This window comes from Mustela putorius, unplaced genomic scaffold (genome assembly GCF_011764305.1).
Source record: "Mustela putorius furo isolate JIRA1106 unplaced genomic scaffold, ASM1176430v1.1 tig00537340_pilon_pilon_pilon, whole genome shotgun sequence".
Lineage (NCBI taxonomy): Eukaryota > Metazoa > Chordata > Mammalia > Carnivora > Mustelidae > Mustela > Mustela putorius.
This window is the reverse complement of record NW_025422462.1, coordinates 35,441-107,529: the sequence shown is the minus strand read 5'-3', so window position 1 is coordinate 107,529 and position 72,089 is coordinate 35,441. Positions and strand designations below refer to the sequence as shown.

The 72,089-nt window shown below is 44.4% G+C and overlaps 1 non-coding gene and 2 pseudogenes across 1 annotated transcript; all 3 read left to right on the top strand.

Annotated features, from left to right (window-relative positions):
• Positions 1 to 20,073: 20,073 nt before the first annotated feature.
• LOC123390391 lies at positions 20,074 to 28,359 on the top strand (annotated as a pseudogene).
• LOC123390393 lies at positions 26,809 to 26,936 on the top strand. The gene has a single exon (XR_006604974.1). It is a non-coding gene; the product is annotated as a small nucleolar RNA SNORA11 (small nucleolar RNA).
• Positions 28,360 to 39,536: 11,177 nt separating the features above from the next.
• LOC123390392 lies at positions 39,537 to 54,095 on the top strand (annotated as a pseudogene).
• The last annotated feature ends 17,994 nt before the right edge of the window (positions 54,096 to 72,089 follow it).

Below are 72,089 nucleotides of genomic sequence, written 5' to 3'. Positions count from 1 at the left end.
AACCCCCCTGGATATTTCCCGCCTTCATTCCCCTCGTACTTGTAGCAGGCCTCGGTGGGCGAGAAGGTCGGTTTCCACATTTCACAGCCCACGCTCCCAAGCTTCAGAATTTGCATTCTGCAGTCTTTCATCACCCCGTCAGTGTTCACGTCTGCAAGGGAGCCCGTCCCTGACCACCTTCTTTCTCCCTCATAGGGGCAATCGGTCCCCAGCTATGTGATTGTCAGTTGCCACAGAACTTTTTCATCGGTGTGTGTGTGGTGTTTTGGTGTGGTTGTGTGTTATGTCTGTTGTGTTGTGTGTGGTTTCACCCAGACGACATTGATAGGAAAATCTCCGTGTGATTCACCTTCAGGGTTTCCCCAGCATCAGCCAGACAGTGGGCATGACCGCAGATTAGGTACCAAGGGAGTCCCAAAAGAGAGTGAATGAAGGGGTGATGTGCAGGACTTTGAAAAGATTGGCAACCTCAAGCAGGAATGGGAGGGTCAGTGGAGGGATTCTTGGTATCGGATAGCAGGAGTCAGGGCACACAGTAAATGGTGAGTATCTGTCTTGCTATTTAGTGCCTAATTCCATCTGTTTCTGATGATGTTTCTCTGCTCCAGCAATGGTCAAAACGTGTAAAGAATGAGATGCGGACAATACTCTCAATTAACACAACCCCCAGGATACTAACAGAGCGTTAAAGGCCCCTGCTGCTCACCTACTGGCATGGTACCCATCAGCTCTTATTTGGCGAGGGAGACTGATTTGAACTCCCCCTCCGCAACAGGCTGTACCATACCTCTGTGCCTCTGCACACACTGTTCCCCTAACATCTCTTCTGCGTCTCTCTGCTCTCTGCTCATTCCCTTCCACCCCCAACGACCCTGGCAAGAGGTAGAGTCTCTTCATATTTTTTTCCCCAGGCTAATTTAAAGGCCAACTCCTTTAGGAAGGCTTTTCCTGGAAACCCTCCTCAGTGGTATCTGTGCATAACCCATTACAGATTTTATATGCAGCATTTATAACCGTTTATGACTGCCACAGGTCTATGTATATGGCTGCTTAGGGGCTAGGATGTTCCAAAGGAAGACTAGGGGTTGTGTCACCTCATTTCTGAGAGCTCCCAGAATCAGTGAGGACAGGACTGGGCTAGAGTAGCTCTGCTGCTGGTTGGTGATGTATCCACATATGAATGAATGAGTAAAGTATGGTGCAGGGGGAGAGGTGTTACCAAAAGCACTATATTAGCCTAGAGCAGACGGGAAAATTGTCAATGGGCTGGGCTCATCAGAGAGGTAGCATTTGAGCAAGATCTTCAAGGACAAGGACCAATGGAGAAAGGAGGGAGAAGACATTCCCAGGGCAAGCCAGAGAGTATGAGCAAAATACTCAGGCACAAATGAGTGGCAAATTCAGGGTTTTTTATAAAGAAAGGCATTTTGGCGGTGGTGTGTGCTGTGGGGCAGCTGGAGGGTGGTTCGTGTGCTGCAGGTGGTGAGAGATATGGCAAGAAAGGAAGGCTGGGACCAGACATCTCGGGCAGCCATGCAATCGTTGTCAAGCCAAGGGTCTTGGATCCATGCTGGAACCTCCTGGCAGAGCATGAGATTTCTGCATATTCTTCATGAATGTGTGAGCTCAGAATTAAGGGCTCCCTGTTGAGGCAGATGGCTTCAGGTGAGGGCAAAAAGAATTTTTAAAACTTAGAGACGGCATGAAAGTGTGAGGGAACATGAGAATATCAGAGCTGCAGAAAGTGTGAGAGCCCCATGAGTGGGAGAGACCCATTACTGGCCAAATGGTTTCACTTTCCAAAAGGACTGGTGAAATGAGTGGGCTATTAATTTACCTTCAACCAAGAGTGGATTCATTTCAGGGTGCCTGGGTTGCTTCAGTGGGTTAAGCATCTGCCTTCGGCTCAGGTCATGATGGTAGGGTCCTGGGATGGAGCCCTGTGTTGGGCTCCCCTGCTCATTGGGGAGTCTGCTTCTCCCTCTACTTCTCCTTCTGCCTCTCCCTCTGCACGCCCCCCACCCCTCCTCCTGCGCTCATTCCACTCTCTCTCTCGCTCTCTCGCTCTCCTCTCAATAAGTGGAGTCTTAAGAAAAAAAAAAAGCAACGGGTTCATTTGGAGTTTTATTCAATTCAATTATGCAGTTAGTCTGAGTACTCCAACACTTAGAGGAAAGCGCATGTGTCTCCTGTGGTGTCAAGTCATGTGTCCCTATACAATCATTCTGTCTGTGTTCACTTTGTCCTCACTGATCTCTAGGGAAAATCAGATTGAGCAATTTGCAGAAGCCAGATTACTGGCCAGGCCTGTCTGACTCCAGAGCCAGACTCTTTCCATTCCATTTCCATTTCCATTCCCCTCACCTGCACACTCTCCCAGCGATGCCCTCCATGACTCCATGTGCTGGACCACAAAGTGGGCCATGGTGCCTGAACTGGAAAAGGCAGACTGGTCTTGGCAGTGCTGGGCAGAAGGTGATATTCAGACACAGGTCTCTCCCCCCTCTCAATCCTGGTAGATGGGGACGAGTCAGCCTCACCTGTATGGGTGGGAAGGATTGAGAGGTGTGCATGGAGGGCTCCACCAGGCAGAAAGGGATGACATCAAAAGGGGCAATATCTGAGCCATGGGGAAAAGCAAACCCTGCACCACCCGCTGCTCGCTCCTGCTTACAGACACCCTTCCACTTGCCCCAGTGCTATAATCCTCTCCAAATCCCACAGCTAGCTCCTCCTGCTCTGCCTCGTCTTCCAGCAGGGCCCAGGCTGACCCACCCAGCCCTCCCCACAGCTCCCAGGCTCTAGAAGTCTGACCCTCACCCACACCTTGCCCTGGCTCACTTGCCATTCGTCCCTGGGCCCAGTCTCTGGAGGCGTGTCATGTCTCCAACCTAGACCAGAGACCTGGGTCTCCTCCCACAGAGGCTGTGTGGTGTGTGCTGTGGAGAGAGACAAACACGGAAACGGGGCCTAGGTCCCCTCCCATGCCCCTTACTGTGCTGTGGAAAATTGCAGTCTAGCAAGGTTTCTCCTCTGGGATAGAATTTCATGTGTTTTCTGACACACACAGCCCGCCACCCGCCACTCCGGCCTTCTGACTCTCAGAATCACGTGTGTGAAGAAGGCTTTTTAGCGCCTCATGAAATCACAGATGATTTTCTGGTCCCGGATGTTTGCCGAGCAGGCCACAAGATCAGCTCTTCTGGAATTCCAGCCCAAGACAAATGTCCATTTAGACATGTCCCTGTGCCTCCCTTTTTCCAGAAAATGGAACCTTGGGAATTCTGCGTCCGCCCCCCCCCCCTTCTTCCTGCTACAGCTGTCAGGAAGCTTAGGGGCAAAACTGAGCCCCCATACTCTCTGAGACTTCTGCTTACATACATTCCCTTGGCTTTCCTTCCTTTCAGAGGTCTTGTTCTGTTTTTTTTCCCCACAGGATTGGCTCTACCCTCTGCTTTAACCTTTAAGGAGAAGGGGGGAGGGAGCTGCCATTTATAGCTTAGGGCTTAAGAGTGCAGGCTGCAAGGACTCAGATGCTCCCCTGTGGGCCCCTAGACAAGTTATTCACACTCTCTAAGCCTCAGTCTCCTCATCTGTAGCATGGGAATTATAATAACTCTTATTTCATAGAAGCGTTGTGGGGGGGATTAAATGAGACCATTTTTACGTAAAGCACTTGGAACCATACTTGGTTCTTAGTATGTGCTCAATAACGCTAACAATTACAGTTATCATCACAATCTTCATGAGACTCTGCACCAGTGATTTGAAGGAAGGCATTTTCTCAAATTCTCACAATGGTCCTGGGCTGTGGATGGCATCTCCCCATTGTACTGGTGGGAATAGTGAAGCGGAGCAGTGGAGTCATTTGCCTGAGGTCCCACCTTAGGAAAAGGTCAAAGCGGGTTCAGAACCCAGGTCTGTGTGTTGTCTTTATGTATGTATACCACCCCTGCCTCTCTGGGTCAGTAGGCTCAAATTGAGGCAAGGGGCCTCCAAGCTAAACAGTTTGGTGAGGGTGGTCACATGGCATGAGTGGTTTCTCTTGCGGCCTGTCCATTCATCTCCCAGAGGAGGTGGGTAGGCCAGCTCAGTGGTTTTCCAATCTGGCTGGGGGGCGGATACCAATTTCACCTGCAAATGGGTTAAGAACATAGATTCCTGGGCCCCTCCCTAATTTACTGAAGCAAAATCCAGAAGGGTGGGGTCCAGGAATCTGTATTTCTAACAGCTCACATAGTGATTCTGATGTAGCTAGGCTGGACTTCAAACATCTGTAGATGAAATTTTTTATATTTTTTATGTTTTTCACCATACGGTACATCATTATTTTTGTTTGTTTGTATGTTTTAGACTGAGCCACCCAGGTGCTCCAATTTTTTTTTTGTGTGTGTTATGTTAGTCACCATACAATACATCATTAGTTTTTGATGTAATGTTCAAAACAAGGCTGGCAGCCAGGACAGTTCTCTGGCCTAGAGAGCCTGAAATGGTATCCTCAAGGGCAGCCTGCACTTCACACTGTTTTCCCATTGCCCTTGCATTCTCAGGCATGAGTGGTTTTTTGAGGACTGCCAGGTTTGTCTGGGTTGGCTTCTGCAACTTCAGTATTATCACCACATGATTCAATGGAGCCCACCCAGCAGCCCCTACTGCAATTTTATTTTTTCATAAAAGAAATCACAACTGAAAAGTTATTGGACTTGCTCATTTCACACAGCTTGCATGTGTCAGACCAAATTTATGGCACAAATATCTTGAAGTCCAAGTATTACCCCTTGTTATTTGAATGCAGAGGGATCTTGGCAGTGAGGTCAGGCCACAAGTGGTATTAAAGGGAATCCCAAGTGCAGTTTCTGATTTTGGGGAAGCCATTATGATGGTTGACATATAGTGCTGCTGACATTCCCCTGTGGGTGTTGGTACACAGGTGGCTGTCCTTCAGAGGTAGCATGTGAACATAGCTAGTTCCCATTCTTTCTGACACTGTGACCTCCACAGTCAGCCTTGTGACCAACTGGCCAAGCTTCAAGCTAACCACTGCCAGGTACTGGCCCTGGAACCATCATAGCAGCCCCTCATAGACCAGGGAAAAGTCACCTCCAGACCTGCTGCCGGGCTAGTAGAGATTCCGAACTTCTCTCCTTCTAGTCCCTGAGCATGAAAGGGGGGAAGGTGGAAAGGGAATGAGATCTCATAAGGGAAGAAAATGGATAGATGGCCCAGTTCTGCACATGCCCACCCTGGCCCTAGGATACCTGGCTGGGCTTCTAGTTCAACTAAACTGGGCTTCTAGTTCAACTAAACCCCTCACCCATAGTTTGTCATCTGCTCATTAATCTCTCTTCCTCATTCACACTCCTAAATATTGTGCCTGATAAATTGATTCACAGGCAGCTTACACACAAAGAAACTCTGTGGGTGAAAATATGGCTAATGTTTTGTTTTATGAAAAATGTTTTCCATTTACACACAATGCTTCTTTCCCATCAAATAGCCCCTTACACCCATCCTCTCCCCATGCTTTAGAGTAAACTTCTTTATATGCCATTAATTCCTCAGAATGTAGGAGCCAAACCTAAAGTTTATGTGCTTGATGAAACTCTTTTGGAAGCTGGGAGGAAACACTGAAGGAAGACTTTACATTTCTGCCAGTAGAATGAAACTGATTTAGGAAATAGGATTCAATTTAGAAAAATCTTACCTGAATATAACCTTACTAGAAGGTGCCAGTTCTTAAATAAGCCACATCCTGCTGGGAGGAGGAAAGTGGAAATGGGGATGTAAATTCCCATTTTTTGAACACCTACTTTCTTACAAGTTTGAATATTAATTTATGTCATCTTCATATAATCTTATGGAGTAAAGAATATTATCTCCGTTTCATGGAGGTAGGAACTGAGGCCCTGGGAAAACATGTGGAAGTTCCTGATCACACAGTTAAGATGAAATTGGTCACATTTCAGACTGGATGAAGCCTTATCTGATGCCCACATGAGCAACTGCATTTCCCTGCTGATGGGCTTTCTCACAGATTTTCTTTGCCTGGTGCTTCTCTTTGACTTCCACAACATAGACTTTATTGTTGATGGTCCTGAGAGATGAGGAATGAGAGAGACAGAAATAGACAAAGGGAAAAAAGAGGTGGTTAGAAACAGAGAGAAGATACAAACAAAAAAAGAAGGAGGAAGAGAAGGGTGGAGGATGGGGAGAGAGAAAGAGCAAAATCGTACCATAAAACTAGGGTGAGAAAAGGAACAACAGAAGAGAGGGGAGTCCAGGTAGATAAAATCAAGTGAAGCAGTTATCATTATCTCCATTTGTCAGGTGGGGAAATGGAGACCACACAGTTGGAATATGGTAGACCTGGTGCTGGGACTTTTTCATTTCTCAAAGTGTTGAATGAATTCCATGGTTTGGCACATGAAGTTATGGAACACAACTGAATATTTTTATTGTAACTGTTATGTGTCGACTGTAATATGTATTAAATATAACTAGCACATTGAACCCATGAACTCACAAATATTGCTGCTTAAGATAAGACTAATTTAGTTAATCTCAAAAAGTATATCTATTTTTTAAAAACTACATTAAGTGATTAATATGGTGGGTGGTACATGTGATAAAAATTGTGAAAGCAAAATGCAAATCCCTGCTAAGGCATCTGGCCTGAATAGGGAGGGGGTCTTGACCTCAGAGAACTAATGGAATACAAGTAAGATTGCTTACCACCACACCTCCCTCAATTTTTTCCGTTGCTCTAAGAAGCTAATAGAGTATAAAATTTCAAAGAAGAGAGGGGTCACTTTTTTCCCCAAGCTTTTAGGAAAGGGTTCTAGAGGAGGTGGCCTTAGTGCTAGGCCTGAAAAACAGAGAGACTTTGGATACATGTTTTTTACTGGCCATGCCTTTTTAGTTTCCTTTGTTGGCTTTTTTTCCTTCCTGGCATCTAACTCTTTGGGACGCTCCTAGACTCTGTTCTTAACTTCCTCTTCCCCTCCTCTGTTCTTTCTACAGTCCTTCTCTAGGTGATGTCATCTATTCCCATGGCTCTAAATATCATTATATGTAGATGACTCCCAAATCTGTATCTCTCTTGTTTACCTGTCCCATGTAATCCAGAGGTACATATCTAATTGCTTACTTGACATTTCCACTAGAATGTCGAATAGATACCTAAAGCCTAACATAACCCAAACTTAGTTCTTGGTATCACCCTCACCTCCACAGTCTGCTCCTCCCCAGTCCTCCTTATCTCAGGAAATAGTTGTTTGGATGAAAATTTTTAGAGTCATGACTGACCCCCCCCTCTCCTCTCACATTCCACATCTAATCCATCAGGAATTTTGGCACTATCTTTAGATACATCCACAATCTAATTCTTACCATTCCTACAATTACTACCCAAGTTCAAACTACCAACATCTCTTGCTTGGACAAATGACTTATTAATTGGCTTCCCTCTGTAAAGCTCTGCCTCTTTAGTATCTGTTCTCTTCACAACAGTGAGAGAGGTCATTTAATCCTAAGTGAGGCCATGTCCCTTTTTAACTCAAAACTCTCTGTGACTATCTATACTTAGAGTAAAAGCCAAAGTTCTCACCAAGGGCCCCATGACCCTTCACAGTCTGGCTCAGTCACCTCTTTAACCCCATAATCTCCTACTTTTTCCCTCACTTATTCTGCTCCATCCACACTTCCCTCATTGCTGTTTCTTGAATTTGTTCAGCATACTCCTGTCTCAGAGTATCTGCAATGACTTTTCCCTTAGTTTGGAACACTCTTCCTCTTGATCTTTGCAAGTCTTACACACTGTCTTCTTTCAGGTCTTTGTTCAAATGTCATTTCATCAGAGGGACACCCTTGATTACTCTAAAATAGCACCTTCCTATTCACTCTGTATCTCCCTTGTTCTACTTTCTATTTCTTTGTAACACTTCTTATCCATAAACTGACATATACATCTATGTTTAATTTTTCCTTGTCTGTCTTCTCCAGTGGACTATGAGCTCCTTTAATGCAGGGATTTTGTCTGTCTCATTTTCTGCTATATACACAGTGCATGGAATATGGCCTGGCACACAACAGGTACTCAACAATTATATGTATAATGGCCATTCTGGATAGACAACATAAAAACACAGAATGTATTTCAAGGAACAGCAAGTATTTAGTTAGAGCAGAGGTGCAGGTAAAGAAGATATGGAGGGAAATTTGGAGTATTTGGGTAGGCCTAGAAAATAAAGAGATTTGAATACTAGAATCAAGGAGCTCACATGGCAGTGAAGACTTTTGCTATGGAGAATAGGGAGTTAGGGATAAATCTTGAAAAGGGAAGGGATGGGTCAGAGCTGTCCTTTAAGAGTTCAGTGTCCTAGAGAATATTCATGCAACTCTGTAAAAGGAAGAAAAAACAATCTCCATTTACATATGGAGAAACTGAGGCACAGATATGGGGTGAAGCATGGGTGAAGTTATTTGAGCAAAGCAGTGTCTGACAGGAACACTTGAGGAAGATATGCAGCTTGCAGAAGAGACCACTCAGGAGGGAAGTGTTTCTAGGGAGTTGAAACAGACTATTGCTGCACTTGTGTTTAGGGGGTGGGCTGGACTGGGCAATGCCCCCAAGGTCTTCTGGGAGGTATGGAGGTATAGGGTGGAGCTGGTCAGGCAGCAGCACACTGGGGCTTCTTGTGTATGCGCTGCCTCCAACAAGCATACTTTCCATAGAGTCTGCCCAAGAACATTTCCTCCAGCCTACTTTGCCTAATTAAAAAAAAAAAAGTTTGGTGTTTTTAATTTTTTTTCCTATTGGAGTAAAAAATCCAAATTCTGCCCCCCAATACTTAGCCCTTGCATCATTTTGACCAGCAACCTCTCTGGTTAGCCTTCATAATACAAATTCATACCAGCTGTTTTGCCTTTGTTCCTCTCTCCTTTCCCTGCAATGATTATGGTACCTTCAAATCTTACCTATATGGAAAATCATGGTTCTAGAAAGTCCACTTTAATCCCCTCAGCACCTCCCCTGTGAACTCCCTTGCCAGGGGCACACATCTTACATCCTCCAAACTTTCCTTAACCTAGGGACTGCCACCTGCTCATCAAAACCAGAAGGTTCCAGATGACAAAGCCCAGGGCTATTGCTGAGGCTTGCAGGTAGTTTGCAGTACAGGGACCCCCTCTGGTGAAGGAGGTCAGAACAAAGACTGAAACTGCCTGTGCTGGCCTTACTCAACTGCTAAATCTGAGTCCTTTCCCCAAGAGGTGGGGGGAACTTTTCTAGTTCACCCTAAGGTGTTATATGGGCTAATGAGTCCCCAGTAAGCTCCCCTTGACCTGATCCTTCTCCCATTTTTATCATCTCAAAGAAGGCACTGTCTTCTACCAGGTCAGACAAGCTGAAATCAGGTTGGCACCTCTGTATTACTTACTTTACACATACATCAGATTGTTTCTTCCTGTTTATGGTCTCTAATCCCACCAACACTGCACTGCTCCAGCTCCAGCATCCTTCAGGTTTCTTACTGAGCTCTCTGTTTCCCAGTTGGCCCCTCCAGCCCACCCCATTTCATTATTGTCACATCTTACTTAAAACCTTGCCATGTCTCCTCATTATGGGCCATAGTTATTTCTTTGTTTTTTAAGGATTTATTTATCTGAGAGAGAGAGAGAGAGTATGAGTTGGAAGAGCAGAGGGAGAGGGAGAGAGAGCATCCAAGCATACTCCCCACTGATGGGGGATGGGAAGCTTGATCTCAGGAGCATAAGATCATGAGCTGAAATCAAGAGTAGGATGCTTAACGAACTGTGCCACTTAAGTGCCCTGGACTGCAGTTATTTCTAAAGTGATGGGCACATGCACATTGAAATTCCCCAGCCCTGCCTTCTCCTTACTCACCTGGTGAATATCTCATATTTCAAGCCTCAATTTATGTCATCTCTGTAAGGCTTTCTCTGACTGCCTGGGGATGGGGGAATTAACTGTCTCCTGGTAGGCCTCACCATTCCCATAATCCTGCATTCACACTTCTCTTTTCTCCCAGCACATTATTAAAACTACCTGCTTCCTTTTTCCTGTCCCCCATTAGACTGTGAACTCTTTGGGATCTGGGACAGTGTATGATTTATCTTCCTCTTTCCATAGTACCCAGCCCAGTGCAAGTCACACAGTCGGTATCGTATCAGAAAATGTTTGTTAAAAAAATAATCAAGCTAATATTATCAGGGACTTATGTCCCTGGCACTGGTTTTAGAAGACATTTTCACATGTGTAAACTCATTTAATTCTTGCAGGTGGGTCCTAATTTTATCTCCATCCTACAGATGTGTAAAATGAGACCCTGAGAAGTGAAGTGACTTGTCCTGAGTACCAAAATTGGCAAAGCCAAGATTCAAACTCAAGAAATCTGATTTCATAATGCATGCTCTTTATCACTATGCTCTACTGAAAAAAAATGGACAAAAGAATTAACAAATGTCCACACGAATGAATAAAACAATAAGTTTGGAAGCAGGCATACATAAGTGAAATTGGAGATAAAGGGAAGGTGAGGCAGCTGCAGGTCAAAGGTGGTTTTATGGGCCTCAGCATGTAGATTGAACAGGACAGAGGTGACCAAGGTGTGAGTACAGTGGGAAACCATAGTAGAGTGTACACACTAACTTGTCATCAACAGCTGAGAGAGAAGACAGGAAGATGGGTTAAGTAGACTCTCCCATGGGCCTACATGTGCTTAGGAACATGTACTTGGGAACCCAGAACTCCTGAACCACAGGGAACAGGTGGAGAAGCTGAAGACAGAGAGGGGAGACTGCCTCTGTCATCCATTTCATAAATCTGCTTAATATTCTGTGAATTTTATCAAGTCTCAGAACCAGATTTTCAGGAGATCACAAATTAAGGGACATCTGTACAAGTGTTTCAGCAACTTCAATGTGCACATGAATCTCCTGGAGATCTTGTTAAAATGCAGATTTTGGGGCGCCTGGGTGGCTCAGTGGGTTAAGCCGCTGCCTTCGGCTCAGGTCATGATCTCAGGGTCCTGGGATCGAGTCCCGCATCGGGCTCTCCGCTCAGCAGGGAGCCTGCTTCCTCCTCTCTCTCTCTGCCTGCCTCTCTGCCTACTTGTGGTCTCTCTCTGTCAAATAAATAAATAAAATCTTTAAAAAAATGCAGATTTTGATTCAGCAAGTCTGGGCTGGGGCCTGTGATTGTGCCTTTTCTGAAAAGCTCCCAGGTGATGCTGATGCTGCTAGTACATGGATTTTACTTTGAGTGGCAAAGCTTTAGAGTATAATAGAGTGGCTGTCATTCATTGAGCCCTACTATATGCAAGGCACTGTGACAAACATATTTATTTTCTTCCTCTTCAAGATCTCAGGTATAAAAAATTACATCCGATAAATGCCATCATGCACCGAAAGCATGATAAGCATCTGGCACCCATGATCTTATTTAACTCTCGAATTGACTCTCTGAGCTAGATACTACTCTAGTCCACATTTTACCAATGTGTTAACTGGGCCCAGAGATTGAGGTCACTTACAATTAAAATACTGATCTTCTTCCTCACCTTTTCTGAAGCCATGATCCTTCCATTTATCCACATATAACATACACCTAGTTCATTCTCAGTGTTGGGCAGTGGGAAATGAAGGCATTTGGGATCAGATGGACCTAGGTTCAAATTTTAGTTCCGCCACTTCCTAACTAGGTCTTAACCTCTGAGCCTCTGTTTCCTCCTCTATTTGATGGGGACAATAATAGAGCTTAGGTCACGGGGACACTGTGAGGACTAAGTGAAAGAGTAACTCTAAAATCTCTGGTGCAGCACCTGACATGTGCTTAGCAATAATATCTCTTTTCTCTGCCCCTAGCTTCTGAGTTGTAGGACTGAGAAAACAGATCCAGTAACTTTTCCCTATTACCCTTCAAAGAGCTAATTTTCTCAAAAATCCCAGACTTTGTTTCCTTTTCCCAGAACTAACCTTTGGGCTTGATGAGGTGGGCATGGAGGTCCCCGGTATGTCATTTCAAGGAGGATGGTCAGCAAAAAGCTGACACAGATGAGCATCTCCACCCAGATATCTCACCTCTGGCTTGGGTCAATCCCCAAATTCTTGCTTTCTTCAGGGTATCCCTTCTCTTGAAAGAGAGGAACTATCCTGAAGGGTGGGGAAGACTCTGAATGTGGCATTGAGGCCCATACAATCCAGAATTGTCCAAGAGCTGGGGTTGTCATCTTGCCTGGAGAGGGGCCAGTTCCATGCCTCCGTTTTTCCCCCTCATCCAGCTGTAGATGAATAAAAGCTAAACATACTAGAGTTGTGGATCTGTCTGTTTGCTATGTTGGCTCAAGGTGGAGTTTTTCTTTCCTATAAACATCTAGAGGAGACCAGAAACTCGGGCCAGAGAAAGGTCACTTAGGATGGATCATCTTAAAAATGTTGCAGTTATGAGAGAGGGGTTGGTGGTGCAAGGCCCAAATCCTGGTCCCTTCTGGCACTAACTTTAACTTTGAGACAAGAAAGGCTTACTTAGGGTCCCATAACTAATTAGAACTTCCACAGACATGAGACTTACAATATACAGAATAGTCAGAGGCCAAGACGGGCTAGGGAGAGAGTGAAAATATAACACAGTAGTTTAAAATAGAACTAGTGGATTCAGATCATCTGGATTTAAAGCTCAGTTCTGTCACTTACTGAAGATGTAACATTGAGATAATAATATTAATAGTTAGTATTTAATAGTATTAAGTTAATTAACCACTCTATAGCCTCCATTTCTTCCTATAACATGAAGATAATAATAACACCTACTTCATAAGATTGTGGTAAAGTTGTAATAAAGATTAAGTGACACTGTATTTTTGGAATGCTTGGAACAAGATTAGTGTTCAGTAAATATTAACTGCTAGGACTAGAGTGGGATGAGACCAGACTGAAATGAAAAGTATGGGAAGCTCCCTGTCCCTCTGGAGACTTAGGTGGAGGAAGTCTGGGGAGATGCTGAGTTGGTAGGCATTAGTCAGTATAGGGGAACCTGGAGATGCTCTGGACTGTGTCTGCAGGTATAATGGAGGATGACAGTGAGAAGTAGAGATGATAAAAAGATTACCTGAAGGTCTGCACATGGGATGTCAATATCAGCCAAAACCCCTGTCTCCCTGCCCTTTCCACCCATGTAGAGAACATACGGCTCCAGTACTTAGCTTCAGGCAAAATCTCTAACCTCATTTTACAAACTCTGTAGGGAACACTCCGACTAGTCCTATGGCATTAGGTGCCACAGAACAAAGCCTCCTCATTTTGATATTTGGACCACTCATAGCCTGTCAGTTGATACCTCTCCCAAGTTCACACAAAGTTTGTTTCCTGTCAGAATTTCCTCATGGAGGAGAGCCCTATTTAGAAAACAGCCCTGCTTGTACAACAGAGAAACCAGCTACCAGTCCTATCTCTTAACTAAGAATAGATAACCAAGGATCCTCAAGCAAATTAAAAGAACCTGCAGCATGGAAGAAAAAGACTAAAGTAAACAAATAAAACTACTGATCCCAGAGCAATTTGGGAATTTTGGAAACAAGAAAGAACTGCAGGGAAAAAATGATAATATTCTCAGTAAAATTCAAGAAGATACAGCATGAATAAAACAAGAGCTAGATACCACAAAATAGGAACAATCAGAGAAAAGAAAGACTCCTTAGAAACGGAAAATCACCTTAAGTGACTCTTAATCTCACAAAACAAACTGAGGGTTGCTGGGGGGAGGGGGGTTGGGAGAAAGGGGGTGTGGTTATGGACATTGGGGAGGGTATGTGCTTTGGTGAGTGCTGTGAAGTGTGTAAACCTGGCGATTCACAGACCTGTACCCCTGGGGATAAAAATATATTATATATTTATAAAAAATTAAAAAATTTTAAAAAAGAAACGGAAAATCAGTTGTTGAAATAAAAAAAAAAGTCGACAGGACTGTGAAATAAAATTGAGGGAAGTTCCCAGAATGTAGGGGACAAAAAACAAAAACAAAAACAAAAAACAAAGAAACACAAGGTATGAGAGAAATTTTAAGAGATAGAGATCAGCAGTTTCAACATCTGAATAATAGAAGTTCTAGATAGAACAGAAAAAATGAAAGAAGAATAGTTAAAAACATATTAGAAGTTAATTTTCCAAAACTGAAGGACTTCCAGAACAGATGCCCAGAACAGTGAACCAGGAAGTGGTTACTCCCACCCAAGGGATTACTGTAGCCTCCTCACCCATCTTGCTTCTCCCTTTGTCATCTTCCCTTTCACCCCGCCTCTCCACCACCAGTATGTATTCCGAATAGCCTAAGGGATCCTCATAAAACCAAAGTCAGATCCTCACCTACCTCTGCTCAAAAGTCTCCTGTGGATCCCACTGTGGCTTACAGGACCTGATAACATTAAGCCCTGTTATCTATCTGACCTCATATTACTTCTACCCTCTCTGTCTTCACTCTCTAGCAACTTTGACCTTTATGCTCTCTAAAAATGTCAGGCAGGAGGAAAAAATGGTAGACACTGTCCTGTTCCAGGGCCTTTACACTGACTGTTCTTTCATTTGAAATGTTCTTTCCTCAGGTGTCCTCTTGGTTAGCTCTCTCATGTTATGCAAGTCTTTGCTCATATTTGACCTTTTCAGTGGGTTTTTCTCTGACCAACCTATTTAAAACTACAATAATCTCCCACCCTCCCCTCCCTGGCATTCCACATTTCTTTTTACCATGATTTATTCCCCCCCCCCATAGCACCTACCACATTTTAACTTATTATATATTTTACTTCTTTATCTGATTATTTTCTCTCTTGCTCTCACTAGAATATTTGCTCTTTGAGAGCAAGAATGTCTATCTTCACCACTGTGTAACCTCAGCATCTACAACAAGTGTATGGTACATAGTGAACATTCAAAAAATATTTGTTGAATGAATGAATATGATAAAGGCAAATGACTCAAGGGAAAAGGAAAGTCTATTAGAAAGTGTGTGTGTGTGTGTGTGTGTGTGTGTGTGTGTGTGTGTGTGTGTGTAATGTATAACTGAGAAAATCATGGTCCATATATAAAGCAAAATAAAGTATAACATGATTATAAGCCACTGACAGAACATAAGGGAGACTCTCTTCTACCTTGATAGTAGAAATCTTCTTTGAGAGGCTCAAAGACTGTGTCTTTGGACTTGTAAAGAAGGAAGTGTATTCTTGGCTCAGTACCCCAGCTGGGTTTTTGAAAATATTTACATAGTCATGATAACGCAAATGTTATTTATTGGTTTTCAGGTTTTAGAGCCAACCTGGGGACAAAACATAAAAGACCTGGTTGTGGCTGCAGAACAGAATGTAAATGTTAATAACCTGAACAATGTAAAGGAAAGATAAAACTGACAAGTGAGTCATTGAATGGGCAGGGGGAGGGTAGTGACCCTAATATCCTTGTACTAAAATGTGGGTAGTTTGAAATTATCTGTCAAAAATGGATGGAATAAGGAAGGGAGGCTATATTTTTTTTCAAGTTATAAAATTAAGCAAGAACAAAAAAAGGAATATCAATGTTTAAAAAATGCAGGGGAGTTGGTGCTCAATGACTATTGAATGGCCTGAACCTGCTTCACAGACTTGTGCTGAGAAAGGACTCAATGTGCAAAGAGCAGGGGAAAAAGAATTAGTCCAAAAGGGGGGTAGCCAGTTTCCTCATCTATGGGAAATCTGTCCTTGGTTTTAACAAAATGAGGTCATTGTGATTGTGGGTATATGGCTTTCTGGGCGTAGAGTATTATTACAAAATAGATTGTCCTGCACATAAAAGGAAGAAAAAAGAGACATTTCACCAGCAGCTCATGATAGGGGACATAGGAATCTGAAAATCGAAAATAGAAGACTTGCCTCCTCCAGAGGCTGAAGGACAGAAAGGGCCCAACAGCAATGAGGAGTGGGGACCAGGAGAAGGGATCATTAGTAGGCCTTTCCTAGTGATGGAAATGACTGAAAAAAAAGTATGAAGAACAGGAAAGTCTGATGTCCAGTTTTTAAGCTGATTGCTAGACTATGCAGATTTAGATGACTAAAGACATGATAGGTATCCCTGGAAAGAAACCTTTGCCACCTACTTCCAGACTTATCTCTAAATTTTCAAAAAATTTTGCAAAATTAAGAGGTACTTTATTTTGCATAGTTTGGGGAAAAGGAAAAATATGTTAGGAGAGGGTTGGTGGTTAAGGATATTCTGGGTTTCCAATTTAAGCCTCAGTGATGTGAAATCTTAGATGTTCCTGGATTAGGCAGTTTCATCCTCTGATGTTCTGCACTAAGCCATCTTTAGCCTGCCTTTCCTTATCTCCTGAACAGAGCTGCTGGTAATAACTCACCTTTTCACCTTTGTCCCTAGTTGATATGTAGGACCCATATGATCTCAGGTATTTGCCTGCTGATGTATGGATGCTGGAAACTTGTCTGGGACTCAGTGACCTTGGATCTCAGTTTTATGGGTAGGTGCCAAAGATCAAAAATATCCCAAGTGTTCACAAGGAGAAGGTTGAAAGAAATCCCTCTGATCAAAGGGTAAAGATTGTGAATGAATTTGTTTTTTCTCTTCTGATAAGGTTTCTTCCGGTCCTCTGATTCTCCAGGTCATAAGGTAAGTGTGACTATGGTATTAGGTTAGGAAGATGGTGGTATTGAGAGTGGACTGGGGAAGTTTGGCTTCATAAATCTTTGGGAATGCCTCACCAATGGACTTAAACTGAGATTTTGCTTGAGTTCCCTGCTTGAATCCAGTATCTCCTAAGCTTTCAACTGTGTATTCCTTTAAAGTTATTCCAGGATCCCAAAGGCCACAACTAGGACTGAAAATGTTCTGGAATTTAAATGGTGTGGAAGTTGTAACAGAGGATATGTAACAGAGGGTGTTCTGTGGGGAAGAAATTGTACAAAGGCTCCTAAGCAAGAGAAAGCAGGGCTTATCTGGTAACAGTAAGTGTTTCGTTTGGTTGGAATATAGGTGGTGTTCAGAAAAACAACAAGAAAAAGGCTGAAGAACTAATTAGGGTTAGATTTTGGGAGAACCTTCAAATCAGGCTCAGGGATTTCTTGAAAGAGTAGTTTATACTCATTGCCTTGTATACCTCATCTCAGCTCACTGTAATCAAGAAGCTACTGCATGGCATAGACTTCCAAGTAAAAATGGCTTAAATAAGACATATATGTATTTATCTCACCCAAAAGAAATCTAGAGGGTAGGCAGTCCAAAGCCAGTATGATGGCACTGTGAAATTGTTAAGACACCCAGGTTCTTTTTAGTTTACTGCTCCACTATCCTTAGAATTTAACCCTAGTCTTCATGGCCTTTATTCAAGGAGGTTGTGTCCAGCTAAAACTCAAGATGTTTTATTACTAAGGAAGAAGATAAGAATGCCACAAATGTCTGTACTGAAATTATCCTCTCCAAGGTCACCAGAGACCAACTACCACCTGATTGTTATAAACCCTAGACATTTTTTTTCAGGACTTTTTTTTTAAAATTAATTAATTTATTTTCAGCATAACAGTATTCATTATTTTTCACCACACCCCAGTGCTCCATGCAATCCGTGCCCTCTATAATACCCACCACCTGGTACCCCAACCTCCCACCCCCCCACTTCAAACCCCTCAGATTGTTTTTCAGAATCCATAGTCTCTCATGATTCACCTCCCCTTCCAATTTCCCCCAATTCCCTTCTCCTCTCTAACTCCCCATGTCCTCCATGCTATTTGTTATGCTCCACAAATAAGTGAAACCATATATTTTCTCGACCTCTTGATAGCATTCAACAATATTGACCCCTTCCTCCTTTTGAAATAATCTTTTCACTTGGTTTTGTGACACTACATTCTCCTGCTTTTTTCCCTATCTCTTTGGTCACTACCAACCTTCTCTCTCCTGGGCTCGGTTTCCCCCACCTATGCTATAGTCACTGCTGGTCTCCAGGGCTCTTCCTTAGGCCCCATCTCTTCTAGGGATGCACAGTCTTCTCAGGTGCTAAAAGTGCTAGCTTAAAGAACCATTTATATACTGATGACTTCTAGATCTGTAACTTCAGTCCAGACCTCTTTCCTAAGCTTCAGGCATGTATATTCAACTGCCTGTGGAATATTTCTTCTTGGATGTCCCACAGGTATCTCAATATCAATGCCTAGTTCCCCTCTGTTAGTATTCCATATCTCAGTGAAATGGGTTACCATTGACACATTTGGTCTCTCAAATCAGATCCCTAAGAGTTCCCTTTGATACTTCTCTCCTTCTCACCACTGTCCCCACACCCAATTATTCATAGTCTTTTTGCTTTTTTTGTACTTCTTTAATATATTCTGAATTTAATTATTTCTCACTACCTCCATTCCTACCACTCTAGGCCAAACCACTATCATTGCTTACCTAGATGACTACTCACCCTCTTTCCAGGTAGACATCTAATCTATACTCCTTATGGATTAGGCAGCTAGGGTATTGTCTCTAAAACACAAATCTGCATTGTATCAAAACCTAAGACCCTTCAAAAAACCTCTCAGTGCTCTCAAGATCAAGGCCAAAGTCCTTATCTTGGTATTCAAGGCTTGCTATGATTTAGAAGCAATGAGAATTTGGGTACTAGAGCTGGAAGACAAGGAGGAGCTGTGTCTAGCATGAAATAAAGCCCTGTGGATGGGGAAGGGAACCTAGGAGGCAAGAAAGTGACGAACTGATAGAAACTTGGAGGGAGCAACAATTCAGAGAAAGAGAGGAGTCAGGAGAACAGAGGCCTATCTTAAATGTGTGGGAAATGTGTGTGTGTGTGTGTGTGTGTACGAATTATCTATAAAATGAAGGGATTGATGTTTTATTAGCTTACTAAAGGAAAAGGTGACCTCATAAAACAGAAGAGGTATGACGATTTGAATTACTTTTGAGTGTAAGAAAGGCATTGAATTTCTGTAACTGACTGCTGTGCTGAATTTTATTATGGTTTCTATGGTTTTTAGTTGATGGTCTTTGGGTTGTCCAGGTCTGCATTCATATTACTCAATAACTAATGACAATTTTGTCTCATCTTATTTTGTTCTTTTGAATAGACCCAATTACTTATGCAAATTTATTAGGTGATAAAGGTGTCATTTCACATCAGTGGGAAAAAGAGATTCGCACATGGTATAGGGATAAGAAACTGTGATTTTGGAAAATAATTAAGCTGAACACTTACAAAACAGATTTTGGAATAATCAAATATTTAAATGTAGATACAGAAGTCATATAAAGTGCTTGAAAAAATAGGGATTGTAATATAGGAGTGTGGAAAGCATCTTTAAGCATGAAGCAGAGAAAGAGAAACAATCTAAGTGTCCCATATCCGTGTATCCTGGACTGGTTAAATAAATTATGGGCCATCTATACAAGAAAAAATTATTCATCTGTAAGAAAAAAATGTGCACTATGGAAAGCTGTTTAGAATATATAATGGGCGGGGCACCCTGGGTGGCTCAGTGGATTAAAGCCTCTGTCTTTGACTCAGGTCATGATCCCAGAGTCCTGGGATCAAGCCTCCCATCAGGCTCTCTGCCTGGCGGGGAGCCTGCTTCCCCTTCCTCCCTCTCTGCCTACTTGTGATCTGTCAAATAAATAAATAAAATCTTTTAAAAAAAGAATATATAATGGGGAAAAAGCAGGTCACAGAACAGTAGGTGTTGGATACCATTTGTGGGGAGAAAACCCAAATAATTAGTATATGAATCGAAAAAATCTAGAGGGATGTATATATCAAAATGTTGGTAGTGGTTATTTCTGGGAAATAAGATAATGGTGGCCTTTCATTGGTATGTTATATATTTCTGCATTATTTGAATTTTCACAACACATTACCTTTGTAATAAGAAAAAAAGATATAAAAATAAATACATTCAATGAATGAATCGCTTTGAGAGGATGATTTTAGTTGGAAGGTCTGCAGACTGAGTCTGGTACAGTGGCATAAACATGGGCTTTGGCGTCAGACAGCCCTGAGCAGGGCCCCATTGCCCCACCCCCAAGGAAGGAGGGGGGTGGCAGGGGGCTGCGGAAAGGGGCTGGGCTGGGCTGGCTGCAGCTCTAGTCCTGGAGGCTGAGACTTCGAGAGGGATTGCGAGAGGGCAGACTCATCCCGGACTTGCTCGAGGACAAGGTGAGGGGCGTTGAGATTTGGGTTTCCTGGCAGCCAGACAGTGATTTCAGTCCCCTCCAACCTATAGCCAGGCAGGTGGGCAATACTTACTGCACCACTGCAGCTGAGGGAGAGATGACCTGGAGCGGGATGTAGGCAATGAGGACTACATAGGGTAGCAGGCGGTAACGACTGGGAATCAGAGACTAGTGGGGGAGGAGAGGAAACCAAGTTCGTGGGTGGCGGACTGGGAGGGGGAGGGGAATACTGAGGAAAAGTGAATCCAGAGAAGAAAATAGAGAATGCAGAGAAGGGTTTAAGGAGTGCTAGGGAAAGGGGTGCACAGGTAACACGGGAGGATGTAAGGAAGGAGAATAAGCAATTCTGTGAGGTAAAATAGATAATGCGAGGGGGAGCAGGGAGCAAGGCAGAGGGAATACGGGCGATAAGGAATAAGTAGCAGAGAGGGGGGGAAGGGCAGACTGGCTGCAACCGAGGCCCCCTAGGGAGGCGGAAAGGGGCGGGGCCACTTCCGGTCTGGAGCGGGGAGGGCAGTCTAGGAGTTTTTGGAGGGGCTTGGAGAGTGGACGCACTCTGAAAATTAAGGAGGAGGTGAGCTGCGGGGCCCGGCTCTGGATCACAGCCCAGTAGGGATCGGCCCCACCCTTTGGGATCTGGAGAAAACCTGCTGTAGGGACCGGATCATACCGGATCCATCCGGATGGGAAGGAGGGGGCTGAACCCGGTTTGGCTGAGCCCAAGATGGAATCACTGGCTCCATTCTGATTTGAGGGGGGGGGTGTATTAAAGAAGGGGCGGAACCAAGATGCGCTTTGCCACAGGCTTGGAGGGGGCGTGTTGTGAAAAAGGGCGGGAACCGGGGCTGTAGTGTGGATTTGGGGTGGGTGTAAGGAGGGGAGGGGCCAAGACCGCCAGACACTGCGAAGATTTTAGAGGGAGCCATGTAGGGGAGGGGCGGGACTGAATGGTACTGCGGACCTGGAGCAGGGAGTGTGTTGGAAGGGGTGGTGGACTGAGTCCGGGCCCCTGCGCATGCGCACTGTGGATCGCTAAGAAGGGGCGTGTAGAGAAAAGACGGCGTAGAGACGGGGCAGCTACCGAATGCGCATGTGCACGGTGGACATCAAAAGAAAGCTTGTTCTGGGAGAGCGGGCGGGGTGAGGTGGGCCCTGCAGCGAACGCGCATGCGCATTGTTGGCCTGCGGCTGGGTGGGGGGGTTGCACTAGGAAAAGGGGCGGGGTCCTTAGAGCTGCCGCGCTGGCACATCTTCCTGGAGAAGGGGAGGGTGCGGCTGCGGAGAATTGGGATCTAGACGCTTTGGATTATTGAATCTGAGAACGGAGTCATTGGGGCTGGGGGAGGGGTTTGGGATTGGGGCCCTGGGGAAAGTGAGGATCAGCTTCCAGGCAGAACTGGAGAGGACGATCAGGAGCCCCACCTCCACCCCACTTTGACACAGGCCTTCTCTCCTCAGGCTCAGCGCTCGCCAGGCCAACTTGAGACATGTCTGACACAAGCGAGAGAGCTACGGGTCCAACCCGCTTCCAGGTAAGGCTTCTTTCTGTCCTCTACCTTGCTGCTACTTTTCTTCAGCCCCTGTTCCTGCCTTAGTTCCCCTTGGCACCACCCCTCCCATCCTTGTCCTTCTTTACCCACATAACTGCCTGGGGTGCCCTCCCCCCGCCACAGTAGAGGGAGGGAGGAAAGTAGGAAGGAATGAAGGATGGAGAAAAGAAGGAGGGAGGTGCCCTTCTTTTTTGCCATCACCACCTGCTCAGAGGAAGGAGAGGCCTTGTTGGGGTTAGGTGGACAGAGCACACTGTAAGGAGGAGTTAGTATAGGTCAGAGGAGTGAGGCCCTGGAATATTGGAACCATTCGCCTAGTTAGGGGTGGGGAGGTCTGTGAGCTTTCCTGCTTCCTCATGCAGACTGAAGCTTCAGAGAAGGACAGTGGCTTGAAGATACAGACCCTATTGACAGTGACTCAGAACTTGGAGGTCTCAGAGACAACTGAAGACTTCAAAGGCACCAGAGGTCTCAGAAGCCATGAAGGTGTCAAATGCTGCAGGAGTCTCAAAGGCCACAGAAGTCTCAAAGGCCCCAGAGGCTCAGAAGGCAGCTGCCACTCAGGCCTCACCTACCACTAAGCTGACTGATACCCAGGTTCTGGCAGTTGAAAAGAAGAGTCCAGCAGCTGACCCACCAAAGATGCAGAGTGCTGACCCTCAGCCTGTGACAATGCCTGCCACTGAGACCAAAAAGGTCAGCTGTGTGGCTGATACGAAGGTGGTTACAAAGGCCCTGGATACTGAGGCTCCTGCCTCTCAGGCTTTGGCAGATGAACCTAAGCCTGAGGGTGCAGCTGCTCAGGTTCAGGAGAATCAGGATACTCGGCCCAAGGTCAAGGCCAAGAAAGCCAGAAAGGTAAGACCTCTATAATCACCAGTCTTTTCTTTCTGCTTCTTTCAGTTGGTTCATTTGTTCTGCAAACATTTAGAAAGTTCCCTGTGCTGGTTAAGGCTGGTGGGAAGGAACAACAAGAGGCATGTGATGTACTTTCTCTCTGCAGAGTTCACAGACTTATAGAGAATTGAGATAGTCCACGTAGCTGCAATGTGAAAATAAAGCGGTTTATATTTCCATAGTAGCTACCATGTGTTAGACCTTGAGCTAGACGCATTCATATAGATTATTTCATTAAATCCTGAAAGTAATCCAGTTTTATAGAAAAGGAAGCTGAGTCCCAGAGAAGTGGGGTGACTTTTCCAGGGTGGTACAAGCAGAGTCAGTGGTGGACATAGGAAGAGGAGAATCCTTGGGCCCCAGCCTTAGGTTGCTCCAGGCCTGGTAGAGAGATGAAATTCCTGCATGGGAATCAGTGAAAAACAAAGCCAAGACTCAACGTGGCCAGTGTCTAGTTAAGGTGTTACTCTAGGGGTGGGATTAATGGGCCTTCTAGAAGAGATAAGATGAGGGAAAAGGACCACCTGCTCCATTTGACAATATTGAACTTCCTCTCCGTTGATGCAGGTGAAACATCTGAATGGCGAAGACGATGGAAACAGTGATCAGAGTCAAGCTTCTGAAACCGCAGCTGGCCGAAGGGTCTCAAAGGCCCTAATGGCCTCAATGGCCCGCAGGGCTTCAAGGGGCCCCATAGCCTTTTGGGCCCGCAGGGCATCAAGGACTCGGTTGGCTGCTTGGGCCCGGAGAGCTTTGCTCTCCCTGAGGTCACCTAAGGCCCGTAGGGGCAAGGCTCGCCGTCGAGCTGCCAAGCTCCAGTCATCCCAAGAGCCTGAAGCACCACCACCTCGAGATGTGGCCCTTTTGCAGGGGAGGGTAAGAACCCTGTTTTCTCCATTCTGCCTTATTTACTTCATTGCCTGTCTTTTCTGTCTTCTTCTCAAATGTTCTGCAAACATATTTTGATCTTTCTACCTTTTTTTCCCTTTTCCAGGCAAATGATTTGGTGAAGTATCTCTTGGTTAAAGACCAGACAAAGATTCCCATCAAACGCTCAGGTAGAGTCCTGCTAACCCTCCCCCTAAGCTGTGCCCTCCGCTGCCCTCTTTCCCATGTGCTGAGGACATTCCTTGCCCTTATGCTCCTACCTTTGTACTCCCAGAGTTCTCTAATTTGGTAGTGCTAGCATCTCTGTTCATTACTTTCAGAACCTGTTTTGTGCCACCCACAGCAGGGTTTGCAGAGGGTCTTTAGCTTGGATTTGGGGCCACCTGGCTTCCCTTGAGCTCAGGTGCTTGCAACACTCTCCCCTTGCAGACATGCTGAAGGACATCATCAAAGAATACACTGATGTGTACCCTGAAATCATTGAACGAGCAGGCTATTCCTTGGAGAAGGTGAAGGGGCAGCCATGGGGGATGGATGCAGTGGGGAAGCATCGAACTGACCAAGTGTACATGTCTGTTCTGGGGTGGGACCACAGAGACTCACTAATTCAGCCCTATCACTGTGTGAATAGATAGACAGGAAGGGGCCTCCCCATAACCAGAGTGCCTAAGGAGGGACATAGACTAGTCCAGGGTCACATAGCAAGTCTCCTAAAAGCACAGCTAGGACCCAAGCCACCCGACTTAGTCCTGCTTTTGTCTGCTGCTGGAGATGTCCTATAATGCATTTTACATGCTCTCGTCTTCTTTCATTCCCCATTCTCTGTCTCCTTAGATTTCCACAAATCACAGAGATGATGCTGAGAACAACAGTAGATTTCTTACCTGTTTGCTGTGAGCCAACCACTTAGGTTTATCTACATTATCTCACTTACCAACCTCCCCTCCCACAACACACACTCACAACCACACCTGCATCCACACCCATACACACCTAAGTACATGGGAGCTGTGGGATGCTCAGGAAGCTGAATTTGTGATCTTAACAAGCTGTTTTCCCCATCCTAGGTGTTTGGGATTCAGTTGAAGGAAATCGATAAGAATGACCACTTGTACATTCTTCTCAGCACCTTAGAGCCCACTGATGCAGGCATACTGGGAACGTAAGCTGGGAAAGAGCTGGGGTGGGAGACTCTGCTTTTGTCTATGGCACTACCCCATTCCTGTCATCTCTCCCCATGGTCCCTTGGAGAGGTAGGAAGACAGGACTTAAAAAGCCCCTGTTCCAGTTCTGTCACATAGTTGGAGCCCTGCACATGCTAATAGTGCTTTATTATGATTGACTGAAGGGTATAGCATCTTGGAGCAGTGCATTCTTCCTGTTTTCTGTTTCTTCAGAAACTTCCCAGGAAAGCAGACATGTATTGCATGTCTCTTTCTACTGGCTTTGGTAGAATGCTTCTCAAGGAAGGGCTCCCTGGTGTGGGTGAATCATGATGCTTGAAGGACAGCAGAATCACTGGGGCTTTGTCTAGAATTCTCTTGGGGTAGAGGGGTCTAGCAGAGAAAGAAGGGACTCACATTGGCTGGGTCCCTGGGTTGTCCTAGGTTGACAGGCATCCTTCCAACCTCTTGGCAACCTGGGGTGGAGGATTGGATTTTCCCATTCTACTCTATAGGAGACAGAGACTCAAGAGTCTAAGTGCTTTGCTCAGGGTCACATAGAGCTTGAAGCATAGACTAGGCAGAATTCTGTCATGTCTCAGGAATCTGGGAAAGGATAGCCTAGTGATCTGGCTGGTGTGTTTTTTGAAGATGGCTGCTGGACATAAACCTTTTCTCTACTCTGTTATTTCCCTAGGACTAAGGATTCACCAAAGCTAGGTCTCCTCATGGTGCTTCTTAGCATCATCTTTATGAATGGAAATCGGTCCAGTGAGGGTGAGTGGGTAGGCATGCAGCTGAATGGGTGGCCACAGTTGGAAGTCTACATGCTCATTTTCTGTCCCTGTCCTCCTCTTGCCTCCTCTTGCAGCTGTCATCTGGGAGGTGCTGCGCAGCTGGGGCTGCGCCCTGGTATGATTGGGCTCTCTCAGTGCTTGCTGTCCGTGTTGTCATTTGGAAAAGAAAGGATGGTTCCAGGATTGCATCAGTCCTGGTGGTCTGGTGGAATGGGTGGGGGTGCTGGTAAAGGGTCCAGGGTTTCCAACCTAGTTGGATGGGGAAATGGTCCCAAACTTTTCCCCCCTGTCTCAACATCTCTTGGGCTTCTATGGAGTTTTTCCTCTTGTGCTGGTAACTTCTTTTTCCATGTTGAAAATGTGTCTGTATACATCTGGGAAGTGATTGATTTGAATATGATTGATTGATTGACTGATAAATTGATGGATTTTTCTTTTTCTCTGCTGTCAGGATACATCACTCACTTTTTGGGGATGTGAAGAAGCTTATTACTGATGAGTTTGTGAAGCAGAAGTAAGTATGTGTCATGATGGTGTATTCCATGTGTTTTGCTTATTTCAGAACTGAGTAATTAACCTATGGGTGTGTGTGTGTGTGTGTGTGTGTGTGCGCGTGCGCAGGTGGTAGGTAGCTTATTCCTGACGTAGTGAGAGGGAACAGGAGGGCACATTTCCTGACCTACATGTACTTTCACATACGCTTTTGGGGGCAGTTTTTTTCAAGGTAGGGATTGTCATCACCAGTGTCGTCCATATTAGTAAACTGAGGTTCAGAGCAGTGAAGTAATTTGCTCAAGTAAATAGCTACATAGGTAGCAAATGGGAGAGTTATATTTAGATCCTGGCCCCAATGCCTAGGATTTTTTTTTACCATGCCAACCAGGGTTTTATAGAAATTAATCTCCATAAAGAAACGTTGTAGAGTGACAGATTTAGGCAGCCAGGTACTGTACTGGGGACTTGACTTGTGTATCTCATTTCATTTTTGTAACTACGGCGCAGAATAGATACTGCCATCCCATCCCCACTTTTAGTTGAGGGACCTGGGTCTCAGAGAGTGGAAGTATGATTATGGCCCTGGCTGGTAAGGGTCCAATTTGGTCATGGAGGCCTCCTGACTTTCTGGTCAGGGCCTACCGTACCCTTTATCCTTAGCACATGCCACACACTCCCATGCATGCAGTCAGAAATATGCACAAAGTACGCTACTCTTGGTGGACTATTTCTTCCCTTTACAGTCATTTTCTATGGTAGATTGTCGCAGGGCTCACCAGGTCATGGACACTCCCCAGTGGTAGGGTGTGCTCAGAGCTGGGGACCTAAACAAATGGCTCTTCTGTTTATAACACCCAAAAAGAATCTGGGTTCATTGTGACAAGGGGCACAAAACTTGTAGCCTTCTTATGAACATGTAGCCTACACATGTCCCACCCCGCACCTCCAGATGGCTTCTGGACAAGACCAATGGGACAGGGCTCAATATTGGAAGAAAAGCTATAGTACTTAGTGGGAGAGGTTGCCACTTAGAACCTATCCAGTCCATACATGGGTGGGCTATGGTTGTCTTAGACACAAAGGCTTTTAACTTCTCTTTTCAAGGTACTTGGACTATGCCAGAGTCCCTAATAGCAATCCGCCTGAGTATGAGTTCTTCTGGGGCCTGCGCTCCTACTATGAGACCAGCAAGATGAAAGTCCTCAAGTTTGCCTGCAAGGTAATTGGATAGCTTCCCAAGCTTGGTATAGCAAGAGTATAGGGTGCTGCTGCCTAGGGCAGGCTGTGCATAGAGCCACTTGCGGCTCACATGTGAACATTCTGAAGCCTCTGCTTCTGGGCCAAATGTTTAGCTGATTGTACAACTAGCACATCCATTCCCTAGACCAGATTAGAACAATCGGGCTCAGAGAGGTTGTTAGTAAACATGTCCAAGGTCCCAGAGCTAATAAGTATCAGAACAGGGATGGAATAAAGTACATAACTATTAGTAGTATTTATTATATTATTACTGTTGTGTAGAGCATGAAGCATGGTGCCTGGCATACAGTTAGGTGCTCAGTTCTTGGATTCTGATCCTTCTGATGGTGGTTATTTCTGTTTTAGGTACAAAAGAAGGATCCCAAAGAATGGGCAGCTCAGTACTACCGAGAGGCAATGGAAGCAGATATGAAGGCTGCTGCTGAGGCTGCAGCTGAAGCCAAGGCGAGAGCTGAGATCAGAGCTCGAATGGGCATTGGGCTTGGCTCTGAAAATGCTGCTGGGCCCTGCAACTGGGACGAAGCTGATATTGGACCCTGGGCCAAAGCCCGGATCCAGGCAGGAGCTGAAGCTAAAGCCAAAGGCCAAGAGAGTGGTGGTGCTAGCTCTGGGGCTAGTGCCAGTACTAGTGCCAGTGGTGGCTTCAGTGCCAGTGCCAGCCTGACCGCCACTCTCACGTTTGGGCTTTTTGCGGGCCTCAGTGGAGCAGGTGCCAGCACAAGTGGCAGCTCTGGTGCCTGTGGTTTCTCCTATAAGTGAGATTTCAGGTATCTACTTAGACTGGGTTGGGACAGCTGGGGCTTATAGGGTTGGGGTAAGGAACTGGCTGGTTATAGGAAGGCCAAGGTTGCAGGACCATATGGAGCATGTGGGAAAACCCCACTCTTGGCATTTTGTTCCTTCCCTTTCGGTGACTCTCAGTTGACTTTTTACATTTCTTTTACTTGTGTTTTCAGATATTCCTAATCCCAGCAGTTTATCTCTTCAAGCCAGGGTGCATCCTCAGAAGCCTACTCAACACAGCACCTCTAGGCAGCCACTATCCATCAATTGAAATTGATATTCTACATTAAATCTATTTGCCATTTCTGAGTTTATTGCTCTTTTTTTTGGTGGGCTGTCATATTTTGGTATCACATTTAAAAATAAATCTGTGTTTACTAGATTCAGGGGAGCAACATTAGCATCTTTCTGGGATAGCTTGGTCCACATCTCTAGTCTGCAATGTAGGCAGCATTGCAGTAGGGTGGGGAGTCATGAAGATTCTAAGCACAGAGGACACACTTTGAAGAGCCCTGAGGGGGGCAAATCAAGCAGAAACAGACATGTTGTCCAGAAACTGGACATCAAATACAGACTTCAGTTTTGAGAAATTTTGATGAGAATGGGAGGAGAGAGAGGTAGCTAATGGGAGATACAGGAACAAAAGATGATTTTCTTGGGAAAGGAGAGAAATGCTTTAGCAGGCAGAAGCCAATAAAAAGGGAGATGTCAAAGACTAAATCAGGTAGCCTTGAGGAGGTGGGAGGGTAAGGCCTGGGAGAAGGGACTATCCAGAAAGGATTTGGAAAGGGGACTGCGGAAAGATGTCAAGCAGAGGGGATGCTCCAATATAGGATGGAGCTCTTGATTTTTGGGAGACCTTTCCCCCATAGTAAGGTGCCAGCAATCTTGGAATCAAGAAGATGAATTAATTTATCCCAAGAATTTGGTTCTGAAATAAGGTAATTAGATTGAGGGCACTGAGTATGTGGGTCTGCATCTTCATTACTGTGTGCATAGTATCTGACCTAGTAGATACACAGAATAGTGGAAGAGATAGATCATGGGACCCAGGCAGGCTTGGGGAGGCAGATGAGGAAATTGTGTGATGAATTGGGAGACTAGGAGTTTATGGGCAGGAGTCTCAGTGAAGTCTGAACAGGGCAGAATGTTAAGTAAATATACCAAGTACCTGCTGTATGTCTGGCAGTGTTCTAGGGATCTGGGAAGGAGTGTTGAGAAAACTGGAAAGATGATCTGGGGGGACTAGTCATATGGTCAAACAGTGGGACAATTGTATTTAAGAAGGACTGAGTGGAGAGAACTCTGAGTGGTGTAAGGTCCAAGGACTGGGTGTGTAAAGGGGAGAGAAGATGGCATTTTCTGGAGATGAAGGGTCAATAGCCTGGGGTGCCAAGGTGTTTGGTTGGGTTATCCATGTGGACAGTGAAATCACCAAGGATGGTGGTAGGAGTTGGGTAGAGAGGAACATTTGGAACCAGATGCCAAAGTATACTTGTGTGGTTGAAGGTGTCCTCTCAGCTACACTGCCCACTAAGACATAGGGCCTGCAGGTGATCAGAGATTGACCTTCACCCTATTTTGGGGAGTGTTCCCCTGGACCTTTTTCTCCAGGAAGCCCCCAGCATCTAATCCTCCAATACCAGACCCCTAATCACTGGGAAAGAATCTTATGGGGGACCTAGAAATAGCTGCCTCTTACCTCCTATAGACTAGGCAATTAAAGATCTAAAAAAAAAAAAAAACCCAAACAAAACAAAAACCTCACCACTTCCATTTAGAGCAAGGCAGCTCCTTGCCTATGGCCATGAATCCAGACTTGCTTTTGTACTTGAGGTGTTCTTCACAGAAAGCAGAGGTTCTTCCATTGAGTTCATAGACCCTGGTTTCCTTGGGAGCTGGGTAGTACCTGGAAGAGGTAGACAAAGTCAGGGACAGCTTAGGCTTAGGAAGAACTCTAGTGGATGGATATTGTGTCCAGGGCCCCCCCTCAGATTCTCAGGTAATGTCCATTTGAAAATGGAATGGGGCAGTGATGGGAGCTGGTAAGTAACTTGGGGATTATAATTCGAATAATTAAGTTAATAGTGCTTGATAGAGATAAGGGTATATCATAGTCACGGGAGAACTTCACTCTTTCCACTTCTTTCTGAGATCACTGGGGCTTGCAGGGCTCTCCATCTCTTCTCCCTTAATGCAAGGCCTAGAATTTGAGAGGACAAGAGGTTGGCTTATTCCTTCCCAAATGTAAGGACTGAAGGCATGTAGGGCAGGGGGGAAGAGATGAAGTCTGGTTCCAGGCAAGTGGGTAGTGACCAGAGCAGGGAAGAGGAAATGGAGATAGACTCCAGTTCATATTTTTGCCAGTTGTCAGCTTGGAGGCCATTACTGCAATGAATGAATTCCCACAATTTTCATTCTTTGTTTCAGTACATATTAAATTCCAAATAAGTCTGGATTATATTGTATGTCTTCCCCTTGGCTAAGAGATGGAAGACCTCCTAGAGCAGTTTCTCTACCTGTTTTTCATTATCACTCCTTAAGAAGGGTTTTTAGACATTTTTGTCCTAATTGCTATTGCATGAATAGCAATTCATTAAATTTTGATACCACATATATTGTATATATATTTAATAATTTTATACTTGTGCTTTATACATAAAATATTTTTTTATTAAATACAGGATTAGTGGTGACTAAAATGTGTAAGTTAAAAGTTTAAAAATTATAAAAGCTATTAACATTTAACTTTATAGCTATTTGACGAACAACTCTTGTTGTTTTAAATATTTTAAAATATTTTTTTAAAAGATTTTTATTTATTTGTCAGAGAGAACCAGAGAGAGCATGCACAAGCTGGGGGAGCAGCAGGCAGAGGGAGAGGGAGAAAGAGGCTCCCCACTGAGCAGAGAGCCTGATGTATTCAATCCTAGGACCCTGGGATCATGACCTGAGCCTAAGGCAGACTCTTAACAGAATGAACCACTTAGTCATATGTATTTGCTGAAAACTTTAAATACAATTTATTTACATTATAATGTAATTTACATGGTAACATATCAAATTACGTATAAAAATTAGCCATTTATTTTAAGTAGGCTCCACACCCAATGTGAGGTTTGAATTCATGACCTTGAGATCAAGAGTCACACGTTCTACCAACCGAGCCAGCCAGGTACCCCTGAATATTAGCCATTTTTATTTTTATTTTTATTTTTTCAGCCATTTTTACAACAGATATGATAGCAGTGTTATACATTTTTTTAAAAAGAACAACTTATTTTTCTAGCAAAAGTAAAACAGTTGGAAATTTATAACTATTTTTAGTGAACTTAATTTTTTAGTGTTGCTTGATACGAGAAAATAAGTAGCTGCTCGATATTCACTCGGGTATTAACAGTTTTTCTTTTCACTACCTGACGTAATTAATGATGGTTTGAATAACTTTTGTAGAATTAAACAGAAACTATTTTAATTTAATTCTCAAAGCCCATATAACATAAGGGCACTGAAGATCAAAGGCAGTCAATGGCAGCCAACAGGCACTCACAGACCACTTCTCATTATATGACTGCATAGAAGCAATGGATTCAAAGTCCTCCAGTCACAGCCATCTATTCCCTGAGATTTTGTAACACTAACCTTGCATACCTTTTTGTGTATCTTCCATGACTTCAGCATTGCTGCTCGTGTGATAGCCAAGAAAATCCAGTAAGAGAAATTTAAAACTGAGGAATAAGATTTTTATCCGATAGGCTTGAGCCTTAGAGGACCACAAACTATTACAATAGTTGATTATTGTTGCCTCCCCAAGAGCCAATTTTCACCCCCTTGGGGGTGATTACTTGCCACCCCTCCACCTCCACCCCCACATTGAAAATGCAAGCCCTAGAGTAATATTTCCTTTGGAATGAATAAAGCAAGGTGGAATGAATTCTGGGTACCCGGGAAAGGGGGGTTGGGGGTGGGGAGAGAGAGAAAACAAGAAACATTTACTAGAGATCAAGCATTTGTGAGAACAAAATGGATAGCAAACTTTTCCCCAAACTTACACTCTCAAAAATGCCTTTATTCAACATAATGCTACTAAATCATGTATAAACACTCACCCCTTCTCCAAAAGGAGATTACCACAAATCTTGTCACCCACTATCTGTAGCTCCAAGTCTGGTAATCTTGGATGATATCCTTTCCTATTCTAGTTACCTTGCAACACTTTCTAGATATGCTACAAGCTATGAACTAAATTGTAGGTTGAGCCACCATGCACACACTATGTTCTACAATGGGGCAAAGATGAAGAGGATGGAAATAAATTACACAGAGAGAGAGCAAAAAAGGAAATAAAGAGGATGGTTATAGTCTTTGTTACTGAAACTAGCCTAATTTCAGTACTCTCTAAGTATTTTATTGCATTATTGTTATTGCTATCAGTTCTCTAGTCTTGTTCCTTCCCAGTCTTGGACCATCTGACCAGAGTGTTAGCTGGTATTGATTGTGTGCCTGGCCAGGTCACTTTGTGGATAAAGAGATCAACCAGATGCATGGCTCCGAGTTTTGACGCCGTCACATTCTTCCCTTCCTCCTCCTCCTCCTTCTCCTTCTCCCCCTCCCCCTCCTCTTCCTCCTCTTCCTTCTTCTTCTGATAAGAACAATTTATTTATAATCTTATAGTTTTAAAATCTTGTACTATTTAGTTTTATTATGAAATATGGATTAGCATTATTTGACAAAAAGAGGTTTTAATTGACAAGGCCCTCTGTTTAGAGTGCTGGTATGTGACCGTTACATGCTATGTGCCAAATGTCTTTCTTGCTCCTCACTTTAATGGTCCTATGAGCCATCAAGAGTGTTCACATAATTTGTCTACATTTCCTTGTAATTTATGCCATCATTTCAAGGAGGAAACCCAATGCAAGAGAAACATGGCACACATTTTTAATTAATGAATCCCGTCTAATGTCTTTAAAGCATTTCATTTACAAAATCAGCTTTTATTAAGATGTCAATAGATCTATTTGATGTTAAATGCAAAATTGGGTCTATCAAATATGAGGATTTCAAGTATAATCCATAATTTTAAGTGTCTTTTTTCCCCAGATTTATTCTTAAGCAGTTTTTTTTTTTAATTGTGTTATGTTAGTCACCATACGATACATCATTTTGTCTTCTAAGAGGATTTCTCTTCCTTACTTCCCATCAGGGTCATGCCTGAGTGGAGCAATTAACACTACAGCTGTCAACTTCCACCTAGTTCCTCCTTAATCAGCAGCGGCACCTGCAAACCACATGCTTCTGGATTTTTTCTTCTTCAGTAAACTGGTTATTGGGAACTACCCACAAAGATCTAGGTCTGAACTGACAGAGAGCAAGCAGTGTGGCAGGAGTAGGTGTTATGGGAGTGCGAACCTCCTGTAACTCATTTGTTCTTTCAGGACCTTCTCCAGACTGGTTGGTTTGTTTGTTTGTTTGTTTGTTTTAAAGATTTTATTTATTTGACAGAAAGAGATCACAAGTAGGCAGAGAGGCAGGCAGAGAGAGAGAGAGAGGAAGGGAAGCAGACTTTCTGCTGAGCAGCTCAATCCCAAGACCCTGAGATCATGACCTGAGCCAAAGGCAGAGGCTTTAACCCACTGAGCCACTCAGATGCTCCTCCAGACTGGTTTTGTTTACACCACTGTCCTTTGCTGATGGAGTGTTGTTATTGCCTGCCCCACTTTTTGGCTTGGTGAATCAGATGGCACCACGCCCAAGATGGGCAGCTCAGTTTGCATTGTCACTTGGGATCCCAAGGTTAGGTATTCAAGCTCTACCAGGATCAGTAATTTAACTTTGCTAAATTAGTCATCAGGTGCTAGGAGTTGTTTCTTAAAAGGAGTGTATTAAGATGTAGTGAAAAGAAGGGCCATCTGTACCCCAATGTTTATAAGCAGCAATGGCCACGGTCACCAAACTGTGGAAAGAACCAAGATGTCTTTCAACAGACGAATGGATAAGGAAGATGTGGTCCATATACACTTTGGAGTATTATGCCTCCATCAGAAAGGATGAATACCCAACTTTTGTAGCAATATAGACGGGACTGGAAGAGATTATGCTGAGTGAAATAAGTCAGAGAGAGTCAATTATCATGTGGTTTCACTTATTTGTGGAGCATAACAAATAGCATGGAGGACAAGGGGAGATGGAGAGGAGAAGGGAGTTGAGGGAAATTGGAAGGGGAGGTGAACCATGAGAGACTATGGACTTTGAAAAACAATCTGAGGGCTTTGAAGGGGCGGGGGGGGGTGGGAGGTCGGGGTGCCAGGTGGTGGGTATTAGAGAGGGCACGGATTGCATGGAGCACTGAGTGTGGTGCAAAAACAATGAATACTGTTATGCTAAAAATAAATTTAAAAAATTAAATTAAATTTTTAAAAAAGGAGAGTATTATTTGACAAAGTGCATGACTTTTGCTTCAAAACTCTAGAGGCTTGAGCTTTGATTTTCCAGTTGGGGTTTGTCGGAGGCTCCATATAGCATCCCAATCTGTCACAGACACCCACTCAACTCACTCAGACATTTACTTGTTTATTAAACAAACATGCATTAGAGACTACAGTATTCATGGGTCTCAGAGCGTCCCATTTTCAACACACAACCAATCCAATGAGGGAAAAAATGACAGCACCAAGAGAAACCGTGAAGAACTATGAGTCCAAATGAGCAAGTGATTCACTCTTCTTTTGCAAAGGCATGTTATTATTAGTCACAGATGGTGTGTGGTGAACATCAGCACAACTGCATAGACATAAGCATACATGTTTAAATATAGGTATTATGTACACATGTCCTGATTATGGATTATGAGTCAGCAGTCAGTGTTCTCTGGTGGAAGGAGCCCTTGACTGGGAGGTAGGCAACAGGGGTTAAACTGTTCTAGCTTCCTTACATGGTCCCTATGTGACCTAAGACACATCCCTTCTTCTCTCTCGGCTTGGATCTCCTACCTGTAAGGTGTAAACAACATTAGCTCACACAGCCTGGTCCTGTGAGCATCACATTGAATAGTGGATGAGAAGCACCTAGATGTCCACATTGGGTGACATCTTCTATGATTAATTATTAGTGACACTCAGTGGGAAGTGTTTTTGTAAGCTGCATTGTGCACTGTGCACATAAGTATGAAGGTTGGTGCCAGGCATTTACCTGTACACGCACACATTTATGTGCAAGGGCAGTATGCATTGTGGAGATGGCCATGTGTCCAAACTGGGTATTGAGCTGTGTGGGCAAAGCCATAGCTGGCCCCAATCAAGAGACCCCTGGCAACAGGTGGTGCCATAGGGAAAGGGTGATGCCACCAGTACCCTCTATTCTGCTCTGAGGAGTAAGAGGGGTGGGAGTCAAAGGTCTGAGTCCCCCTTAAGGGGAGCCTGCCAGTCTGAAGGTAAGAGAAAGGGAGCCATGAGGACCAGGCCTTCCAGTGCAGTGCCTTGCTTAGGACACTACCACTTCTGCAGTGGGGGATGATTAGGGGCAGTCAGGAAAGTCTGGTTTTCAATCCTAGCTCTTTTTTACTGGTTATATGACCTGGGGATGCTCTTTTCTCCTCCTTGGGCCTCAGCCTCAGGTTTCAATAAACCGTTAATGGTAATGCCTACCCCACAGAGCTGTTGTGAAGATTGAGTGAGGCCACACTTGTGGAAGCAGATGGTGCTGTGACTGTGCACATTTGCCCAATAAAAGAGAGTGCTCCCTTCTTCCTGCACCCCATTTCCCATTTGTTCTACCCAAAGCCATCCTCCCAGCAAGAACAATACCTGTGTTAACAAGCCCAGGCACAGGGACAACACTAAGGAAAATTTGTGCCTTATTTTATTTTATAACCGTAATGTGCAGGTTACTATGCTTGGCTGGAAAAAAGAAATTCATGCCATAGTCAGAGATGGGCCAGAACTGGGAAAGATGGAACACAAGGCACAGTGACTGGTCTGGGAAGGCAGAAGAGGACAGGGGAAGGCTTCCTAGACCAAACCATGCAGGAGCTGGGCCATAGAAGGGGGTAAGGGAGAGAGGGCAAGAAAAGAGTAGTAACTGGTTGGTGACAAGTACTGACAGTGGGACGGCCTGAAGTGGGAGTGGGGACTGTGACATCAGCCCTGAGTAAGAGAAAAAATAGATTCAAGAATGGGGCATATCAGGGCAGCTGTCAGGGCATGTGATGGTCACTAGCTGACAGAGGAGGGCATCCTAGGTGGCGGAAACTGCACAAGAAAGGGCACAGAATTGTGAGAGACAGAGGAGGGAAACCAGTCAGGCAGGGGTGAGGAGTGCTCACTGTAATGGGGCTGGAGGAGCAGCCAGACCTGGGCAACCTGAAGTGCCAATACCAAGCTAAACAGAGGTGCTGTTAGCACATGGGAACCTTTCAAGGATAGATCAAGATAGAGCGACTGATTAGGTGGAAAAGCAGGTGTGACCAGAACCTGATTTTACCCTGTTACTGAGTCCTCCCATACTTAGGCAGTGGCTGTACCACCCACCCACAGCCTACCTGGGCCAGCTCAGCCAATGCCTTGTGGTGCATGTTGTCCTTCCTACCTGCTTGCTCTGAGCTGAGAGGCCAGAGTCACCTCTGACGTGAACTCTGAAGTTGATCTCACTCTTACCATGCTGGCATAAGTTGATGGAGTCCGTGTAACTTGGGTGTTCCTAATATACTAGACTTTGTGGCACTGGATGTGACCCTGCACTCAGTTCACCACGTAATGTGAGCTCACATAGAAGATCTTGATGTAGAACAGATTACTGGGCCTCCCCAATCAGGAACAAAGGTAGCTCAGGAGATAATGGTACTGGGCTCTCTTCATTATTTCCATTTGCTCCTCTTGAACCCTATCTATCCTATTTTGTGCCCTAGGATAATGACTTTTCTTGATTGATCCTTCCGGCTCCCTTGTTCTGCAAACAAGACACATTGGCATGAGATGGAGGAAGATCCGAGAATTTAAGTATTTATTCTCATGTATTCCTACCCACTGGGTTGTCTCTTGACCTTGTCTGAGTCCCCCCTAACAATGGCCATAAACTCCTGTGGGCAGCCCATGTCCCCATTTATAAAATTCACCTCTTTCTTATAACCTATTCCCTTGATCCTTCAATTTTTTGGAGTGGAAATGACTTTTAGCTGATTAGTCCTTGGGTATCTGGCCATCCCTTGTACGTTCGCTTAACTCTACCCACCTCTGAATTATGTCTTCACTAATTTATCCTCAGTTACCACTGAGTGTGCCATCTGTTTTTTTTTTAATAGCATTCTGATTGACACAGAGAGAATGTGAATGAAAATGGAAAGTATGAATGTGTGAGTAAAGGATGGAGTGGATGAATGTAACATGAATAAATGATAAATGAATCAGTAAGTAAGTGTGTATGAGGGAATGACAGAATAGGTTGATCTATAACCTTTGATATTTATACCACTAAGGGTAGCAGAAGCCACAACTAATTTCCTCAAATGACCACTGAGAATGCAAGGGCAATGGGAAAACAGTGTGAAGTGCAGGCTGCCCTTGAGGATACCATTTCAGGCTCTCTAGGCCAGAGAACTGTCCTGGCTGCCAGCCTTGTTTTGAACATTACATCAAAAACTAATGATGTATTGTATGGTGACTAACATAACACAATAAAAAAAAAATTGGAGCACCTGGGTGGCTCAGTCTAAAACATACAAACAAACAAAAATAATGATGTACCGTATGGTGAAAAACATAAAAAATATAAAAAATTTCATCTACAGATGTTTGAAGTCCAGACTAGCTACATCAGAATCACTATGTGAGCTGTTAGAAATACAGATTCCTGGACCCCACCCTTCTGGATTTTGCTTCAGTAAGATAGGGAGGGGCCCAGGAATCTATGTTCTTAACCCATTTGCAGGTGAAATTGGTATCCAGCCAGATTGGAAAACCACTGAGCTGGCCTACCCACCTCCTCTGGGAGATGAATGGACAGGCGCAGAGAAACCACTCATGCCATGTGACCACCCTCACCAAACTGTTTAGCTTGGAGGCCTTGCCTCATTTGAGCCTACTGACCCAGAGAGGCAGGGTGGTATACATACATAAAGACACACACAGACCTGGGTTCTGAACCCGGCTTTGACCTTTTCCTAAGGTGGGACCTCAGGCAAATGACTCCACTGCTCCGCTTCACTATTCCCACCAGTACAATGGGGAGATGCCATCCACAGCCCAGGACCATTGTGAGAATTTGAGAAAATGCCTTCCTTCAAATCACTGGTGCAGAGTCTCATGAAGATGTGATGATAACTGTAATTGTTAGCGTTATTGAGCACATACTAAGAACCAAGTATGGTTCCAAGTGCTTTACGTAAATGGTCTCATTTAATCCCCACAAACGCTGTCTATGAAATAAGAGTTATTATAATTCCCATGCTACAGATGAGGAGACTGAGGCTTAGAGAGTGTGAATAACTTGTCTAGGGGCCCACAGGGAGCATCTGAGTCCTTGCAGCCTGCACTCTTAAGCCCTAAGCTATAAATGGCAGCTCCCTCCCCCTTCTCCTTAAAGGTTAAAGCAGAGGGTAGAGCCAATCCTGTGGGGAAAAAACAGAACAAAGACCTCTGAAAGGAAGGAAGCCAAGGGAATGTATGTAAGCAGAAGTCTCAGAGAGTATGGGGGCTCAGTTTGCCCCTAAGCTTCCTGACAGCTGTAGCAGGAAGAAGGGGGGGCGGACGCAGAATTCCCAAGGTTCCATTTTCTGGAAAAAGGGAGGCACAGGGACATGTCTAAATGGACATTTGTCTTGGGCTGGAATTCCAGAAGAGCTGATCTTGTGGCCTGCTCGGCAAACATCCGGGACCAGAAAATCATCTGTGATTTCATGAGGCGCTAAAAGCCTTCTTCACACACGTGATTCTGAGAGTCAGAAGGCCGGGTGGCGGGCTGTGTGTGTCAGAAAACACATGAAATTCTATCCCAGAGGAGAACCTTGCTAGACTGCAATTTTCCACAGCAGTAAGGGGCATGGGAGGGGACCTAGGCCCCGTTTCCGTGTTTGTCTCTCTCCACAGCACACACCACACAGCCTCTGTGGGAGGAGACCCAGGTCTCTGGTCTAGGTGGAGACATGACACGCCTCCAGAGACTGGGCCCAGGGACGAATGGCAAGTGAGCCAGGGCAAGGTTGTGGGTGAGGGTCAGACTTCTAGAGCCTGGGAGCTGTGGGGAGGGCTGGGTGGGTCAGCCTGGGCCTGCTGGAAGAGGCAGAGCAGGAGGAGCTAGCTGTGGGATTTGGAGAGGATTATAGCACTGGGGCAAGTGGAAGGGTGCTGTAAGCAGGAGGAGCAGCGGGTGGTGCAGGGTTTGCTTTTCCCCATGCTCAGATATTGCCCCTTTTGATGTCATCCCTTTCTGCCTGGTGAGCCCTCCATGCCACCCCTCTCAATCCTTCCCACCCATACAGGTGAGGCTGACTCGTCCCATCTACCAGGATTGAGAGGGGGAGAGACCTGTGTCTGAATATCACCTTCTGCCCAGCACTGCAAGACCAGTCTGCCTTTTCCAGTTCAGGCACCATGGCCCACTTTGTGGTCCAGCACATGGAGTCATGGAGGGCATCGCTGGAGATGTGCAGGTGAGGGGGAATGGAAATGGAAATGGAATGGAAAGAGTCTGGCTCTGGAGTCAGACAGGCCTGGCCAGTAATCTGGCTTCTGCAAATTGCTCATCTGATTTTCCCTAGAGATCAGTGAGGACAAGTGAACACAGACAGAATGATGTATAGGGACACATGACTTGACACCACAGGAGACACATGCGCTTCCTCTAAGTGTTGGAGACTCAGAACTGCATAAATTGAATAAAACTCCAAATGAACCCGTTGCTTTTTTTTTTTTCTTAAGACTCCACTTATTTGAGAGAGAGCGAGAGAGCGAGAGAGTGAATGAGCGCAGGAGGAGGGGTGGGGGGCGTGCAGAGGGAGAGGCAGAAGGAGAAGTAGAGGGAGAAGCAGACTCCCCACTGAGCAGGGAGCCCAACACAGGGCTCCATCCCAGGACCCTACCATCATGACCTGAGCCGAAGGCAGATGCTTAACCCACTGAAGCACCCAGGCACCCTGAAATGAATCCACTCTTGGTTGAAGTAAATTATAGCCCACTCTTCACCAGTCCTTTTGGAAAGTGAACCATTGGCCAGTAATGGGTCTCTCCCACTCATGGGGCTCTCACACTTTCTGCAGCTCTGATATTCTCATGTTCCCTCACACTTTCATGCCGTCTCTAAGTTTTAAAAATTCTTTTTGCCTCACCTGAGCCATCTGCCTCAACAGGGAGCCCTTAATTCTGAGCTCACACATTCATGAAGAATATGCAGAAATCTCATGCTCTGCCAGGAGGTTCCAGCATGGATCCAAGACCCTTGGCTTGACAACGATTGCATGGCTGCCCGAGATGTCTGGTCCCAGCCTTCCTTTCTTGCCATATCTCTCACCACCTGCAGCACACGAACCACCCTCCAGCTGCCCCACACACCACACCACCGCCACATGCCTTTCTTTAAAAACACCTGAATTTGCCACTCATTTGTGCCTGAGTATTTGCTCATACTCTCTGCTTGCCCTGGGAATGTCTTCTCCCTCCTTTCTCCATTGGTCCTTGTCCTTGAAGATCTTGCTCAAATGCTACCTCTCTGATGAGCCCAGCCCATTGACAATTTTCCCGTCTGCTCTAGGCTAATATAGTGCTTTGGTAACACCTCTCCCCCTGCACATATTTACTCATTCATTCATATGTGGATACATCACCACCAAGCAGAGCTACTCTAGCCCAGTCCTGTCCTCACTGATTCTGGGAGCTCAGAAATGAGGTGGACACAACCCCTAGTCTTCCTTTGGAACATCCTAGCCCCTAAGCAGCCAGATACATAGACCTGTGGCAGTCATAAACGGTTCTAAATGCTGCATATAAATCTGTAATGGGTTATGCACAGATACCACTGAGGAGGGTTCCAGGAAAGCCTTCCTAAAGGAGTTGGCCTTTAAATTAGCCTGGGAAAAATATGAAGAGACTCTACCTCTGCCAGGGTCGTTGGGGTGTGAAGGGAATAGCAGATGCAGAGAGATGTAGGGAACAGTGTGTGCAGAGGCACAGAGGTATGGTACAGCCTGTTGCGGAGGGGGAGTAAAATAAGTCTCCCTCTCCAAATAAGAGCTGAGGGTACCCTGCCAGTAGGTGGCAGCAGGGGCCTTAACCTGCTGTTCTATCCTGTGGGTGTGTTAATTGAGGTATTTGTCTGCATCTCATTCTTTACCTTTTTGACCATTGCCTGGAGCAGAAACATAATCAGAACAGATGGAATTAGGCACTAAATAGCAAGACAGATACTCCCATTTACTGTGTGCCCTGACTCCTGCATCCGCTACCAAGAATCCCTCCACTGACCTCCCATTCCTGCTTGAGGTTGCCCATCTTTCAAAGTCCTGCACATTCACCCCTTCATTCACTCAGTTGGGACTCCCTGGGTACCTAATCTGCTTCATGCCCACTGCTGGCTGATGCTGGGAACCCTGAAGTGAATCACACGGAGATCCTATTCACTGTCTCTGGGTAAAACACACACACACACACATACACACACACACACACACACACACGATGAAAAGTTCTCTGTCAATGACAACACAAGCTGGGACGGATGCCATCATGAGGGAAGAAGGTGGTCAGGGAGGGCTCCCTGGCAGAAGTGAAAACTGACCTGGGTGAAAGAATGCAAAAATGGATGCCAAGTTGGGAGAGGGGCTGTGAAATGGGAAAGACATTCTAGCCAACCGAGGCCTGCACGATACAGGGAATGAAGGCTGGAAATATCCAGGGGTGTTTAGGGAGCCTCACGTAGGCTGGAGTTCCTGGAGCATTCATTTGAGACACAAGAAATGGTAAGAGGTGAGACCGAAGGCTACGAGTGCTGCAGGGGTGTGACGAGGAACATGGAATAAGTCTTGAAGGTGACAAGGGAGCCATGAAAGGGAATGACATTATGGGGTTTGAGTTTAGGAAGACCTGACTGAGCAGCTGCTGCAAAGATGCATGGCCGCAAAAGAAGGAGCAGAACCAAAGAGAAAGAAGTCTTGAATTTGGGTTTTGTTAGTCTGGAATGGAGAGGAGGGGTGGGCCTGGGATATATCCTTCAGATTAAACCAGCAGGAATCGGTAGCTGGTTGGATGTGGGGAGTGAGGGGCACAGGAAGATTCAAGGGTGATGCTCAGGTTTGTATCTGGAGTGACCATGTGGATGATAGGGTCTGTAAAGGACAAAGGCACACAAAGGCAGGATGGGGGAAATATAGCAATTTATTGTTTGGGCAAAATACGTTGGAAGCATCTTCAGACGTGCAAGGGAATGGGTCTAACAGTGATCAGATATGCAGTTGTGGAAGGGGAAGAGTGGAGAACATTGGACAGGAGAAAGATGTGGTACTGGGTCATCATGGAGATTCAGGGACTGACAGTACAAGAGCTAGGGAAGCGACCCAGGGAGAACGTGTTGAGCCAGAAGAGCAGATCCACGATGGCAACTGCTAAGGTCCAGCAGCCACTGATCTCCTCAGCTCTCTGGGTGTCTAGCTCCACCAGCTGCCAGCAGTCTGCTCAGAGCTCTATATCGCCACCACTTCCCTCCATTGTGTTACACAAGCATAATCATTCTCTTTGCTTGCCATGACTGAAAAAAAAAAAAAAAAACCTATCAGAAAGCACTGCTTAGAGAAAAATGGAACTCATGTAAGAGACTGAATCAAATGGGCCAGAGAAACTGGTCGGAGAGTAAGGAGAGTTTGCCATCTGAGTTTCCCAGGACAGAAGATTCTTCTTGGGACCAAAAGTGATCGCCAGTTGTGAAATACATCAGGGGGATGCAGTCTGATAAGAATCAAAAAACACGCACGTGCACCCGAATGTTTATAGCAGCCATGTCCACAATAGCCAAACTATGGAAAGAACCTACATGTCCATCAACAGATGAATGGATAAAGAAGATGTGGTGTATATATACACAATGGGATACTATGCAGCCATCAAAGGAAATGAAATCTTGCCATTTGTGAAGACGTGGATGGAACTTGAGGGTATTATGCTTAGTGAAATAAGTCAATTGGAGAAAGACAACTATCATACGATCTCCCTGATATGAGGAAGTAGAGATGCGACATGGGGGGTTTAGGGGGTAGGAAAAGAATAAATGAAACAAGATGGGATCGGGAGGGAGACAAACCATAAGAGACTCTTAATGTCACAAAACAAACTGAGGGTGGCGGTGGGGAGGGGGGTAGGGAGAGGGTGGTGGGATTATGGACATTGGGGAGGGTATGTGATATGGTGAATGCTGTGAAGTGTGTAAACCTGGTGATTCACAGACCTGTTCCCCTGGGGCTAATAATACATTATATGTTTATAAAAAAATAAAAAGTAAATTAAAAAAAAAAGAATCAAAATACACCTATTGAGTTTGGAAACCAACTAAGAGAGGAGTCAGTGTGTGGCGGGGGCTGAAGCCAGTCTGTGGTGTGGAGAGGAATAAACTGGACGTGAACCGACCACTGCAGTTGGTGATTCCATTACCTTGGTATGCTACAGGGAGGAGAGAAGATGGTTTAAAGTTTTGATGGGATTGGGATCAGTGGGGATTGTCTTAGTGGGTGGAAAAGACACAACACTTTCCATATCCTAAAGAAGACCCAGGAGCTTGTGTGGGGCAGGTTGGAGAGAAGGGTCTGACTGGCGGAGGAGGTGATGGAGCCTGGGAGGGCATGGGGTCCAGGACAAGACTGTTTTGTCCTTAATAGAGGAAGAGGTGTATGGGTGTGTGAACCCTGTGCAAGGGTGGGGTGGGCAGTCCAAGGGACATGGCCTGGTGCCATTAGTTTTCTTCATTAGGAAGGAAAGGAAACATTTCCTCCAAGTGAGGTGGCATGGCAGCTGAGGGGAACGTGAGAGGGTGGTGACCTGGGTCATGCCTCTGGCTTATAGGATGTGAGGTGTGAGGCCACCAGGGAGCCTGGGACCATGAGGAGATAGGAATGTGATTTTCCCAGAAACTCTCACTTGCTCAGGTTATAGCAGGAATCTCAGGACAGCTGGGCTCTGCCTTGGGCCTGGGCAGTGGTATGGTGGATGACCCAGGTCTTTGAGAACTGCTGTAGAGCGTCAGGAGAAAGTGGAGACAGAGCCTCCACATGCACGTGTGAATTAACTCAAAGGCTAGAGTGGAGGGAAAGAGCAAGATGTCCTCCCTTATCCTCCTTTCCCCCTGAAAGAGAAGGAGATAATGTGTCCAGGCTTGTGATCAGAGAGCGCCTGAATGGCAGAGAGGAGAGTAAAGCTGGCTGTCCCAAGGCAGAGCTTACTTCAGGCTACTGAGCAGCACAGACCCTCAGCAAGCCCATACTTCCCTAGGCTGAGCTGACACTGGCCCCCAGGGACATCCCGCCTCCACTTCCCTCATCTGTTCCAGCCCCCAAGCTCTGCAGAGGGGAGATGGAGTGGGGGAAGGGGGTCAGCAGCCAATCACATCCTTGGCAGCCCAAGGCATCTGCACCTGGTCTAACCAATCCCCTCTGAACAAACAGCTCACCCAGCCTCTGCTCCCTCCTTCCCTGCCTACTCTGCCCAGCAACAGCAGAAAGGAGGCTTAAGGAAGAGAGGGAGGCCTTGCAAACTCTCAGCCCCTGGCAGCAATGGAGCTGGGCCCCTGGCTCACTCTATAAAGGGAGGTTAAAACAATACTTACAGTTCCTGGAGCCCAGGCAAAATGTCCCCAGGGGCCCTCAGGACTGTGCAAGTCAGCTCTCATGAACAGGAACTCACATATTACAGAGATCCTGATCCTTGGAGCCTTGGGCCACAAGCCAGCCTCGTTCACTCCACAGTTCTGGGGCAGGCCCTGGGCTGACAGCCTGAACAGCAGAGACACAGCTCTGGTAGAGGAGGTGGACATTAAAACAAACAATCTCACAGATGCCTATTTAACTAGAAGCAGAGAGAAGGCCTAGGAAGGAAAAAGGCACAGGGTGCTATGCCGGAGAATAAGAGGGGACCTGATTTAGACTGCCTTTCCTACTTCTTGTTGGTTTCACTTCTTTTTGTCCAGATTTACGAGGGCTATTTTATTCATTATTTTGCCCCCAGAAGCCTCCCACCTATCAAGAAAAACGTGGTATTCGTTGTTAATACAAGTGGCTGGCTCAATGTTTGGCACCACGATGAAGCAGGTAACAAGGACCCGGCAGACCTGTTATAGCTCTTGTTTTAGAAGGCTCAGAAAGCAGAGAGTACAGGAACAGTGGTCCCCTGGGACCAGAGACTCTACCTCCCATGACCCTGGGATCTTAGAGGCCAAGCCCTCCCTTGGGGTCCTGGTACCTTGCACATTCAGGAGCCACATAGACCTGAAACCACAGAATACTGGGAACATTGAAACATTGGACATGGGGGGCTGTAACCATCAGGACCCTTAACCACAAAACTTCAGATCACCAAGGGGCCCAGAGCCATAGAACCTTCAAGCTGGAGAACTCTGGTGTCATAAAACCCGAGTCAACAGTATAAAAAGGAAACCATAGTCAATTTAGACTCTGAACCTTCCAGAGGCCACAGGTTTGTTTTGTCTCATTTTGTTTACTTTACCTCAAAGCCAGAAAAATACAGTGCACTGGCATTGTAGTGTTTAGAAACTACAAAGTCCCGGATCCATCTAGATTTAAAATATTGTCGCCCTTCTACAGAGCACCCTTAAAATGGAATACTGGGGCCATAGGCCAAAGAGATTTTGAGTTTAGAGCCTGAATCCATAAAGTTCCGGAAGCAGTATTTTGAACTACAATACTCTGGGACTTGAGAATGATAAAGTCCAAGTGACCTGGAGCAGTACAGCCTTAAAGTTCTGAACCATAGAGCCCATGGGGCCCAAGTCTACTAACTTGTACGATACCAGAGTGTAACCAAACTGGGGGAAGGGAAATATTGAAAGCTGTCTTTTGTAGTCTCAAGTGTAGGGGAAAGGCTATACCCAACTCCAAACTTTTCTAGCCTACCCATCCCAACTAAGGTCAGGAAAAAGCTGAGGAGCACTTGTGGCGGTCATATTTCAGGGGCATAGTTGCCCTTAGTCTTTTAGCATGGAACTATGAAATGCTTCTCCTTCCCCCACACAATATCACCACATGCACTGCACTCCTGCATAACAACAGGAGATTATAGCTGATGGAACTGGAAGCTTAGAGTCTTTAAGAAAGACTATCCCAAGCAACCCAAGACAATAGAGGAGTCAAAAACAAGGATTCTAAAAGAAATTTTTGCCTCTGACACATGAAACTGTTAGCACCTAGCAAGCACAACCTAATTCCTGGCCGGATAAACATAGAATCTCCCACCAAAGGCCTATTTACCTAGGATCTTTTTACGTGATACATCATGTCTGCTTTCACCAAAAACTTACAAGCTATGCTAAAATGAAAACAAACCAAAACAAAACAAAACACAGTCCAAAAAGATGAATCAATCATCAGAACCAGACTGATACGGCAGAGAAATTATTAGACCTGGAATTTAAAGTGGCCATGACTAATATGCTAAGGGCTCTAATGGGAAAAGTGGATAACATGCAAGAATAGACAGGTAATGCAAGCAGAGATGGATACCCTAAGAAAAGAAAAAGTAAATGCTAGAAATATAAAACACCATAACAGGAATGAAAAAATGTCTTTGGTGGGCTCATTAGGAGACTGAACATGGGCAAAGAACAAGTCAATAAGCCTGAGGATATGTTAATAGAAACTTCCCAAACCGAAAAGCAAAGAGGAGAAAGAATGTAAAACAAAATAAGAAAAAAGAGAATATCCAAGGACTGTATACAATTACAAAAGTATCACATATGTGTAATGGGAACACCAGGAGGAGAAGAAAGAAAATAACACAAGAAATATTTGAAGGATTACTGGGTACATATTTTCCAAAATAAATGACAGCCACTAAACCACAGGTCTAGGAAGCTCAGAGAGCACCATGCAAGATTAAAAAAAAAAAAAAATCTACACATAGGCATATCCTATTCCGACTACAGAAAATCAAAGAGAAATTTCTTAAAAAAAAAAAAAAAAGCCCATGGAAAATATCACCTTACTTATACAGGAACAAGAATAGGAATTACATTGGACTTCTCTTGAGAAATCATGCAACAAAAAGAGAGTGAAACGAAATATTTACCGTATTGAAGAGAAGCAAAACAAAACAAGGAACCCCAAAAACTACCAGCCTAGAATTCTGTATACAGCAAAATAGTCTTTCCAGCGTGAATGAGTTAGGAAGACTTTATTAGCCAAACAAAAATTGAGGGACTTTTTGCCAGTAGACCTGCCTTGCACAGGTAAATGTTTAAAGAAGTTCTTCAGAGAGAAGGGAAATGGTGTAGTTCATATACTTGGGCCTACATAAAGAAAGGAAGAGTGTTAGGAAAGGAATGAATTATGGATAAAGAAACTCTTTTCTTTTTTAATTAATAGATGTAACAAAAAGAGTTTGCTGAAAATAGTGATAGAAATAATGTGTTCAGTGAATACAGCTTATAGATAAGTGAAATTAATGACAGCAATGTTACATAAGAGCCAGGAAGGATGAATTGGAAATATTCTTCCATGAGGTACTTGAAGCTGTATAGTGTTTTCTGAAAGTGGACTTGGATTAGTTGTAAAAGCAGATTACACACTCTAGGGCAATCAATAAGAAAAAAAAAACAACAACAACAACATTAAAACCATAATGGCTCTGCTAAAAGACAAGAGAAAATGGGATCATATAAAACACTCAATTAAAACCACAGAAGACAGAAAAATAGTTTAAGACCGAAAAAAGGAAGGAAGGAAGGAAGGAAGGAAGGCAGGCAGGCAAGGAGAGAGGGAGGGAGGAAGGAAAAGAAAAGAAAATCAAGGGTAGCAAATAGAAAACAGTTAAAAACATGTCAAATACTAATCTATCCATAACAGTAATCACTTTAACCATGAATGGTCTAAATACACGTATTAAATGACAGAGACTATCAGTGTTGATTAAAACAAAACGGAACCTAACAAAAACAAACAAAAAACAAACAAACAAAAGCAGACCCAACTCTGTGTTGTCTACAAGAAACCCATTTTAAATAAAAAGACACAGATAGACTAAAAGTCATGGTATGGGAAAAAAAGATATCCCATTCTGAACACTAATCACAAAAAAGCTGAAGCAGCTATACTAATTTCAGATGAAACAGACTTTAGAGCAAGTAAGTTATCAGGGATAAGGAGATGCGTTGTTTAAAGAAACAAAGCAAATATCCCTGACAGATAACACACTGGTTGATCTCTTGGTAAATATGGCATTGTTTGCATGGAGGATCTGATTCACAAGACCTATAAAGTATTACTGTAAAGTATTTCAAAGAACCAAAAAACTTCCAGGGGCCCTGCAAATTATCTTCTCCATGAAGTGGAACGAAGAAAAGGATCACCCATTTTGTGGGAGGCGCAGTTGCTGGCAATAGGGAAGACCAGATGAACAGCTTATTAGAAGGATAAACTAAGGTATCTGCCATCACTATTTCCGCAGTTTGGCCAGTTAATAAACCATGACTGCTTTCAGACTGAAAAAAAAATCTTATATAACTATAATTATATAATGGCTCTCCAAGAAGACACAGCAATCCTTAATGTGTAATGCACCTAACAATAGAATGTCAAAAGACATGAGGCAAAAACTGTTAGAACTGCAAAGAGACATAGATGAAACCACTGTTATAGTTAGAGACGTCAGCTCCCTTCTATCACAAATGGAGAGATCCAGCAGCACAAAAATCAGTAAGGACAGAGTTTAACAGAACAGCACCATTAATCAGTTGAATAATTGACATCTACACAGTACTTCATCCAACAGCAACACAATACACATCCATCTCAAGCTCACATGGAATGTTTGCCAAAATAGACTACATCGTGGGCCGTAAAACACGCCCTAACAAAGTAAAAGAGTACAAATCATACAATAAATATATGCTCTCAGACCATGTGGAATAAACTAGAAATCAATAACAGACAGATAGCTGGAAAATCTCAATAGATTAAATGACATACTTCTAAAAACACGATTTGTCTCTGGTTAGTGGGAGATTCTCAGGAAGGGCCATCATGCTCTATGTTTCAGTCCTCTGAATGAAAACAAGAATGAGTGGCTAAATCCTTAAAACCATGCAACATTTAGGCCTTAGTACCTTGTAGAGAAATAACCTTTCAGTCTTGAGGAAGACTTCAGCTCCCTATTCCAGAATGTGTGACCTCTACCCTGAGCTCATCCTGTGGCAGGAAAGACTCTGATCCCCTTGAAAGCATTCAAGGCATCTTCTATCAGTTTAAGGTGTAGAGAAAGTTGGGTCACAAGTGGTATTCCCTGTGGTCTCTGAAATCTATAACAATATAAAACTTGGAAGGCATAATGTTTAACACCTCCAAAATATGGATTTGCATCCGTGGTTCATCAGTGACTAGTTGTGTGACCTTGAGCAAGTCACTCTGCCTCTCTGAGCCTCGGTGTTGTCACTGATAAAATGGGTATAATATCAGTATCTTTTCCATTGTGTTGCTATGACGATTAAATGAGCTGATGCATCTAAGTATTTGGCACAGTGCCTGAAACATAACAAGTGCCCTGTAAGAGGTACCTAATACTAGGACCTGCATTCCCTGTTCCCTGAAACTCTAATGTGCCTAGACCTATGCTAGGTATTGTTACGGATAAGGGAGCCAAAAGGGAGAAGTATTGAAAGCCCTGTTCTCAGAGGGCTCAATATCAGTGTGGAAAATGAAAACATTCTACATATGACAGCGAGCAAACCATCTGGGACAGGGACTATCTGGGTACAAGGGGCATGGGTCAGAGTAAGCAATCAAGGAAGGGCTGCCCAGAGAAGGAGCAGTGAAGATATGAATAAGTAAAGGGGAAGTGGAAAGGTCTGTTACCTAAAGGGCACAATAAGAGCAAAGTTTGGGGGTGGGGGAATGGGATCTGGGTTATCTGGGGACTGAGGAGATGATCCGCCTAGAAGAAATGGAAGGTGAGGTAAAAGAACAGATTACACAGGGCAGAACCAGAGCTTGCAAGTCACTTAAAGGAAGTTATAAAGACCCAGAATCATAAAGGTCTTAAGCTTTAGGGTCCTGGAATCACTGAATCCTGGGTCATGGGGTCCGGGAACCATGGAACACATAGGGCCCTAGCACCCTGAAAGCATGGAGCTTCAACCTTCTAGACCACCACTGTCTAATAGAACTCTCTTGATGATGGAAAAGTTCTGAAGTTCTGAGGTGTCCCATACAGGAGTAGCCACTGCTCTGCAATAACCCTTGTGTGGTTATTGGGCACTTGAAATGTAGCTACTGCAAGTAAAGGAACAGTTTATTCATAATTTTTCTTCTAATTCTAACTAGCTTACATTTAAGTAGCTACATGTGGCTAGCAGTTCTAGGCTTAGATCCATAGGGCCTGTAGCATTTTGACCCCGAGAATTCTAGACTTACGGAGTGCCGGAGTCAGAGAGTCTTAAAACCATACCACACTTAGGCCTCAGTACCTTGTATAGAAGTAACTTTTTAGTCTTGAGCAAGACCTCCAGCCTTGGTCCATCTCCTTCATTTCACCCATATCCCACAGACTGAAAAGGCCACGAACGTGATCCTGGGTGGCGCGCGGGTCAACGACCACTTCTAAACCATCACCTTTTCTGACTTGGTTAGCATCTAGCTAGCATCCAGAATATCCACAGCACCAAGGACTACCTGGGTCACATGGAAGCTGGTGGTCGTAAGTGTAGACCTACCCACTGAAATGGATGGGCTGTGGTAATGTGGGGAATTCCTTTTTATCTATCTATCTATTTATTTATTTATTTTTCTATTTTAGGTAGGCCCCATGCCCAACATGGGCCCCGAACTCATGACCCTGAGATTAAGAGTCACGTGCTCTACTGCCTGAACCAGCCAGGTGCCCCAGATATGGGGAATTTTTGAAATGCTCCCTTTGTTCCCCCATCTACCTCACCTCTCACAATACCTGAAACATCACTATTATATTTTATACAAATATGTCCCTTCATCCTTCTGCCTCCCCTTTCCTAGTTGAAAGAACTTAGCACTATGTATTTTAGGGCACATTCCTCTTCGGCCCTGCGTTTCTTTAAAGCACATACTCAGAAAAATTTGCCAAAACTTTTAAAAATCAATAATCTATGTAGGTATTTCCAAGCACTTGGTCAAGCTGTTGCCCTGATTCTGGCTTTTGATCAATCGTCTCTCAGAGAAGTACTGAAGTCTCCCCCGACCCGCCACCTCTGGTAAACTCAGCCCTTCCTTCCCCTATAGCATGGAGGTGGGGTTGCTATCATTGGGGAGATGCCTGTCTGACTAGAGAATTAGATATCCCCCCAGGAAACAGGCAAATCGTAGTCTGAGACAGGGAGTGATAAAAGCCAAGGACATGTGGGCCCCACTGTCAGATCTCAGGGAACCCGTGTGGGGGGCAGGAGTGTTGGGAAGGATAAGCAGCAGAAACAGCCTGAGCAAAGATGAGAAATGACTGAGCCTGAGAGGTTGGTGAGGTGTCTAAGGTGTCTGCAATGGGGATAGAAATAACTAGAAAAGATGGTCTCACGGTCTGCTTCCCAATTAGGGACCAACATCAGTGCAGCTCTGCTACAGCATAGCATTGCTAAACCACAGCAATCAGAAGACTGGTCAGGGCTGCAGTGTGAGGAGGATCCGTCTCATCATCTTCCTGACAGATGCGGAGCCCATAGCCAGTGTGATGACCCCTAGGGTGATCCTCTCCAACATCTGTCAGGCACTGGGCAACAGGGTGTCCCTTTTTAGTTTGGCCTTCAGGGATGAGGCTGACTTCCCATTGCTGTGTCACCTGCCCCTGGAGAACCAGGGAGAAGTCTGGTGCACGTATGAGGGCACTGATGCAGCCCTACAGCTGAAGGGCCTCTATGAGGAGATCTCCATTCCTCCGCTGGCAGACGTGCATTCTTGAAGGGAGAGCCTCCCCTCCTCTGGGAGGCTTGGTTGGGGCCTCCCCTTGGACCTTTTCCCCATTATTTTCGTGGCTCAGAACTGGTGGTGGCAGGACAGGCACAGGCAGGCAGGTAGGAAAGCAGGAACTTGGCATCCACCTGGCAGCCTGTGGCCCCAAGAGTCAGCTTCTTGTAGCCTGCCACAGTGGGGCAGCCACCAGCAGAGCCAGAAGAACTCTGGTGTCCCAGGGGAGTGGGCCTACAACGTAGCCCACTTCACCTGCTGCCTCTGGGCCTACACCACCAGTGGAGAGAGTTGCTGAGGGATGCTTCCAAGTCTGCTCGCCGCCTGCTGGCCACCGAAGTCCTCAAGCTGTCCCTTGAAAACAATGTTGTCACACCTCTGACTTCACTGGTCATGGTGCAGCCCAAGGAGGCAAGTGGGAAGGTCAGATCACAGATTTCCACTGCAGCTGTACTAGGCACCATTATGCCTTCATCCGCCAGCAGACGTGGCCTCGGGACAGGCACAGCCCCGTCAGCCTTGTTACCCAAGGTCTCTCCCAAATTAGGGCTTGTGAAACCAAGGTCCTACTTATCCCCAATGGCTCCTGCTTCTACAGAAATTATGTCCAGTTCCAAGGAGTTGGAGCCACTGGGTCAGGACACTAAGTACCCTATCCACCCCAGCACACCCCAAATCCCCAAATCCTACACAACAGGATTCCGGCACTTTGGTTCAGCCAACTCTCAGAACAAAAACTGCTACCTTTGGCCCTCAAACTCTGGTGCCCTATTGCTTCTGAAGCCCAGCGTGCCATCACACCAGAATCCTGGTACCCTATTACCCATGACTGCCAAGACACAAGTCCCACTTCTGAATCCTAGCACCCCATCCCAGCCCAAAGCTGGCATTGTGAAACATGATATTCCACTGTCCTCCAAACCTGGTGTTCCATCACAACCCAAACTGGATGCTCTATCACATTCCCAACTTGGGATACTCACATCACAGTCACCCAAAAGCTTGCCACAGGCCAATCCTGGAGTCTCCATGCTTCAGGTCTTCAAACACTTATCACAAAACTAGACCAAAGGTTCCTGCTCACAAGACCCCAAACAATCTGTCACACCCTAAACCCAGCATCCTCTTAACCTAACATCCCTAAAATCCTAACACCTCTTTTTTTTTTTAAGATCCCATTTATTTATTTGAACAGACAGAAATCACAAGTAGGCAGAGAAGCAGGCAGAGAGAGATGGAGGAAGCAGGCTCCCCACTGAACAGAGAGCCTGATGCCGGGCTCGATCCCAGGATCCTGAGATCATGACCTGAGCCGAAGGCAGAGGCTTTAACCCACTGAGCCAGCCAGGCACCCCAGTCCCACCACCTCTTAACTCTAATACCCCAGCTCCCCAAAATTACCCAAGCTTATCATTTTCCAAACCTAGCACCCCAATCCCCAATAAACCCAAAACCCCGTTATCCCCCAGACCTGTCAGACCAATGCCCCTACCTCCTCAGGATCCAAACACATTCACAAGCACAACCTCAAGTCCTGCAAGTCCCAGCAAGACCATGACCACCTCTGTCTTTGGAGCACCCTTCCCAATTCCCTTTGACTCCACCTTGCCCTTTCTGCTGCCCTGAGAAAGCTCTGGCTTCAGCAGGATCTGCTGCTGGGGCCCCCAAACACCAGGCAAATTCTGGGACTACTTGTGTCAGAAGTCCCAACAATGGGCCTCTCCAGCAGCTCCAGGCCTATGCCAGAAGGCAGCCCCCAAATGTGCCAGTCTTGCTGCCTTCTAGCATCCTCCCTGAGGTGGCCAGCCTGCTCCATTTCCCTGAGGAGCTAGAGCTGCTGTCTAAGTCAATGGTGGAGTCCATGATCATGGAGTCCTTGAACACACCAGCTTTCTATACCTTCCTCACTCCTGATGAAGATGGTTAGTGCCACGGGCAAGAGGTCAAGCCATGAGGAGGAGGTAAGAATGGAGAGCTCCGGGAACTAGGAATGTACAAAGCTTCTGCAGATTCTAGTGATGACAGTTGCCTGTTTGCTTGCTTTGAGACTTTGAATCAGATACTTAACCTCTCTGGGCCTTAGAACCTAAGCACAGAATTAGAGGCCCTGAGAGAGGAGGGATATTAAGACTGGGAAAGCGAAACAGAAAGAAACTGATCAAGTTGTGGTTTTGACATTTGCTCTGTTGGACAACAGAATTGCTCATGTTTCCAGGACAGGGTAGGGATACAGGGTTCTAACTGGAGGCATCACTGGGTAAGGCAGGTCTGATTAGTTCTTTTGTGCTCTATATATAGCCCTGCTTAAGGAGAGGGGTACACAAATTGGAAAAGATAACAATTATCCTTAAATTTCCTAAAGACTGTGAAGTAACAAAGGTTAACATTTTTTAGTCCTTCGTATGTGCAGGTACTTGTCTATATATTGCTTTTTTAGTCCCTCATTTAATACACATACACACACTCACACACACACAACCTGTGGATACCTGCATTTTACTCATGGGGAAACTGAAGTGCAGGGAACTGAAGTAACTTATTCCATGTCACACAACTAGGCCTGCATCATTGGATGGCATCATTTGGGCCTGCATCATTTGGTTGCAGACTGAATGTGCTCCACCACTCCATTGTTCTCTCTTCCTAAGAAGAGCAACATTTCTTGGGAGACATTATAGGGCAGGATTAGAACTAGTTGGTGGTGGCAGTAAGTCACCAAGATACAGATTTGGGCATGAGATCCTTGACATGCCCCTTTCCTTCACCACCTGCCAATATCCCATCCATCTTCAATTCTTGGCAATGTTGCCTCTGACATATTTGCTAAATGCACCCAGTTCTCACCACCTCAACTGTCACTATCTTAGGGCAGACTACAATCATGTCTACCATAGAAAACTGTTCCATTCTCCTCACTGGTCTCCCTGCTCCCTCTCTCGGGATATTTTTTTTCTTGCTTGCTTGCTTGTTTTCTTTCCTTCCTTTCTTTCTTTTCTTCCTTTCTTCTTTTTTTTTTCTTTTGCCATCCTTCCTCAGCAGCAAAAGGATTATTGAAAAACAAAGATTACTTCATGTCCCGCTCCCACTTAACCCCCCTCAAGAGTTTCCCATCTTACCTAGAATGAAGCCCAAAGTTCTTTTTATACCCGACAAGGCCCTACGTGATCTGCCCTCTATCCTATACCCCTCTGACCTCACTTTTTCCCACTCACTCTCTGAACTCTATCCACCCCCCAACCCTGGCCTCCTCTCCGTTCCCTAATGGGCCCTGCCTCAACCCCAACTCCACTATGGGACCTCTCTCAAGCTGTTCTATTTGATAATTGCTCTGAACTTACCTGCCCTGGTCCCTGTCTACCATGCTCATCTTTTGCATTGCCACTCAAATTCTAGATCACAACTTAGATCTTGGCTCAGATGTCCTTCCCACCCTCCCCCAAACACTCCAGACTTCATCAAATATCTGTAACTCCCTCAGTCATTTAAGTAGTTTTTCTGGGGCTCCTGGCTGGTTCACTCAGGAGAGCACGTGACACTTGATCTCGGGATTGTGGGTTCAAGCCCCACGTTGGGATGTAGAGATGATCTCAAAAACAAAACAAACCAAACAAACAAACAAACAAACAAACAAAAACTAGGTGTTGTATGTAAGTGATGAATTACTGAAACCTATTCCTGAAACCAATATTGCACTGCATGTTAACTGACTAGAATTTAAATAAAAATTCGAAAAGAAAAGAAAAGAAAATTCTCCTTGAACTACTGAAAAAAAAAGTCTTAAGAAGAGAGAAAGTGAGCAAGAGAGAGAGAGAGACAGAGATATTCACAAAGACCCAGACACAAAAGCAGAGGAGACGAGACACACAGTGACACATAGAGACACAAGGACACAGAAGTAACCAGGGAGACATAGGTCAAAACCATAGCCCAATATACCAAGGTTGAAGAAGTAGAAGCATAGAGACATGATGACATGGTAACTGACAGAAATGGGATAGGGGATGGGAGAAGAAAACAGAGACACAAGACCACAGATCTACAAAATCATAGAAACAGAGATGTTACTTATACCAAGACTTGGTAACAAAGACCCAAGGACATGGGCGCATGCAGAGGAGCACACCAAGAGTCAAACTGGAGCACAAATTTATATACTCAGAGATCCAGTGACAAAAGCATGGGAATGCAGACACCCAAACTGTGACAAACACCAGCCAAGACATAAGGGTTAGGGTTAGGTTAGGTAACAGAGAGGCATAAAGACAGGCAAGCTGGAGGCCCAGGTACAGTGGAGACACTGTGACATAGGGACACAAGAATTTAGAAAAGGAGTGAGAGAAAGACACACACACACACACACACACACATACACATCCCAGAATAAGTAGACATGGGGATGTGAATCCACAAACACAGCCATATGGATACAAGGTAGAAATGGGAACAGATACACAGGATCATGTCTGGAAGGATCAAGATAGGAACAAAGAAACCTAGACACATAGGAACGGACACACAGAACATAAACAAATGGGCAGAGACACGGTGACAAGGAAATCTATCCAGAGACGCAGGGGGGCAAAGACACAGAATAAAAATAAACCTGGGGATACCCAGAAACAGAATCACACAAATAGGCAGGCAAGGCCAAAAATGAAGAGATGGGGACAGTGAATCAGGCACAGGGACACAGAGAGTGGCTCAAAAATAAAAAAAGCCATGAGTAGGAGAAGACAAGATGACAGCAGAGTAGGGGAATGCTGTGCTCACCTCGCACACAATCAGAACTAGATAATTATCAAATCATCCTAAATGCCCCAGAAAGAGACCTGAAGACTGACAGAACAAACTCCACAACTAAAGGGAGAAACGAGGCCACATCCAAAAAGGTAAGGAAGTGGGGATCCATGGACTAGGGGAGAAAAGAATCCTGGGTGCTGCAGAGGGGAGGGAGCTGTGGTCACAGAGAAGGGTAAGAGAGAGGAGCATGCAGGGGAACGCATAAAGAGAATGCATCCCCAAAGCCACTGGCCTGGAAAGCAAGAGTGGCTGAATTTCATGAGTTCTTGCAACCAAGGGGGCTTAAAGGCTGGAGTTCTAGAGGTCAGTGGGCTTGGCTGGAATAGACTTGGTGGGCACTGCCCTGCTCCTGAAGAGAAGGCAGGCAAAGGACCTGAAGGCAGACAGTGTGGAAACAGTGATCTGAGAAGCACCTGGGACACACAGTGGGAGGGTTTGTTTGTTCTTCTCCTAGTGTGTCCCTGAGAGCCAGTATTCGTGGAGATGCTGCTCTGGGGACAAAGAAACTGGCTGGAGCTATTTCCCTCCCCTGACCCACAGTATAAACACAGAGCCACCTGCAGGAAGCAACACAGCACCCACACTGGCTGCCTAACCTGCTTACACCAAGCCCCACACCCCTGCACACTGGAGAGACTATCCTTCTCAGTCAAACTTGCTCCAGTCCCAATGCAGAGGGCCCCTTCCCAGAAGACCAGAAGAAACCCCTGCCCACACCACATCTTCCAGCCAGAGAGTTCTTCAGCGCTTCAGTTCCAGTTCAGGTAGTATCAGGTCTCATCTAACAAGCAGGCTAGAGCACACGTGCTTAAAACTCACCACATTCTGGCAAAGGACCAAACACTGACCACCGCAGGCAGAGAGAGCCTCTGTAGACAACTACCCTGAAAGATAGATCAGCCAAAACACTCCAGCAGAGTGCACACAACACACACCAGAGACACTCACTGAAGTGCCAGGCCCTGGACACTGCATGACCTCTTCTTCATAAAGCCATTGCTCTCAGAAGCAGGAATCATAACTGGCTATCTATTCTCACATACAGATGAAGGCAGAGACCTAGACAAAATGTCACATGGAGGAATTCATCCCAAATGCAATAAATAAATAAATAAATAAATAAATAAGGCCGTGGCCAGAAATTGAAGCAAAACAGATATAAGTAACATGAGTGAGGGAGAATTTAAAGCAACAAACATAAGAATACTCACTGGGCTAGGGAAAGAGTGGAAGAGTTCAGGGACCCTTACTCCAGAGATAAAAGAGTTAAAAGCCAACCTGACAGAAATGAAAAAGACAATAACTGAGATTCAAAACTGGCTGGATGGAATGACCACAAGGATGGAAGAATCAGAGGAATGAATGAGTGGTATAAAGATAGAATGATGGAATATAATGAGGCTCAACAGAAGAGAGAAAGATGAACTATGGATCATGAGAAAAGGCTTTGGGAACTCAGTGACAGCATCGAACCTAATAACACTTGTATCATAGGAATCCCAGGAGAGGAAGTGAGAGAAAAAGGGACAGGAAGTTTATTTGAGAAAATAATAGCTAAAAACTTCCCCAATCTGGGGACGAAAACAACCATTCAGAACCAGGAGACACAGAGAACTCCCATCAAAATCAACAAAAGCAGGCCAACACCAAGACATATTGTAATTACATTTGAAAAATAGAGTGATAAGTTAAAAATGTTAAAAGCAGCAAGACAAAAGAAGTCCTTAACTTACAAGGGAAGATACATCAGGCTAGGTTCAGATTTCTCAACAGAAACGTGAAACAGAAAGCCCAGAAGGGAGTGGCATCATATATTCAAAGAGCTGAATTGAAAAATCTGCCACCTAGAATACTCTACAGCAAGGCTATCAGAATAGAAAGAAAGATACAGAATTGCCCAGACAAACAAAAACTAAAGGATATCATGACCAATAACACAGCCCTGGAAGAAGTACTAAAGGGACTCTTTGCAAAGGAGAGATGATAATGACAAGAAAGGGTCAATCAGAAATGACAAAAACAAGTAAAAAATTGGCAATAAGTACATACTATGAATAATTATTCTGAGTGCAAATTGACTAAATGATCCAATTAAAAGACACAGGGTGTCAGAGTGGATGAGAAAAAAAAACAACAACCAAAAAACAAATGAGGTTCATCTATATACTTCGTACAAGAGACACATTTCAGACCTAAAGACACCTGAAGAAGATTGAAAGTGAGGGGCTAGAGAAACATTTCTCACACAAAAAAATGTCAGATGAAAGCCAGCATATTGATTCTTGTATCAGACCAAGTAGACTTTAAACCAGACTGTAACAAGAGAAGAATGACACGATTCATAATAAAGGGGACAATACAGCAAGAAGATCTAACAATTGGAAACATTTATGGACCCAACACAGGATCCCCAATGAAACAATTAATAACAAACATAAAGATCCTCATTGACAATAATACAATAATAGTAAGGGACTTTAACACTCCACTTACAGCAATGGACAGATCATCTAAGCAGAGAATCAACAAGAAAACAACGGCTTTGAATGACACATGGACTAGAAGGACTTTACAGATGTATTCAGAACATTTCCTCTTAAAACAGCAGAATACACATTCCTTTCATGTGCACATGGAACATTCTCTGGAATAGATCACATACTAGGTCACAAATCATGCCTCAACAAATACAAAAAGATCGGGATCATACCATGCACTTTTTCTGACCACAACACTATGAAACCACAAGTCAACCAGAAGGGAAAAAAACGGAGAGATCACAAGTACATGAAGGTTAAACAACATGCTACTAATGAGTGAATGGGTCAAGAAACTAAAAATTACACAGAAACAAATGAAAATGAAAACACAATAGTGCAAAACCTTTGGGATGCAGTAAAAATGGTCATAAGAAGGAAGTATATAGCAATACAGGCCTACATTAAGAGGCAAGAAAAATCTCAAATAAACAACCTAACCTTATACTTAAGGGAGCTAGAAAAATAACAACAAACAAAGCCTAAAATCAGCAGAAGGAAGGAAATAATAGAACAGATTTAAATGACACAGATACAACAACAACAACAACAAACCAATAGAGCAGATCAATGAAACCAGGAGCTGGTTCTTTGAAAAAAATTAATAATGTCAGTAAACCCCTATCTAGACTTTTATAAAAAAGAAATGAGAAAGGACCCAAATAAAGTCACAGTTGAGAGAGGAGAAATGACAACCAATACCACAGAAATATCGGCAATTATAAGAGAATTTTATAAAAACAACAACAACAATATACCAACAACCTAGAAAAACAACCTGGATAAATTCTTAAAAACATACAATCTACCCAAAGATACAGATGTAGTGAAAAGAAGGGCCATATGTACCCCCAATGTTCATAGCAGCAATGTCCACAATCACCAAACTGTGGGAAGAGCCAAGATGCCCTTCAACAGACGAATGGATAAAGAAGATATGATCCACACAGACAATGGAATATTACACCACCATCAGAAAGGATGAATATCCAACTTCTGTATCAACATGGACGGGACTGGAGGAGATTATGCTGAGTGAAATAAGTCAAGCAGAGAAAGTCATTTATCATATGGTTTTCCTTACTTGTGGAACATAAGGAATAAAATGGAGGACATTAGGAGAAGGAAAGGAAAAGTGAATTGGGGGAAGTCAGTGGGGGAGATGAGTCATGAGCGACTGTGGACTCTGAGAAACAAACTGGGGGTTTTGGAGGGGAGGGGGATGGGGGGATGGATGAGCCTGGTGGTGAGTATTGAGGAGGGCATATATCGCGTGATGCACTGGGTGTGGTGCATAAACAATGAAGCTTGGAACACTGAAAAAAAATAAAATCAAAATTAAGATGTTAAAAAATATATTATCTACCAAATCTGAAACAGAAAGGAACAATTTGAACAGACTGATTACCAGCAAAGAAATTGAGTCATTAATAAAACAAACAGACAAACAAGCAAAAAAACTTCCAACAAACAAGAGTCCAGGGCCACACAGCTTCCCAGGGGCATTCTAGCAAATATTTAAAGAAGACTTAATTCCTATTCTTCTCAAACGATTCTAGAAAATGGAAAAGGAAGGAAAACTTCCTCATTCGTTGTATGAAGCCAGCACTACCCCGATACCAAAACCGGACAAAGATTCCAGCAAAAAAGAGAGCTACAGGCCAGTATCCCTGATGAACACGGGTGCAAAAATTCTCAAGAAAATACTAGCAAACCTAATCCAACAATACATTAAAAGAACCTTTTACCGCGATCAAGTGGGACTTATTCCTGAGCTGTGACCATGCTTCACTTTCTGCAAATCAATCAATGTGATACACCACATTAATAAAAGAAAGGCGAAGAACCACATGATCCTCTCAACAGATGCACAAAAGCATTTGACAAAGTAGGACATCCGTTCATTACAAAAACTCTCAACAAACTAAGGTAGAAGGAACATAACCTAATAAAGGCCAAATACAAAAAGCCCACAGCCACTGTCATCCTCAATGGGCAAAAACGGAGAGCTCTTCCTCTACAATCAGGAACAAGACAGTGATGTCCACTCTCACCACTGTTATTTGACATAGTTTTGGAAGTGCTAGCCACAACAATCGGACAACAAAAAGAAATAAAAACCTGCCAAACCAGGATAGAGGAAGTATAGCTTTCGCTACTTGCAGATGACATGGCGTAATATAGAAAACCTAAAAGACTCCATCAAAAAATTGCTAGAACTGATGCACAAATTCAGTAAAGTTGCAGGATACAAAATCAGCATACAGAACTCTGTTGCACTTCTATACATCAATAATGAAGCAGCACATCAATCCCGTTTACTTGCAGGAAAAACTGTAAGATACCTAGCAATAAACCTAACCATAAAGGTAAAAGAGATGTTCCCTGTAAACTCTAAGACACTGATGGGAGACTATGCTGCCGTCATAGTAGGAGGACCCTAGAATTGCCTCATCCTTTGAACACAGCTAGATAACTATCAAATCATTCTGAATACCCAAGCAATCAACCTGAGGTTTGATAGAACAGACTACACCGCTAGAGGGAGAGAAGAGGCCACACTGAGGAAGGTAGGAAATACAGAGATGTGGTTTGTGGAAGAAAGGGGGCATGGCAGCTGCAGAGGGGAGGGTGCCCTGGCTGCAGAGAAAGGCAGGAAAGAGTGGAGCACACAGGGATATGCATGAAGAGAACACTTCTCCAAAGCCATTGACAGGCAAGCAACCCTGGGACAGACTGCATGATCTGTGGATCATCTCAGGTGCATGGGGAGGGACTATTTGTATGTTTTTGGAGTGCATCCACAAACGGTGGCATGGCCTCTCTGGGGACAAAAGAACTGGTAGGCACCACTTCTCTCCCCAGCCCTTCAGCATAGGTGCAGAGACACCTGCTGAGGGCAGCAAACCCAGACACTGGCTGTTTAGCCTGCGTTGTTCCAAATACCGTGCCCTTGTGCTCTGGCATGACGGCCTTTCTGGGTCACACCTGTGTCAGTCCCACCACTGTGACACTCTTCCCCAGAGGACCAGCATGGGTCCCTGCCACATCAGGTCCCTGAGGTTTGGAATTTTAAAAATCATCAGGTGTGGCTGAGATAGAGCCCAAGGAGCACTGTACTGCTCCAGGCAGACAAGCAACCCAGAGACAGACAGTGTGGAAGCAGTGATCTGGGAAAAAAAAAAAAAAGCCTGGGATGCATGAGGGGAGATCATTTGCTCCTCTGAAAGTGCTGTCCTGAGAGCAGCAGGCATGGGCTCTCAGACTCCTGTCTCTGGGGACAAAGGAGCTGGCTGGCACCATTTCTCTGTCCCGCCCCTCAGCATAAACTAACTTCAGTAAACACCATAGTGCCAACACTGGCTGCCTTACCTGCTTCTACCAAGTCCTGCCTCCCTGTGCTCTGCCCATACTACTGCCATTCTTGGGCAAGTGTGCTTAAAGACCAGCTCAGTGGGCCACATCCCCAGAAGAGCAATGGAAGCCCCTGCACACAGGATGTCTAGGGACCACAGAATTCTGTAGTAATGTTCCATTCTAGTGGAAAAAAAATCATCAGGTCCCTTTTAACAAGCAGACCGGAGCACGGACTAGTTAAAAAAAACTCGCCACACTCTGGCCAAGATCCAAACATCCCCCACTGCAGGCAAGGAGAACCTCTGCAGACCACTGGCTTGAGGGATAGAGCAGCCAAAACACAGCACCAGAGGGCACATAGCACATGCCAGAGACACTTCCTGAAGCACCAGGCCCTGGACCTTATATGAACCCTTCTCTGTAAAACCATTACTTGCAGGAGCATGAACCACAGCAGGCTTTTCTAACATGCAGAAAAAGACAGAAACCTAGGCAAAATGCTAAGATGGAGGAATTTACCCCAAAAGAAAGAACAAGAAAAGGTCCTGGCCAGGGATCTAATCAAAACAGATATAAGTAATATACAAGACCCCAAATTTAAAGCAATAATCATAAGGACACTAGCTGGGCTTGAGAAAAGCTTGGAAGACATCAGGGAGACCCTTAGTGCAACCATAAAAGGGCTAAACACCAGTCAGACCAAAATGAAAAATTCAAGAACTAAGATTCGAAACTGGATGTAATGAGCACAAGGATGGAAGAAGCAGAGGAATGACTATGTGATATAGAAGATAGCATTATGGAAAACAATAAAGCTGAACAAAAAAAGAGAAGGAAACATTTTGGAACACAACAGTAGACTGAGGGAACTCAGTGACTCCATCAAACATAATAACATTCATATCATAGAAGTCCCAGAAGAAGAAGAGAGAAGGGGGGACAGAAGGTTTATTTGAGGAATTAATGGCCCCAAACTTCCCTAATCTGGGAAAGGAAAGAGACATCCAGTTCTGGGGGTCACAAAGAACTCCCAACAAAATCAACAAAAGCAGGCCAACACCAAGACGATATTGTAGTGAAATTTGCAAAAGATAGTGGTGAAGAAAAAAAAAAATCCCAAAGCAGCAAGACAAAAGAAATCCCTAACCTACAAGGGAAGACCCATCCAGCTAGCAGTAGATCTCTCCACAGAAGCTTGGCAGGCCAGGAAGGAGTAGCATGATGTATTCAACATGCTGAATGGGAAAAATGTGCAGCCAAGAATTCTCTATCTAGCAAGGCTATCATTCAGAATAGAAGGAGGGATAAAGAGTTTCCCAGGCAAACAAAAAACCAAAGGAGATTGTGACCATTAAAACAGCCCTGCAAGAAGTATTAAAGAGGACACTTCGAGTGGGAAGGGAAGACCAAAAGTGACAAAGACAAGAAAGGAACAGAGGAAATGTCTGGAAACAATGACAAAACAAGCAACGAAAGGGCACCAAATACATATGTATGAATAATTAGTCTGCACATAAATGGATGGAATGCTCCAATCAAAAGACATAGGGTGTGTGGAATCAGAATGGATAAACCCCCAAGACCCCATCTATGTGCTGTCTACAAGAGATTCATTGTACACCTAGAGACACCTTCAGATTGAAAGTGAGGGGCATGGGGACACATTTATCATGCAAATGGACATCCAAAGAAAGCTGGAGTAACAATACTTATATCAGAAAAAACACACTACATTTTAAACCAAAGACTGTAACAAGAGATGAAGAAGGGCAACTATGTCATAGTAAAGGGGACTATCCATCAAGAAGATCTAACAGTTGTAAATATTTTCTATACCCCCAAACTTGGGAGCACCCAAATATACATACAACAATTAACAACAAACATAAAGGAACTCATTGATAATAACACAGTAATAGTAGGAGACTTTAAACACCCCCTACACTTACAGCAATGGACAGATCACCTAAGCAGAAGCTCAACAAGGAAAAGACTGGCTTTGAATGACACCCTGGACCAGATGGACTTAACAGATATATTCAGGACATTTCATTGCAAACAGCAGAATACACATTCTTTTGGAGTGCACATGGAACATTCTCCAGAATAGCTCACATATTGGGTCAGGCCTCAAGAAGTGCCAAATGATCAAGATCATACGATGCATCTTTTCTCATTACAACAGTATGAAACTTGAAGTCAACCAGAAGAAAACATTTGGAAAGACCACAGACAGATGGAGGTTAAACAGCATGCTCCTAAGCAGTGAATGGACCAACCAGGAAATTAAATGGGAAATTTTTAAAATACATGGAAACAAATGAAAATGAAAACATGACAGTTCTACACCTTTGGGATGCTGTAAAAGTGGTCATAAGAGGGAAGTATATAGAAATACAGGCCTACCTTAAGAAGCAAGAGGGGCACCTGGGTGCTCGGTGGGTGAAAGCCTCTGCTTTCAGCTCAGGTCATGACCCCAGGGTCCTGGGATCGAGCCCCGCATCGGGCTCTCTGCTTAGCGGGGAGCCTGCTTCCCTTCCTCTCGCTCTGCCTGCCTCTACCTACTTGTGATCTCTGTCTGTCAAATGAATAAATAAATAAATAACTTTAAAAAAAAAAAAAGAAGCAAGAAATATCTCAAATAAACAGCCTAAACTTGCACCTAAAGGAGCTGGAGAAAGAACAACAAACAAAGCCTAAAGCTGGCAGAAGAAGGGAGATAATAAAGATTAGAGCAGAAATAACTGACCTAGAAACTAAAGAAACAGCAGAAGAGATCGAAGAAATGAGGAGATGGTTCTTTGAAAAAAAATCAATAAAATTGGTAAACCCTTATCTAGACTTATAAAAAAGAAATGAGAAAGGACCCAAATAGAATTACAAATGAGAGAGGAGAAATGACAACCAACCCCACAGAAATACAAGTAAGTGTAAGAAGATATATGAAAAACAATATGACAACAAACTGGACAACCTGGAAGAAATGGATAAATTCCTAGAAACATATAAACTACCAAAACTGAAACTGGAAGAAATAGAAAACTCGAATGGACCAATAACCACCAAGAAATGGAATCAGTAATAAAACATCTCCCAACAAACAAATGTTCAGGGCCAGATAGCCTCATAAGGGAACTCTACTAAACATGAAGACTTAATACCTATTCTTCTTCAACTAGTCCAAAAAATAGAAATGGAAGAAAAACTTCCAGTTCCATTCTATGAAGTCAGCATTACCCCGATTCCAAAACCAGTCAAAGACTCCAGGAAAAAAAAAAGATAACTACACGCCCATATCCCTGATGTATATGGATGTAACAATTCTCAAGAAAATACTAGCAAATTCAATCCCACAGTACATTAAAAGAATCATTCACCAGGATCAAGTGGGATTTATTCCTGGGCCGCAAGAGTGGTTCAGTATTTGTAAGTCAACCAAAGTGATACACCACGTTAGTAAAGGAAACGATAAGAAACACATGGTCCTCTCAATAGATGCGGAAAAAGCATCTGATAAAGTAGGACATCCATTCATGAAAAACACCATCAGCTGAGTAGAGGGAACATATCTGAACATACTAAAGATCACATATGAAAGAGCCACAGCTGACATCATCCTCCATGGGCAAAAACTGAGGGCTTTCCTTCTTCAGTCAGGAACAACACAGGGGTGTCCACTCTTACCACCGTTATTTAACATAGTATTGGATGTCATAGCCACAGATGTCAGACAACAAAAAGAAATAAAAGACATCCAAATCCTCAAGAAGTAAAACTTTCGCTATTTGCAAAAGACATGATACTCGATATCAAAACCCCAAGAGACTCCCCCCAGTGATTGCTTGGACTCATGCACGAATTCAGTCAAGTAACAGGACATAAAAAAAGAAAACCATATATGGGAATCTGTTGCATTTCTATACACCAGTAATGAATCAGCAGAGAGAGAAATCAAGGAATTGTCCCCCCATTTACAATTGTGCCAAAAAGCACAAGATACCTAGGAATAAGCCTAACGGAACACATGAAAGACCTGCCCTCTGAAAACTATGAAGCACTAATGACAGCAATTGAAGAGGACTTCAATTCAGAGAAATGGAAAGACTTTCCATGCTCATGGATTGGAAGGACACATATTGTTAAAATGTCTATACTACCCAAAGCAATTTACACATTTAATGCAATCCCTATCAAAATTCCAAGAGCATTTTTCACAGGGCTAGAACAAACAGTCCTAAAATTTGTATGGAACCACAAAAGACCCCAAAGAGCCGAAGCAATCTTGAAAAAAAAGCAAAGCAAAGCTGGAGGCATCACAATTGTGGACTTCAAGTTGTAGTACAGAACTGTAGTGATCGAGCAAATATGGTACCGGCACAAAAACAGACACATAGATCAATGGGACTGAAATTAAAAACCCAGAAATGGACCCACAACTACATGGTCAACCAATCTTCAACAAAGCAGGAAAGAATATCCAATGGGAAAAAGAGAGTCTCTTCAAGAAATGGTGTTGGAAAAAAAATGGAGAGCAACATGCAAAAGAATGAAACTGGCAGCACTTTCTCACACCATACACAAAATGGATGAAAGACTTCCATGTGAGACAGGAATCCATCAAAATCCTACAGGAGAACACAGGCAGTAACCTCCCTGACATTGGCCATAACAACTTCTTACTAGATATGTCTCCTGATGCAAGGGAAACAAAAGCACAAATAAACTATTGGGACTTCAAGATAAAACACTTCTGACCAGCAAAAGGAAAACAATCAACAAAACTAAAAAGCAATCTTCAGAATGGGAGAAGATATTTGCAAATGGCACCTGTGATAAAGGGTTAGTATCTAAAATCTATGAAGAACTTATAAATGATCCAGTTTAAAAATGATCCAGTTTAAAAAATAATAGGCAGAAGACAAGAGCAGACATTTTTTTTTTCAAAGAAGACATCCAGATGGCTAACAGACACATGAAAGATGCTCAACATCACTCATCGTCAGGAAAATACAAATGAAAGCCTCAATGAGCTACACCCTACACCTGTCAGAATGGCTAAAATTAAGAACACAGGAAATAGCAGGTGTTGGCGAGGATGCGGAGAAAGGGGAACCCCTCTTACACAGTCAGTGGGAATGCTAACTGGTACAGTTACTCTGGAAAACAGTATGCAGTTTCCTCAAAAAGTTAAAGGGGTAACTACCCTATAATCCATCTAGTGCACTACTAGGTATTTACCCATGAAATCCAAAGATACTTATTTGAAGGGATATATGCACCCCAATGTTTATAGCAGCATTATCTACAATAGCCAACTTATGGAAACAGCCCAAGTGTCCATCGACTGATGAGTGGATAAAGAATATGTGGTATATACATATATATTGGAATATTACTCACCCATAAGAGTGAAGTCTTACCATTTGCAATGACATGGATGGGGGCAACCGAGCATTATGCTAAACGAACTAAGTCAGTCTGAGAAAGACAAAAACACCGTATGATTCACTCATGTGGAATTTAAGAAACAAAACAAATGAACAAAAGGAAGGAGGGAGAAAAGAGGGAGACCAAGAAACAGATTCTTCACTATAGGGTACAAACTGATGATTACCAGGAGGTGGGGGTGGGTTATATAAGTGATGGGGATTAAGGAGAGCATTTTTTGTGATAAGCACTGGCGATGTATGGAAGTGTTGAATCACTATATTGTACACCTGAAAGTACTACTACACAGTATGTTACCGAACTGGAATTTTAATAGAAACTTAAAATAAAAAGACATTGATCAGACACTAGGCACAAGCAGCAAGGCAGGAACAAGGAGGTGGTGGTGAATCGGATCAAAACAAAAAGCAGGGTCACAGCAAAAAGGTAAGAGAAAACAGATGCAGAGAGGCACCCTGGAAAATAGACCCATAGAAACAAGAACACAGCCATAGGAACCTAGAGAAAATGAGGCAGGGACTGAGAAATAGGGGTATTGAGTCACCGAAGAACTTAAGGGCACTGTCACAGCAACATCAAGAAATGAGTGCAGGGGGGCACCTGGGTGGCTCAGTGGGTTAAAGCCTCTGCTTTCGGCTTGGGTCATGATCTCAGGGTCCTGGGATCGAGCCCCGCATCCAGCTTTCTGCTCAGTGGGGAGCCTGCTTTCCTTCCTCTCTCTCTCTGCCTGCCTCTGTGTCTACTTGTGATCTCTGTCTGTCAATCAAAAATTAAAAAAGAAAGAAAAGAAAGAAAGAAAGAAAGAAAGAAAGAAAAGAAAGAAGAAAGAAAGAAAGTGAAGAAAAACTGAAAGAAGAAACAGTGCAAAACTTGGCCAAAACTGGGGGAAAACTGGGGGAAGTAAATGGGGAATGGCAGTAAATATACCAAATCACAGACATGGAGAACAAAGTCCCAGAGATGCACAGACTCAGAGACTCACCAACAAAAGGTACATGGAAGAAGGCTTATGCAGATTCAGGAGCACAGACACTGCAACACAGAGGCTCAGAGACACCCAGATGCAGGAATGCAGAGACCCTGAGACAGACACACCTTCCAGTGGCTCACAGTGGTTCAGGGATATGCAAGGACTTGGGGATGCACAGAGATAGAAACTCTGAGACACTTGTCCTGGAACACAGGGCCTCATGGGCACCTAGATACAGAGATGCACAAGATGCTAGTTCACAAGCTAAGACTCAGGGACATGTAATGACTTAGGGACACACGCCGACTCAAGTATGCACGATGACTCATGTACACGTAAAGACTTGGGAACACGCAGAGATTCAAGGACATGTAATGAATCAAGAATGCACTAAACTCAGTGATGCACAGAAGAAGGGATGTACAAACACTCAGAGACAGTCGCTGGTTTCTCAGGCACTGAGACACAGAGATCTGTGGGTACACAGAGACAGGAAGACACAGACAGTAGATTGAAGAGGCTCTGGATATGCAGAAACTCAAGTACCTTCAAAGACAAGGATGCACAGACACTAAAACACAGTGATGAGGGATGCACAGAGACAAGAACATAGAAGATGCATAATACAGGCAGAGACTCAGGGACACTCAGAGATGGTGGTATACAGATGCTGAAACAGGGACTAATAGGATGTACAACACAGGGATGTGTGAAGAATAAGACAAAGAAACTCACAGACTTACAGGGGGTCAAAGACATGCAGATACTGGGACCACAATATAAAATGGAAGCCACGGACACCAGAGTACAGAGGCACTGGGGCACAAAAACCTTGGGAAAATGAAATATGCAGACACTGGAACACAGCTGGATACTTGCTCATATAAATATTAAGAAACACACAGCCATGAAGAAACATGGGCAACCACTAACACACAGAGAGACACAGGTATACACACAAACACACAGACACTAGAATGCATACACTAACACACAGACACTAGAATAGATGTCAGAGCACACAGAGATGCTGGCACACAGAGATAATGGGACCAGACACTGCCACAGAGTTACCGGTACATACAGACACTGGGATACACAGAGGGACACATAGGACCTAAGATGGACACACACACTGGGATACACACACCTTTGAGACACAAGGAAACCGGGGTATGAAGACTGAAGCACACAGAAGCAGAAACTCAGAGACACACAGTAGCATGACAATACTGGGACACACAGACAACAGGATACAGGCGCTGAGGCACACAGACACAAGGACAGACCAAAAACGCTGAGACACACAAAATAGTTGGAACAAGCAAATACTGGAATATGCATGTACTGAAGCGCAGTGGCATTGGGACATACAGGAAACTGGAGCACACCCTGGGACATAGAGTTTGTAGAGGCTTACACAGGCAGTGGCTCATACAGCCATGGGGCTATACAGAACTGGCCCATACAGACTCTGTAATACATAGACACTGAGCTATAGATACTGAAGTCCACAGAAACACTGAAACTGATAGACACATGTAACATGCACATGGTCAAGTTACACAAAAACTGGACATAGAGAAACTGAGGGATGCAGGCACTCGAACATGCACAGACTCCAAGACACACCAGACCCTAGAATGTATAGTCACTAAGACATAAACAGATACTGGGGACACCCCAGACATTAGTGTAGAGAGAAACTATGATCTGCAGACACTGGGAAATACATAGACACTGTGACACACAGTCATTTTTGATGCAGACACTGATGCACAGGCAGGGGTAGAGGCAGAAATTGGGATTTATAGACACTGAGGTTCACAGACACTCAGATACATAACACTGAGATATAGACAGATACGTGAGGGGTCGGAGTATAAACACTGGGACACAGCCCCTGAGACACATAGACATTTGTAGGTAGAGACATCAAGGAATAAGTCACTGGGACATTCAAGCACAGGGAAACAAGGTGCACAGACAGAGACAAACGACCACTGGGACATACAGACACTGACACTCATAGACAATTGCAATGCGTAGGTAATGGAACACACAAACGCTGAGGTTGTCAGAAAACTGGGAGGTACAGACACCAGAAAACATATAGACCATGAGATATACGAAAACACTGGTTGCAGACACTTAAACCTACAAATTCTGTGACACATAAACACTAGGACATACAGACACAGGGATATAGTCTCCGAGGCACACAGAAACACTGAAACTCAGACATACGACACCATGCTGACACAGGGACATCCTTAGTGAAACATACAGACATTAAGGTACTCTGACCCAAACACACAGAGAACTGGAGTACAGGCAGTAGAGCGCACAAAAAACAAAAACACATAAACACACTGCAACATGCTTACTTTGGAACACAGTCACTGGAACACACAAACACTGGAACATACAGACATTGACACCAACGCTGGAACATACAGGCATTGGGACATGCGGACAGAAGAACACATAGACACTGGAACTTATAGATGTGGGGATACAGTCACTGGGACATGCAGACTCTTTTCACAGATATCAAGACACACAGAAAAACACTAGGGCACACAGACAAGGATAAAGATACTGAGGCATGCAGAAACACTGAACTGAGATACACAACCAACATGCTGGCATTGTGACAAACAGACACTGAGGGCACACAGATGCTAATGCACTCACATACAGACATAAGGAGAAAATGAAATACAAAAGACATTGTGTTACAAAGACACTAAGACACATAGACCTTAAGACACATAAACATTTGGATATACAGAGACTGGTGAATGAT